Raw genomic sequence first — 72,089 nt, 5'->3', positions numbered from 1 at the left:
TAATGCCAAGGAATTACAGTCAAATATATAGGATGATAAATTTACTCACAGATAGCCTGATGGGAATCTCTAAACTACTGAATGAAGGTAAGGGCTTAGATACAATTCATGTCCATTTTAGCAAAGCACTTCACATAGTCTTCCATAATCACCTGTTGTTACAAGGATTAGCAATGATTTGAACCATTCCCAATGAGTGCTGCTTAAAAGATCAATATTGATTTGGAGAAAAGTCCCTAGAATAGTGCCACAAAGCTCTGTTTGGGGTCCAATTCTCCTGAATATTTTAATCAATACATCTGATTAAAATGTAGAACATGTGTCTGTAAAAAACTCTTTAGACTAAAACAATTCTGGGAAAGATAGCAGTACAATGGCCAACAAAATGAAGTTCAAAACCATCCCTGCAGGTAGCTATGCTGGGCTGAAATGAGTCAGAAGAAATACAACAAGTATGAAAGAAGATTCTTATATTTAAGCCTTAAAAAAATGGAAAAGAAACAACTAAACAAGTGCAAGATGAGAGGCCCAGCTTGAGAGCTATTCCCTTTTAAAAAATTCAAGACTTTTATCTCTTCACTGTCTCCTAACCCCCAATGTGATAGTATTAGTAGGTGGAGACTTTGGGACGTGAGTAGGTCATGAGGATGGAGTCTCATGAATGGGATTAGTACCCTTATAAATGAGACCCCAGAGAGCTCTCTCTTATTCTTCCATCATGTGAAGACACATTGAAAAGATGGCTGACTGTGAACTAGGAAGTGGGCCCATTCCATTGACATGAATCTGCCAGCGCCATGATCTTGCACTTCACAGGCCCCTAGAACTGTGAGAAGTAAATGTTTGTTTTTAAGCCACCCAGACGTTGGTATTCTGTTATAGCAGCCCAAGCTTTCTAAACAAATGTCACACTAATGGATAGGTTGGAATCAAATTGGGTGGTGCTAGATCATGGCCTGCAGAGCTACTTTGAAAAGAACAAATTTGGAATCCAGCCATGTAGAACTCTACTGGAGTGTCACACAAAAGGCACTAGGGAGAACAGATTAAAACAGATGCAAGGCCATGGGCCATGACAGCAACAAGAAGTCAGGGTGGCGCTGGTGGATATGAAACTTTGAGAAGGAAGCAGAACTCCTGAGGTATTAGACTGGCTATGGGCCTTTGAAAGACCATGACCTCCCAAAGAAAACATGCAAACAGATGAGTGTGGCTGTGTTCCAATAAAACTATTTGGACACTAAAATTTGAATTTTATATAATTTTCACAAGTCATGAAATATTCTTCTTTCACTGTTTTTTCCCCCCAACCATATGTGAAAATGTGAATAGCCATGGGCTTTAGTTTGGCAACTCTAGTGACAGACTAGAGTTGAATGAATGAGTGAAAATGATTTATTAGGTGTTTTAGGGAACAGAGATAGATAACACCAGGAGCAACAGAAGATGGACTTCAAGAGGAAAACATATTCTATGGTAATCCAGCTATTTTAGGAAAATTCTGGGGGAAAATGTTAATCTGTAAAAAAACACTAAGAAAATCACAACTGTGCAGCAGGAACCTTGGCCAAAAAATTCACCCCAGGAAATGTGGAACTCCTTCCTTCAAGAGAGGAATTTCATCTATCCATAAGTTAAGTGTCTTCCTTGAAGCTGAGACCAGGAGGGATACATGAGAGTTGAAGATAAGCAAAGGTCAGAGAATGGCATCTTTTCCAGAACAGGACTGGATTCTCAGTTGTATTATTTCAGACTTGCAACAGAATACATTTTTTTCTGCAGAAGAGAGACTTTTTAGAAATAAATAAAATGAAATTCTTTTCTAGAACTCATTGGATTACCATACAGTTAGTTTTTAGTTTTTATACCAACTCATCTATTTGATTTCATTCTCCCTGTTCTTAGAAGTTGAATAAAACTTAGCAGCAGAAATGGCAGCTGCCCCCTCGATGAAAGAGAAATACAAGAGCACAGCCAATGTGTTTCCTTATTAGATGTGTGCTTTACATGGGAAAATGTGCACCTGAGTTTTAGTACCATGGAGTTGCCCAGAATTGAAGATTTTCCCATGGATCATAAACTGCAATTAAGTACTTGAATGCTATTTCCAACAAATAATTGCTTTTATGTCAAATACAATGTTTTAAATATGGCATGTAGTTTACTAGTTTCTAAAGGAATGATGTTATTACAAATTCTAGGGCAAGAGTGACAGTCTGGTTTATATTACTCTGCAGAGTTTGCCATCATCCTCTTTACATTAAAAAATAATGAATCTGATCTCATTTTCAGGTTCTTAAAAGCAAGCATCACGTGGCCATATGGCAATATGAAACCACGGCTCATAAATAGTAAATGCAAACAGGATTTTCTTACCTTTTCAAACAAGTACAACTGAAGGCTTTCTGGTTCTCCAGGGACTCAAACTTCTTTACAAAATCTTTGGAAATTCAGGGGTACAATAAAAAACAAAAGCCTCTGTGGACTGTGGTAGATCAAGGATTTGTTTCTCCCCCCACTTTTCCCCAGAAGTCTACCAGTTGTTCTATAGTTATAATCATTTTTAGGATGGAAAAATCTGGTGTCTGTGAAAAACCTCAATTCACTCATTTTTTCGAGTATTGCAAGTGTTCCTTTTTTCTGGAGTAACTTTGGTAAGTCATGGTCATTTAAGTTTAACATAGTATTTGTATTAATTTCTAGGGCTACCGTAACAAAGTATCACAAAATGGGTGGCTTAAAACAATTTAAAATATATTCTCTCACAGTTCTGGAAGACAGAAGTCCAAAGTCAAGGTGTAGGCAAAGCCATGGTTCCTCTGAGGCTCTGGACAGAATCCTTTCTTGCCTCTTCCCAGCTTCTGGTGGCGGCTGTCAACCATTGGTGCTCCTTGGCTTGAGGCTGTATCACTCGGATCTCTCTGTCATCACCCAGCATTCCTCTCCCTGTGTCTCTTTCTCTTCTGCTTATAAGCCATCAGTTATACTGGATTAGGGCTCACTTTGCTCCAGTAGGATCTCATCTTAACTAATTCCATCTGCAATTACCTTATTTCCAAAAATGTCACATTCTGAAGTTCTAGGAGTTAGAGTTTCAACGTACCTTTTTCAGGGACACAATTCAACCATCACAATACTTAAAGAAATCTGACCCCAAAAGATTTCAGGCCACATGAATGAAGAACTCTGAACAGAGGCCAAGACCATATCAACAAAATTCCTGTTGAACCCCTTCCATGCAACAATAAGCCTACCTGACTCTCCCTGAGCACCTTTTCCATCACAGGCACTGTCCACCATGTCTCTCATGCTAATCCTACTACTATCCTGCAAGGTAGATGTTTCATTTCAGGTTTACAGATAAGGAAAAGAAGGACCTAAGAGGTACAATGACTTGCCCAATGCCAAGTCAAGAGAGCAAGAGATGCAGCAAGATTCAAATCCAGGGGGTCTGATAGACAAAGCAGTGGGTACACTTACAGAGTCACGTAGTTAAATAATACTAGCGTAAGTTGTTATTCATTGACAGTGGAGTGGTATCATTAGGAAGGGTTGTAAATGTTCAGAGTGTGGGCTGGAGGTCTTTATGATGTTTATTCTGAATGCTCCTACAGATTACAATTACATTATTGGACACTTATTATCTGCTAGGGTTTACAGCAGACACTTGGGATACAAGATTAAACAATATGTCATCTCTTCCTACAAGATGTGGACAATCAAAATTTGGTGTAATAAGGGCGCCTGGGTGGCTCAGTTGGTTAAGCAACTGCCTTCGGCTCAGGTCATGATCCTGGAGTCCCGGGATCGAGTCCCGCATCGGGCTCCCTGCTCGGCAGGGAGTCTGCTTCTCCCTCTGACCCTCCCCCCTCTCATGTGCTTGCTCTCTCTCATTCTCTCTCTCTCAAATAAATAAATAAAAAATCTTTAAAAAAAAAAAAATTTGGTGTAATAAGACAATAATTACGTAACATTTATCAGGCAGTTAGTCCATTCCTGGGCCTATTCTCTATTTAATGAAGTACTCCTTCTTGAGGTTGAGTTTATGGACAAACTAAATTATACAAAAAGAAATAAAAATGCTGTGTATATATGCTACCTGATGGAAAAAGTGAGGCTTAACAATTTAGCCGAAAGACTGGGAATAATTTTTTAGGTGGTACCTAACAATATTTTTTAAATCTACAAATTATCACCTTTAACACTGCTTCAGTGTTTTTTTGGTGAATTGGTCTCTTGTAACATGAAAGGGGAGTAATAAAAATTGAAATTTTTTTTTAGTTCATTTCCAATTATAGTAAACAGTGAATTCCATTCTTTTGTGCATTTTATTTTTTTTAATAGATTTTTTTTAAAGATTTTTATTTATTTATTTGACAGAGAGAGAGAGAGAGATAGTGAGAGAGGGAACACAAGCAGGGGGAGTGGGAGAGGGAGAAGCAGGCTTCCCGCAGAGCAGGGAGCCTGATGCGGGGCTCGATCCCAGGACCCTGGGATCATGACCTGAGCCGAAGGCAGATGCTTAACGACTGAGCCACCCAGGCGCCCCACCTTTTGTGCATTTTAGATCAAATACCAAACTAGCTTATTGCAAAAAGAAAGTGAGTTGGAAGCGTTAAATCTTTTATATAATTTTTAAATACTTTTTCTGTCCTCAACTCAGTTTAGTACAGTGATGGTTTCTCATGTTCAATGAAACATAAAATTCAGAGGAATATCTTTGTTTGTATTTGGATTTGCTGTTAATGTTGTTATGTAGCTTTTGATTAGTGTACTTGCATTTATGAATACTACTATATACACATGATTTCATTTTTAAAACATCTATTAATAGTTTATATAAAGAAATTATTTTTTGCTCAATTACATGATTTATAATTTAATTGTATTGTATATGTAATCTGACATACAGTGAAGGGTAAAAGTGCTCCTCCAAATCACATTTTTATTTATTTTTTAAGTTCAATTTCTTTAAACTCAAAACAAAACAAAACAAAACAAAAACAAGTTCATCCATTTCTTCCAGCCCCTACCCCACACCTCTGGCAACCACCAATCTGTTCCCTGTATTTAAGAACTTGGTGTTTTTTGTTTTTGTTTTTATTTTTGTTTTATGGGTTTCCCACTATCCAAAGTAGAGCATTCCTTTTGAAACCTGTCCTAAACCAAAATGGATTAAAGCAAAAAAGCAATTACCATTTAATTTATATGGAAAAAATTTTTGGCATTCCCAGGCCCCAAAAATAAACTCTCATAGGCTTTTCTGATACCTTAGGACACATCTTGCTAACAGATGCACAAAATAAATCGAGATAAAGCACAGATGCTCCCAGACACAGTTCAAAGCTAGGCAGCTTGATGCTGAGAAGCTGACTGCAGTTCCCAGGGAAGCATTTTGGTGGTGCCATTCCTGCTGCTGGGGCGTGCACTGCCCCTAAAAGGTCTCACTGCAATACAAACGCTGAGTACTATTTTTGCTTTTTGCCTTTTTCCACAAAAGCGTAAATCCTCTTTGGATTTCTTTCAGTTAGTGAAAACTACCAATGGAAGTCTTTCATAGAAGCAAAGTGATATAATGCAAACTTCTGATAGTGGGGAATACCTGTGTTTATTTTTAGATTCTGCATATAAGAGAGATCATCCAGTATGTCTTTCTCTGGCTTACCTCACTTAACAGAATACCCTCGAAGTCCATCCATGTTGCCGCAAACACCAAGATTTTATTCTTTTTATGGCTTAATTAGATTTCGTTGTACATGTATACACCACAGTCTCTTCATCCATTCGTCCACGGATGGACGCGGGTTGCTTCCATATCTTGGCTGTTGTAAATAATGCTGCAGTGAACATGGGGGTGCATATGTCTTACCCAAGCTTGCTATAAACGCCAGCCCTGGTGCTGTGAACCACAACCAGGAGGGCACTCACAACCCAGAGCTTCTCCCTACACAGCAAAGTGTTTGAACCCTACACCAAGCATTCCAGCTTTTAAGACATACACTCGAGAGACAAGCCCCCAAAACATCTAACTCTGAAAACCAATGGCTCATATCCTGAGGCCCACAAGACTGAAGGAATCTGAGAAACAGCTCTGAAAGGCCTCCTGGGCTTGGACTGATCTACCCGAGGGCCCCGCTTACAAGCAGCTGATTGCACCTAGACTTAAAGCGAAGTTTCACCTGCTTGCAATAAAGTGTTGGCCTGAGAGGCAGACATGTGATTAAACACACACACCTAGGAGCCTGGCCAGAACACGCTTCAGGATGGACACCAGCAGGCGCCACCTTCCTACTTGCCCATTACTATGCTCCCAAGCACCAGTATTTCCCAGCTTTTACGTGCATCTGGGGCCCCAGTTTTTGTAGCTGCCACCTAGGAGACACCTCTACATCGCCTGGCTCTAGTGGCCAGTGGGGCTTACATTTGTGGGTCCCTCAGGACTGTAACCAATGAAGAAAGAGGTCTTACACAGCTACCACCCCCAGGGGACAGCAAGAGGCAACAAACCCTGGAGCTTGATCTTTGTGTGAAGGGGGCCCATTAGCTCCTGGCTGTGGCCTGAGGGGCAGGCTTCTAATTAAACGGACACATAGGGGCTGACTATAAATGCTTCCCAGAGACCAAGGAGGGCGGGAGCTATCTTCACACTCATCCTCTGCCATGCTCTGGAGTGCCGGTGTCTCCTGGAGGGAAGCTTTACATGTGCCTGGTGCCCTGGTTGTTATGATTGGCGCCTCATTTTTTGTGGCTGCTGACTAGGGGACAGCCTTGAGCGCCTGGCTCTGGTGGCTGAGGAGCCTTTCGTTCTTGGGTTCCATGGGACCGTGGCAATCAGGGAGATGGCTTTTGGCAGGCTACCACCCTGGGAAACTGCACGGGACAGCAAACTGAGGCACACCCCTCGGTCTTTCTGGGAAAGAGGCTTCTTTGCTTGTCCTGGAGCTTTGGCCGTAGGGGAAGCCTTCAGGTTTGGCACACATTTCGTGGCTTATACAGCTGCTCTCAAAGAACAGCTGTGAATGCCATCTTGGTGTTCTCCCTCTGCCTTGCTCCAGCTCACTGGTATCATCCAGAAAAGATCTTATACTCTCATTTGGAGCCCTGATTTTTGTGGACTGCCACCCAGAAAACACCTCCAGATTGCCTGGCTCTGGTGGCCAATGAGGCTTATGCTTATGATCCCACAGGACTGTATTTATTTTCATAGTTTTAAAAGCTGTTGCCTGAGGGTATGGCTTGCCTGATTCTAGGTGCTCAGTTCCTCCCTTTGGGGACACTGACAGGTCTTAACTACTAGAAACCTATTAAAAAATATATCAGGATACTTGGGCAAGCACAAAAGTTTGAGACAACCAAAAGCTGAGGCAGGGTTGAATGATAAGGTTCATCTCATACAAGAGGCCAGTCCTTCAAGACTGGGTGAGGAGGTACTAATTTAAATTTCCATTTTATGGAAGAGGAAACTGCAGAGCAATGTTAGCTTTCCCAGAGTAACATTGCCAGAGAGTAGCAAAGCTGGTTTTAAAACCCAGAGTGGCTACAGAATTCACACCCTTAGCTTTAAACTCTACTATTTTCTCAAAATATGGAAGAAGAGAAGTAAGCATACGTGCTACAGAAGCTCAAAGGAAAGGCATGTAACCAAGGCTTTAGGTTAGGCAGGGGTACCTTGCAGCATAAGTAATACCTAACCAAAAACCTAGAAGAGAGTGAATTCATAGCAAATTCGAAGACTAGAGGGAAAATGTATATAATCTTATCTGTCCCTTGAGATTGTTATATGTATTAAATGGGACAAATTAGGTAAAGCCCTTAGCTCAATGTCTAACAATTAGTCAACACTTGATACATTTGAGCTTCCTTCATCGCCACCATCATTATCCTTGCACTGACCACCAGCAAGGTGTGCTGTTGGAGAAAAGCATCAGGTGGCATGGAAGGAGATGAATTTGACCAGAATTTCCCAAACTAGAACGGTTAGTGAAAACACTTTTATCAGCCAGCCTTGTTTAGATATCTTGGTATGTGATTGCTCTAGTAAAGATTCTGGTAGTCCAAATAATAAAGATCAGAGCAGACTTATCAAAAAGAAAAGAGAAATGACCCAAATACATAAAATCATGAATGAAAGAGGAGAGATCACAACCAACACCAAAGAAATACAAACAATTATTAGAACATATTATGAGCAACTATACACCAGCAAATTAGACAATCTGGAAGAAATGGATGCATTCCTAGAGACGTATAAACTACCAAAACTAAACCAGGAAGAAATAGAAAACCTGAACAGACCCATAACTAGTAAGGAAATTGAAGCAGTAATCAAAAATCTCCCAACAAACAAGAGCCCAGGGCCAGATGGCTTCCCAGGGGAATTCTACCAAACATTTAAGGAAGAATTAATACCTACCTATTCTTCCGAAACTGTTCCAAAAAATAGAAATGGGAGGAAAACTTCCAAACTCATTTTATGAGGTCAGCATCACCTTGATCCCCAAACCAGACAAAGACCCCATCAAAAAGGAGAATTACAGACCAATATCCCTGATGAACACAGATGCAAAAATTCTCACCAAAATACTAGCCAATAGGATCCAACAGTACATTAAAAGGATTATTCACCATGACCAAGTGGGATTTGTTCCTGGGCTACAAGGTTGGTTCAACATCCACAAACCAATCAATATGATATAATGCATTAATTAAAGAAAGAACAAGAACCATATGATCCTCTCAATAGATGCAGAAAAAGCATTTGACGAAGTATAGCATCCTTTCTTGATTAAAACTCTTCAGAGTATAGGCATAGAGGGTACATACCTCAATATCATAAAAGCCATTTATGGAAAAACCCACAGCGAATATCATTCTCAATGGGGAAAAACTGAGAGCTTTTCCCCTAAGGTCAGGAACACAGCAGGGATGTCCACTATCACCACTGCTATAGTACCAGAAGTCCTAGCCACAATAATCAGACAACAAAAAGAAATAAACGGCATCCAAATCAGCAAAGAAGAAGTCAAACTCTCACTCTTTGCAGATGATATGACACTTTATGTGGAAAACCCAAAAGACTCCACCCCTAAATTACTACAACTCATACAGCAATTCAGTAATGTGGCAGGATATAAAATCAATGCACAGAAATCAGTGGCATTCCTATACACCAACAACAAGACAGAAGAAAGAGAAATTAAGGAGTCGATCCCATTTACAATTGCACCCAAAACCATAAGATACCTAGGCATAAATCTAACCAAAGAGGCAAAGAATCTGTACTCAGAAAACTATAAAATACTCATGAAAGAAACTGAGGAAGACACAAAGAAATGGAAAAACGTTCCATGCTCATGGACTGGAAGAATAAATATTGTGAAGATGTCAATGCTACCTAGAGCAATCTACACATTCAATGCAATCCCCATCAAAATACCATCCACTTTTTTCAAAGAAATGGAACAAATAATCCTAAAATTTGCATGGAACCAGGAAAGACCCTGAAAAGCCAGAGGAATGTTGAAAAAGAAAAGCAAAGCTGGCAGCATCACAATTCCGGACTTCAAGCTCTATTACAAAGCTGTCATCATTAAGACAGTATGGTACTGGCACAAAAACAGACACATAGATCAATGGAACAGACTAGAGAGAAATGGACCCTCAACTCCATGGTCAACTAATCTTTGACAAAGCAGGAAAGAATGTCCAATGGAAAAAAGACAGTCTCTTCAACAAATGGTGGTGGGAAAATTGGACAGCCACGTGCAAAAGAATGAAACTGGACCATTTCCTTACACCACACACAAAAATAGACTCAAAATGGTTGAAAGACCTCAGTGTGAGACAGGAATCCATCAAAATTCTTGTGGAGAACACAGGCAGCAACCTCTGCAACCTCAGCCGCAGCACCTTCTTCCTAGACACATTGCCAAAGGCAAGGGAAGCAAGGGCAAAATGAACTATTGGGACTTCAAGATAAAAAGCTTTTGCACAGCAAACGAAACAGTCAACAAAACCAAAAGACAACCAACAGAATGGGAGAAGATATTTGCAAATGACATATCAGATAAAGGGCTAGTATTCAAAATCTATAAAGAACTTATCCAACTCAACACCCAGAGAACAAATAATCCAATCAGGAAATGGACAGAAGACATGAACAGACATTTCTGCAAAGAAGACATCCAAATGGCCAACAGACACATGAAAAAGTGCTCAGCATCACTTGGCATCAGGGAAATCCAAATCAAAACCTCAATGAGATACCACCTCACACCAGTCAGAATGGCTAAAATTAACAAGTCAGGAAACAACAGTTGTTGGCGAGGATGCAGAGAAAGGGGAACCCTCCTACACTGCTGGTGGGAATGCAAGCTGGTGCAGCCACTCTGGAAAACAGTATGGAGGTTCCTCAAAAAGTTGAAAATAGAGCTACCCTACGACCCAGCAATTGCACTACTGGGTATTTACCCCAAAGATACAAATGTAGTGATCCGAAGGGGCAAGTGCACCCCAATGTTTATAGCAGCAATGTCTATAATAGCTAAACTATGGAAAGAGCTTAGATGTCCATAAACAGATGAATGGATAAAGAAGACATACACACACACACACACACACACACACACACACACACACACACAGGAATATTATGCAGCCATCAAAAAAACGAAATCTTGCCATTTGCAACAACGTGGATGGAACTAGAGGGTATTATGCTAAGCGAAATAAGTCAATCAGAGAAAGACAATTATCATATGATCTCACTGATATGAGGAATTCGAGAACAAGCCAGAGGATCATAGGGGAAGAGAGGAAAAAATTAAACAAGACAAAACCAGAGAGGGAGACAAACCATAAGAGACTCTTAATCTCAGGAAACAAACTAAGGGTTGCTGGAGTGGAAGGGGCGGGGGAGGGATGGGGTGGCTGGGTGATGGACATTGGGGAGGGTATGTGCTATGGTGAGTTTTATGAATTGTGTAAGACTGATGAATCACAGATCTGTACCCCTGAAACAAATAATACATTATATGTTAATAAATATATATATATATATATGTGTGTGTGTGTGTGTGTGTGTGTGTGTAAAAGAAAAAGGAAAAATAGGCTCATAAATACAGAGGGAAAAAAAAAAGATTCTGGCAGTCCCATGAGCCAAACCAGAAAAGCAGCACATGACTATCACTTAATATGATTTATATCTGTCTTAGTGTGCTACTTGTTATATTTGTATCTTTCGCAGCCCAGTGCCTTTTACAGAGTAGATGTCACACATTTTAGTTGAATAAATGAATAATTTAATTTGAAGACTGCTGCTCATGTTCTGCTAAAACTTATCCTCCCTTGTTTTAAACACAATTAAAACACAATAAGAGGTTATTTCTAATGTTTTATTTTCAGGGTGGGAGAAGGGCAGGGAGGGTTCTACAGAATGTTTATAATTGCTAAAAGAGCTAATGAGACCTCAGGCTGTATTAAAACTAAACTGGGACGAATTGGTCCTATTAACAGGTTTTATATCCCTTACTGGACGGTCTCTCTACCTCTGAGGAATTTAATTCCCTTCATTCAAAATGAGGAACTCTGCCCTGGGATGCAGCTGTGATGTGCAAAGAGATCTGGAGTGGGTTTTCAGAGAGCAGCTGAAAACTTGGCCCTAGCTCTCCAGAGCTTTTAATACAGCCTGAGGTCTCATTAGCTCTTTTAGCAATTATAAACATTCTGTAGATCCCTCCCTGCCCTTCTCCCACCCTGAAAATAAAACATTAGAAATAACCTCTTATAATCTATGGACACAAACTCAGGGATATCCTTCAAGCATCAGAAGGGAATGGTCCTAATAATGTGATTTGAGTAGATCTCTCCAATCTGGTTTAGGGGTTGATCCCAATGACCTGGTGATGAGCCATCTCTCAGAATCTATGGTGCCTTTAGCCACAAGAGCATGTGGCCCGGCTGATTCAATTATCAGGAGAAGAGACCTAATGTGAAGACCATTACAGCCATAGCACAACAATATATGTCAAGGATGCTGAATGAACATTTGGTAAGAAATCAGTGACAGAAATTGCCTGATTTGAAAGATATGGAGAGAAGCTGGAAAAAGAGAGATGGGGAATTACTACAGGGAGAGTCAAGCTAGCTAATAATGGGTGACATTTTCTCTTCTAAATGGTACTTTTAAAGAAATCTCTTTAGGATTTCCTAAAGGAGCAGACCCACTAACCTATTATGTTAATAGAAAATTCAAAATTACAAAGAAGTTTATCTCCATTTGGCTAATGTGGGTTGTATGTGCTGGCTTGTTGCTGCTTATAAACTCTAGGACGCACAGCGTTAGCTTTGACATTTAAACTGTTTTCTCAGACTCACGGGCACAGAGGGATTTCTGCCTACTTAGCATGGCAAGGTTTACATCTGTCCTCTCCTGCCACCTTTGCCTTCCATTAAATTTGCACATTGCAAGCAAATCACACAGGTAAAGGGATTAAAATGCAATAATTTAGGTAAGGGGGAGGCTTCAAAAAGATTTGATCTGAGTGAGATCCTTTTATCTATATAAGAATAACATTTATGGTGGTAGACTTGCAGTTTAAAATGCAGGTAAAGGGCGCCTGGGTGGCTCAGTTGGTTAAGCATCTACTGTCAGCTCAGGTCATGATCCCAGGGTCCTGGGATCGAGTTCCACATCGGGCTCCCTGCTCAGTGGGGAATCTGCTTCTCCCTCTCCCTCTACTCCTTCCCCCCTGCTCATGCTCTCAATCTCTCTCTCTCTCTCTCTCTCAAATAAATAAATAAAATCTTTTTAAAAATAAAATAAAATGCAGGTAAAAATAAACGCAGCATTTGCTGCTTATTTTATCCCCCGGGCATTACAAACCAACCTCAGCACTTTGTGTTCCCAAGATTTGACCATGCTATGAAACTTTTAGGAGACACCCAAAATGTAAAAGGATCATGCTTACACTCAGGGAGTTTTACAATTTTGTTAGTAACTTGGAACACACCCAGTGGAAACATTTAAAGAGCATTTCCAGGACAATACACAAAGCATAAATGATGCAAAGCTAATGTAGACAACCATGTATATAAGCAACTTCTTATTTTTAAACCAGTACCATATGTTTTCTTATGCAAAAATAGAAAAAATTTTTTTAAAATTTTTGTTCTTCTTCTCTGTGCCAGGCACTTGTACACATATTATTCCATTTAACCTGTTCAAACACTCAGGGCATAGGAATCCTTGCTTCTCTAGAGGAATGAGCTATGGTTCAGAGAGGTAATTTGTCGAGGGTCATCACAATAGTGAGAGCTAGGGCCAAGTTTTCAGCTGCTCTCTGAAAACCCACTCCAGATCTCTTTGCACATCACAGCTGCATCCCAGGGCAGAGTTCCTCATTTTGAATGAAGGGAATTAAATTCCTCAGAAGTAGAGAGACCGTCCAGTAAGGGATATAAAACCTGTTAACAGGACCAATTCGTCCCAGTCTAGTTAGAACCTTCCTGGTTTAAGCACCAAAATACCACATCCTGAGAAATAACTCAGTCATAGTTTAAAACAGAAAATTGTGTGCACCCAGCAAGCCCTCAGTCCCAGGCAAACTAAGATGATTGTTTACTCTCCCTGTGGTGTCCCCATACATATAGGGACACAGTCAATCCTAGTATCTGCTTATTTAATATCATTCCCCTATGTCGTCACCAGAGCCCATATCAGGTCCTCTAGTGAATGCTCAGAGCCAAAAACAGCCCCTAGAATATGGTAGAAACCTAACAAATATTTGTTAAATCAGTGTCCATGTTTGTCTAGTCTCTCAGTTCATAGGCCACAGTGTTTTGCATGTATGTAGTCAATGCACATACAGATTCGAATCAAATACAGGTGAAATCAGTCCCTAATGAATTGCAAGAGTGATCTTAAAGAGTTAAAGAAGACTCAGGGGAAGAGGGATGATCCATCTTTATGTCTCAGTGATGGTGGAGGATGGTGGATTGATTGCACATTTATGAATACCACATCTCTCTCCTCTGGAGAATCAACTGGTGGAGCCACTTTTTCTCTCCTGGGCAGTAGCCTCCCCAGATCACTTCTTGGCTGCCAACACCAGTTGAGCTTGCACAGGACCAAAGGCCAGTGTAGGTGTCCTAATGACTACACTAGACAACATTTCTTATGTTCCCAGGGAACATGCCAGTAATTTAACATACACTATTCCAATTTAATACTTGCAACATGATGCAGTTACTATTATTATTCCCATCTCCTAGGTAAGTTAGCTAAAGCTTCCACAGGGGCTGAATCCAGAGCCCAAGCTCTTAGGCACAATGACATAGTACATCCCAAGTTATCATTCAGTTGATGGACATACCATGTCTAATAATATGGTATCTCACTGATTTCTGATGTCTTCGGAGTGCCTTGGTGATAACAAGAATGTTATTTTCTGGTCATTGAAAGATGTTAGATTGCAAAAGATTATATAAACAGATACGTGTACAATTTAAGGTAGCTTAAGTTTGCTTGCTCTTTCTTCTGATTATTGGAACTTTGTGCTTGGATTTTGTAAATCTGAGCTTATGCCAAACACTGTAAGCAGTTTAACTGCATCTGCAAGTACTCGCAACTTAAAAACGCTCCCCTTGGAAGTTTCAAAATACACCCTTCTGAAAAGAAATCCTATACATCTTTGTCAAATGTCCCCCTTTTTTTTCTCTTACCATTTCCTTTCCTTTTGTGTGAATTGTATGTTCTTGTGCTAATATACCTAATTGAGGGATTCAACTAACATGCAAATGTACATGAAGCCATAGTCCCTGGGTATAATATTCTTAACTACTGATAATTACAGAGAATATATTGGAATTAGCCAAGCCCTACAGGAAAAAACTTCTTTAAACACCTCTACTTTAATCTTGGAAATGCATAGAATCAAGGAATTTTAGCCCTAGAGAGAATGTTACAAAAATCTAGTTTGGTGGTTTTCTAACTTTGGTCTGCAGGGGCCTTGGGGTCCTATTTAGTGAATGACCAGCCAACAAGGCCCCATCATCATCAAGGAACAGTGACAGGTGAAGGTTGAGTAGGGGCTCTGGCCATCTTAAAGGAGCACTGATGGCAGATGCTGTGAGTTTTCCCACCCAGCACCCAGTCGAACCCCTTTCTAAAGATGGCTTCCTGTCCTAAACAAGGCCTGGGTTCAGTCAAGCAACACATAGGTACAAGTGAACTACATGCCACAGGCAGGGGATTCAGATCTGGCAAGGACAATGGCAGCAACTTAGGGAGGGCTGTGTAGTTTCTAGATTCCAAACCATAGTGTGGTAGGGATCAAGATGGACAACATTGACAATGGTGCTTCCACTAGAATAGGTGCCTGGTGGTAGGGCGTGTTCTCTTGTGCTTTGTTCTTGGATGTGCAACATCCATGCCCTTCTCTCCAGCTCTTCCAAAGACCCAAAGACTCACTAGTACTTTTTAGTAAATCTCTTCCTATCTAAACTCCCTAAAGTATGTTTGGTTGTTGTAACCAAGAGCCTGGACAAATTTGCTTTTATGTCCTCATGTGGTGTTTCCTTATGTCATGTGTTTCCTTAATTTAACTAAAGAATTCTGGGGGGGAGTTCTGTGGTTTTCACACACTTTATCAGTAACCTCATTTTACATATAAAGAAACTGGGGTTCAGAGAAGTGAAACTATTACTGGTAAAGCTTAGTGTAGAACTTAATTCTCTCTATAGGCTCATCTAGTGATGTTCCAGGAGTGACCAATACTGGTCCTTGGCAAACTACATCCCATAGGATTGCTTAGCCCTTAGGAATCAACTAGGTGGCCCATGGCTGGCCCTGTCCAAAAGCTCTAGTGTTACAAATTGAAATTTCATTGCTTTTTACATTTCAACAATTTTCATATCCCTTGCTATTGACTTTCAAATCTTATTATTTTGTGAATGTGACTGTTATTCTAATAAAATCTGAGCAATGTTCCTCATATTCCTCCTTTCTGAAAGTATTAAGATATTTGGGGACAGTTCCTGGAACACTATTTCAGTCTGTTCTATTTTTTTAATTTTAAAAATGTTTTCCGAACAGGTGTTTCTATGTCAATATGATTAAAATGATATGGGCCTTTCAGATTATATTATTATAGTATAGATAGGTTTGGACAGTATAGATTATACCATAGCTAAGAGAAAGAGCTCTAGTATCTGGGGCAAGTTATCTAAGATCTTTGTTAAGATCTCAATTTTACCTTATCTAAAACAAAAACAAAAACAAGAGTGATAATCATAACTATCTATCCATGGTATTGTAAGAATTACATGGGATTCATGTAAGAATTGCACCCTGTAGCTACATTTGTGGTGAGCATAGCAAAATATATAGAGTTGTTGAATCACTATGTCGTACACCTGAAATTAATGTAACAGTGTGCGTTAACTATACTTCAATAAAAAAAATTGTACCAGCCTAGCATATAATACATGCTTAATAAGAGTTAGCTGCCATATTTATTATTATTGTCTCCTGACTTTCAATCCCAGACTCCTTAGAGACTTTGAGAGAAACTGTCCTATAGGACATTTAGCCATTGTCCCAAGGTCTACTGGTACCTGTTTTCTGCCCAGAAATGAGGGGGAAGAGAGCAGGTACAGTTGGTCAGTGCACTCTACATTAGACACCACCCACATCATGAAGGCTGTCACAATCTGTGGAAACCCACCTCTCAAAGATCCTTCCACTATCGTGGCATCACGAAAATATAGTCTACATATCCTATAGTTTCCATAGTGCTTCCTTGAACAGTTGATTTGATCCAAAAACAACTCTATGAGGAGGCAAGCAGGACTTTACTCTTTACTCTGACTTTCCAGGGAGCACATTAAAGCTAAGAGGCAGCTGTGACATACTGAGAGGGACATGATTGGTCAACGGCACACTCACATCTTCTGACTTTGGCCCAGGACTCTGTAGAGATTTGTACACATATAATGTGTGAATAACATATTCGAATAGCCAATTCTGAATCAATTTATAAATCACAGGTTGCACACTCAAAACCATACAGGTGGATAACATAAGTGTGTCAATCAAGCTGGGTGTAAGGCAGTAGGCACAGTGTGACTGAATCGTCTAAAAGTTCCTACCTTCCTAAAGGGATTTGTCTTCAAGAGATTTTAATGTGAATGTGCAGACCAATTGGGACACTCACACACTGCTGGTAGGAATGAAAAATGGTACCACCACCTTGGAAAGCAGTTTGGCAGTTTCTTAAGAAGTAAAACATATACCTACCCTACGATACAATCATTTCATGCTTGGGTATTTACCCAAGAGAAATGAAAGCATATATCAAGCCAAAGACTTGAACACAAATACCCAAAGCAGCTTTATATGTAACAGGCAAAATCTGGAACAACACAAATGCCCATCAATGGTGAATTAATAAACATATGGTGGTATATCTATACAATGGAGTTCTATTCAGCAATAAAAAACAATACAACATGGATGAATCTCAAAATAATCATGCAAAATGAAAGAAATTCTAGAAAATACTTATTCATCTACAGTGACAGAAAGCAGGTGAGTTTACTGAGTCGAGGGATGGGCAGCAAAGAAAAGGACATGGTGGGTAGGAGGGAATTAAATACAAAATGCACAAAGAACCCTTTGAGGATGATGGATATGTTCATTATCTTGATTGTGATGATGGTTTCACAGGTGTATATGGTCAAAATTATATATTTTAGATATGTGTAATTTATTCTATGGCAATTGTAAAAGTTTGCTAGGACAACTGTAACAAAGTACTACAAACTGAGAAGCTTAAAGAAGAGAAATTTATTTTCTCATTGTTTTGAACACTAAGTTGGAGATCAAGGTGTCAGCAGGATTGGTTCCTTCTGAGGGCAATGAGGAAGCATCTGTGCCATGCCTCGCTGCTAGCTTCTGGCAGTTTGCCAGAAATCTTTGATTTATTCCTTGGTTTGTAAAGCATCACCCTGATCTCTGCTTTTGTTTTCACATGGTGTTCTGTGTGTGTGTGTGTGTGTCCAAATTTCCCCTTTTTTATATAGATACCAGTCATAATAGATTGGAGCCCACCCAACTCCAGTAGGACTCATCTTAACAATTATATCTGCAATGACCTTATTTCCAAATAAAGTTGCATTCTGAAGTACTAGGGTTAGGACTTCAACATATGAATTTGTGGGAGACACAAGTCAACCCATACCAGCAATTACACTTAAATAAAACTATTTATGAAAAAAACTACCAAACAATTAAACCCAAATTCAACTGTCAATTTTATGTAATAATTGAACTTTTTTCTTTCTTTTTTCTAAAATTAAGTCATCTCTTGAAGTGTGAATATGGTACTGGTTGCCCAATCGCTCTCTCTCTCTGTCTTCCATTTTTTTTACATGCTTAGACTACTCCATATTATGAGGTGACTCAGTTTTTTATCCTTTTTTTCTCCCATCACCTTTAAGTCATGAAATTTCTGTGGACCCTTCTTTCTTAAAATGTGCTGAGACATCATCTAGCCTTCACTGGTGAGAAGACATCATTTATACATCAAAACCACTCTGTTTTTTTCTCATTAGTTCCAAATACTTTAAGTGGCACTGCTTGGCATCAACATAATCATAAACACAAATGTAGAATGCTGGCACTAGATATCATTTCTCTGCATTCAATTATAAGAAAGTCACTCAGATATTCAGAATATGCTTATATTTATTTTTCATATTATTATTGTAATTAGAACAAATATGAATTTCTTATAGCAGCAGAGCAGACTCTGAGACTATATCCACAAACTTCTGGAAGGTCTGAGGATCCCAGGGAAGGTTACACTAATATTAGAAAAAGATTCCTGATCTGAAAATCTAGAGAACTAGATTTTAAGCTTGGTGCTCCTATTAACCAGCACTATGACTTTGAGTAAAGGTTTAAATCTACTCAAATTTCCCAGATGCTCTCAAGTACATGGAAGTGTTAGTGTTTTTGAGACTTGGATTTGCTCATCTGTAAAATGAAAGGGTTGAGCCAGATTATCTCTCAGGTTTTTTCAGTCCTCAATTCCAATGGTATTTGCTAAAATGAACTGCAGTATGGACTTTCTTCTCATGACTAGCATAAGTCACCATTTATACATCACATATCTTTCTGCAGCTTTTCTTTCTCCCAAAGTCACAAAACTCAAAACCAAAGTCCCTTTTCCAAAAGACAGCACGCATTCAGTGCAAGGTTTTGGACAAGGATACAAAGTCAAGGGCACAATGTGAATTAAATTTAAGAGAATAAGGATTCCAACAGATGATTAGTCTGGTAGATGGGTACTTAGTTATCCATGAAAGTGGAATTTGGGCAATGCTTCACTCAGAAGAGACTGTTAACATGCTCAAAGATAAAAAGTGTGAGCATCTCTATTATAAAAATAAAATGAAATGCAGAAAAATGCAGACAAACCTGACAGAGGAAGGTGTTAGATGAAATGTAGGGAAAATTCTGTGAGCTTCAGTGTTTCTGCAGAATGTATATAAACTGGTTGTACTTACTCTACCTGCCAATCTCTCTTTTATAGCCTGGTAGGCCCCTAGGACCAAAAGTAAATGTGGATATTAAATTTATGATAATAGGGGCACTGAATTCCAGTGCAATAGTCTCTAAGCATTTTCTTATGAGGAACGATTCTGAACTACCTTAAAGTTTTATGATTACTGAAAGAAAAAGGGTATTACTGAAAGAAAAAGGAGTATAAGCCGCTGGTGAGGCAGGTAATGGTCTTCCTCTCCCTGCTATAGGTCTCTAGGAACTTCAGAAAGGTAATGTGTGACAATATTCAAGTTGGCAATCACCCAAGAACAGTTTTAAAAGGAATTGATATTTGGAAAGCCCTGCCTAGTAGTTGTTTCAAGTATATTTTGTTTGCTGTAATGATAGCCTCTTACTTGCCATATGACTCTGATCCAGTCATTTCCTCCCTCCTAGTTTATCAGACTTGTGATTCAGACTAAGTAAGATGAGAGTCTGCAGTAGGAGAGATTGCTATATTGCTAACATATGTAGCTATATTTTTAATATAGATCATTATATGTTGCAAGATTTCTTCCTCACCCTTTTAGACACATACCTGGTCTGCAATTCCCATGTTCCCTTGCTATTATATGCAGCCTTTCCTCGGGAGTTCTTGCTAACAGAATGTGGGTGGAGGCGATGTAAGCCATTTCCTAGACAGGTCCATAAAATTTGCCCTTGTGGTCCTTTCTTCTTTCTTTCTTTCCCCAGCCTCTATGTGAAGGGAAAGAAGTCTGTGGAAATAGAAGAGGAAGAACCAACAGATGGAAGCAGCCTAGGCCCTGAATGACCATGAGGAGTCCACTCAGCGAGGAACACACTCCCTTACACGAGTACAAAAAGACTTGCCTTATTTAAATCACCAGCGTTCTTTGGTTGATTAAGCTAGCAGTCTATTAACTAATTTGTTACTATTTGGTGAATGTTTGTTATATGCTAGGCACATACACATCTCTTTAATTCTCATAAACCCCATGATATAGGTACTGTTATAAACACAGAGCTTAACTTGTTCAAATTCATACAGCTGTGTCGAGCTGGCGTATAAACCTCAGAAGCACAAATCAAGAGCCCTAGCTTATAACCATTGTACTATAGTGCCTATCTCAATAGAGGAAACATTACTAAGTGTAGTACCTGGCACAAAGTACTTAATTTATGTTAGCTATTATTATACAGGGAAAAGAGAAATCAAAATGGAGAGCAAATAATTGAAAACAAAGAAACTTGATTCTAAAATCCTCTTATCAACTAAAATCTTTACAATATAAAAGCAAAAAAGCTAAATGACCTTTTATTTTTTAGTAAGGCCTGGCTGTCTAAAGGTAAATAGTAATAAAAATGGAAAAAATTGAATGTTAAATTGCTAATCCAAACTATTGTGTATGTATCTATAGCTCAGTAACCAAAATGGGCATTTCTAACATGTATGTTTATTATAATATGTCATAGAAAATAACTGATAAAGCCCTTATTTCTCATCAACAGAAGATTGTGTAATTATATAGTCATTAAGCATTATAGTTTCAAAGACTTTTCTTAATGATATGAGGAAAATGCTTATGCTATAATGTGCTCCAATTACATAAAGACATTCATTTATTTAATTTATTCAATTCAGTGATTCAAAAATGTTTCATGAGTACTTAACACATGCTGAATGCTGGGCTAGGAGTTAGCCCTCTGGTCTCTGCCTTCCAACAATATATATAGTCTAGCTTTTTAGTATAGGCTTTGTCAACAGACTGGCAGAGTTCTTTCTAGGGCTTCGTTCCTTATCTATAAAATAAGGTTAAATTAGATCATTGTCAAGGGCTCTGCAGCAATTAAGTTCTGCGAGTGAAAACAAGATACTTGATCCATCAGGCATACCGTACCATACACTTACTAATGTGAGTTCCATTTAGGACAAAGAGCCATCTTGGTCTGCCTGGACTGAGGTGTTTCCCGAGATGTGAGACTTTGGGGACTAAATCCTGGACAGTCCCAGGGAAACTGAGATGGTTGGTACCTTAGTTTCATGCCAAATTATTAGACTTTAAATAATTTAAATTACAGAAACCTCAATTTTGTGTTGTGTTGGAATGATTTTGTGTTGGAATGAGTTGGTATACATGCAGAACAAAACTGGAAGAATAGGAATTACATATGTGTAGTAAACCCACTCAACTGTCAAAAATTTTTAGAGAAAGAGGGGCACCTGGATGACTCAGTCAAGCACCCAACTCTTGATTTCAGCTCAGGTCATGATCTCAGGGCTCTGGGATCAAGCCTCGAGTTGGGCTCCAAGCTCAGTGTGGAGACTGCTTGGGATTCTCTCTCTCCCTCTGCCCCTCCCCCTGCTCATTCACACCCTCTCTCTCTCTCTCTCTCTCTAAAATAAAAAAGTCTTAAAAATTTTTTTTTAGAGAAACAACACATTTGGTATGAAATTTAACAATAATCACAACAGTCACATAATTATGAGCTGTAAAGTCATTATCCTCTAAGAGATTGGTGGTGTGTGTTTTAAAACTATAATATTAATTCAGAGGCTGTAAAGAACACTGACTACCAGCACTCTATTAATATTTCAATTAGAGAGAGACATATTTTCAACTTTTAAAAATTGTGGTTTTAAATGGCATATTATAATTTTATTCTCAAAATACAGATGTTCTTTTAAAGATTATTCTAGTATGATCACCATCTACAGTTTCATTTTTCTTTTTTTCCCCTCATTTACCACAGAGATCAGTACAATTAGGCTAATACCAATTATAATGTTTCTTCAAACCAAAGCTAAAGAACCTCAAGGGGATGTTGGGGGAACCCAGAGGGATTTGTAGTGTCTCAACATGGCCAGCTCCAGGGCCAAGAACTCCTCCTTACATCAGTAATAAGAGCCAGCTCTCTTGGGAACTCATAGGCCCTTCTATCCATTTCCACTGTCCTCCAAAGCCTCCAAGGTCTTCTACAATGCCCCAAATAAGTAAGTATTGAGATAAAGTCTTTTTCCACTAATAAACTTAGAACCCCAGGACTGGGTGAGCTCACTAGGAGTAATTCAGATAGACTTCTAAAAAAGAAATAACTGAGTTTGGTTTAGTTATCCTGGTCCATTGATTGGGTGTTTCCTCTTCATCCACCCCAATGACAAAGGGCTTTTAAGTGTCTATAGGTAAAATAATCCTGAAATCTTTTACAGAGTCACTAAATGGCAGTTTCTAAAATTTGGATCAGTTAACCATTCAGGCAATTTATTAAATTTCCAACCACTAGACTAAATTTCAGATTCCTTTGTAATTGCTATGCCTACATTTGTCCTCTTCTGTCCCACAGCAATCTTTCCAACACAAAACATTCCCCATCCTTCTGCCCAAGCCCCCTCCCCATCTCTGACACAAGCATTTCTTCATAATGATAATACTCTGGAGCCAAGTAAATGCACTGGTCAAGTAGAAATAGGCAGAGCTTCCACTCTTACTCTTGCCTTGGGGAAGAAGGAAATAAGTTTAAGTAAATGAGATGCTGATTTTAAAAGAAATGAATTGAATAGTTGGGAGACAAGTCTGTTTCTCTCATTGTTGGTGCTAATGCCTTTAAAATATTCTGTCACCTGTGTCACTTTTGTGAATTAATTATTCCACCTGTCTGACCTGATGTTTGGCTTCAGTTTTTACTACCTGGCTAATAATGCCTACTGCTTACATTTGTTGATTACTTACTATATACCAAGAACTGCACTAAGCATTTTATGTGCTTACTCTTTCTCAATCAGCATAACCCTTTGGGATAGGTATTGTTATTAACCCCACTTTACAGCCAAGGAACCTAAGGCTCCCCCAGAGGGACACATCTCATAAATTGCAGTGCTGAGATTTAAAGCATTGTTGGCCTCACACACTGGTGCCTGATTTGGTTTCTTCTTAGCTGGGCTTCATACCATTCTCATGAAGTCTCTTCCAAAACCCAGAGGCTGTTATCAGTCTTGCCTCCTAGAAAGATAATTCTCCACACCATTAATTGCTTCAACTGCCCCCCACGACATACCTCTGTAAAGCCCCACTATGCAGGGTACAGCATCAACTCCCCTCCATTCCCAGAAAGATAGGTTGGAAAACCTAAAGGAGACTCCCTAAGAAGACTGTGTTCTATCTTTCCCTGATCATCCAAGTTCCATATTTTCACCAGAGGCATGCCTTCTTTCAGACAAACTCTAACTTGCATATAATCAGTATGAGAAAGGGAAAAGAGACAAAAATATGAATCTTGGGAAAGTTTCTAGACTCCACTTGCTTAGAAAGTTCTTAAATCTTATTTACAGGCAGTACCCTCCTACCCTAGTTGCAATGGGCCTTTTTTCATAGCTGTTCTACTCTTCACTTACCTTCTACCCTAAATCCTAACATCTCCTTTCCCTAGAGCTGTGACCCACTGGTATCTCCATGATAGTTTCAAAATAACATAAAGAGATGAACATTAGTAGCATCAGTATTTATCAGACATCTATGAAGGACATCAAGAAATGCTATAGAGACCAACATAGAAGTTATTGTTATTAAATTTACACTATGTCGTCAAGGAATTCAAAAGATGATTCTGTAATACTGTATCCTTCCAAATTCTCCAAAAGTTCTAAGCTTGGACATCATGAGGAAATGTCACCACATTCTTGCCCGAAGCTGTTCAGTAATGAGGGGTTAATAATTGTCTAGCAGATTCCCCAGTGAAAAGTACCAAAGGCTTCTTTCTCTCCAGCCTGGTTCTAAGCTGGTCACTGGAAGTTGAGATTCAGGTTCATGTGCGGTTTCCAAAAACCCATTTCCACTTCTTGCTCTCAGACACCCCCCACTTTGAAGAGACTGCATTCCCAACCTTCCGGTTGTCTGAACACACTTTCACACCTAACAAATCGGAAAGGTGTAATTACAAAGTTTCGGAATTGTTTTTCTGAAGCCTCCCTAAATCAGAAGTGGCTTCACCATTCATTTAAGTGTCCGCAAATACTACTTCCCACGACAAGGGCACGAGCCAGTTCCACAGCCACCTAAACATGCAAGCACACAGCCCAAGTAATCACCATGAGTGCAGCATTGGTGGAATAGTGGTGAGCAGAGCTGCTTCCCAAGTAATCGCCATGCATTTTAAGAGGAAGGTCAGATTTCATACTGAAACTTGGCTCTCTCTTGGGTTGATTTTTGCCTGATTCTCAGCCTCCGAGCCCAAGTTCTACGTTGCGCAGATTGGGCCCCATTGTACCTAGCTGGCCCTCCTAACAAGGGCTCTTTTTTTTTTTTTTAATGTCTTTTGCTAAGAAACGACAGTATGCTTTGCCTCCCTGACCCAGCCGCAGCCTGTCGTCCCCCAGACAAAAAGCGGCGGCCCACTGCTCCCTGCAGCGGTCGCGGAGGCGGCGCAGGACGGCAGGGCCACCCGAGACCCGTGGCGCTGCGCCTTTGTTGGGCGGGCTACAGATGGTGCCCCAGCACCGGGCTGAGCCGGGGGCTGGAGGCCGGGAGGGGGAGGCCAGGAAGGGGGTCGGGAGGGAGGGGAGGAGACCGCGAAGCAGCCAATCGGCGCGCAGCCCATCAGCTGACCGCTTTTGCTTACACCAGGTGCACGCCGGCTGCGGGGAGCACAAAGCGGGGCGCACCGAGGGCGCCGGCAGCGAGCCGGGGAGCTAGGCGAGGCCCGTGCGCCAGCGCCCGCAGCGCCCTCCGGTTGGGGAGAGGGGCTGGTGGCGTTAGCCCAGGCGTTGGAATCCGCGCGGTGGCATCCCTAGTTGCCCCGGGTGCCTTCCTCGGGACCTGGCCGCTCTCTGCCTCGCCCTCTGCACCCCACTTCTCCAGCCCTCCTTCCCAATCCTGCCTGCCTCTTCCCCGACCCCCGAGAGTCGGATTGAGCCCAGGCCCGGGCAGCAGCTGTTGCTCGTGTCGTTGCCTCTCCTCCTGTCTTGGTGCTCTGCTGGGAACCCCCCAAGGAGCCAGTGCGCGCTGCGGGCTGGCAGGGAGGCTCCACTCAGCCGGTCGTCCTCCTCCTGCTGCCGCCGCGGGTCCGTGCGCCCCCCACACCCCCGCCAGCCGGGCCTCGGGGTAAGTGCGCTCGCCTTGCCGGGCGATGGCGGGAGGTTTGGGCGGCAGCTAGGGGAAGTCGAGGCAAACTTGGCGGCGGGGCGGGCCTGAGAGGGTTTGGGGAACCGCGGGATAAGATTGCGGGCCTACGGGGGACGAGGGGGCGCGGCTCACGGAGCTGGGGAAAATGACCAAGTCGGGGAAACGGAATCTAGTAACCCTCTCCCTACCCTCTCACCACCCCGCTCCCAAAAAACCCTCCACAGTGGTGCGGTACAGCGATAGTTCGAAATGAAGGCCAGACAGAAATGGGCAAAAGGCAGTGACAGGAGGCAAGCCCGCTGAATTTCAGGGATCAAAGCGGGGGAGGGTGGTGCCCGGGGATCCAAAGGAAGGAGGGGCTGCTGGGATGTGAACGGGTAAGGCAGCCGGGGCCGGAGAAGAGCGGGTAAAGGGGTCTGGAGAGTTGGAAAGAGAACCAAGAGATGGGAAAGGAAGGTGGCAGGTAGTGGGAAGAGATCAGAGGAAGGATGTCTTGGTGGTGGCCTTGTTGATAAAGAAAGGGGCAAGGGACGCAATTCACAAAGCATTGAGTGTAATGAAGTCAGAGCATTCGGAAGAATCTACTCAACTGTCGGGCAGTGTAAATGGGGAAAAGACCTCACCCTACACGTTTTGAGTCCAGGAGCAGCAGCCTCAGGAGGCTTGCCAGGGGTGCCGAAATGTCAGGCAAGTCTCCGTCCGCTCCAGGAACCGAGCCGGTGCTGAGTTCCCCGCTCGGCCGGGGTCGGAGCAAGGAAAGTTTGCCAGCGAGTGTCGTTCGTGCTGCGTGTAGAGGGGTGTGGGCAGCCCCTGACTCGGCGTTTCGCGGGGCCCTGTCGCGACCGCTTCCCGCGGCAGGAGTCCCCTGCCTTGGCAGGCTGGGGTGCTGTAGAAAGATCCAACCACGGGAGCGGAGCCACGCACCCAGGACTGGTGGAAAACCCGTCCCGGGACCCTTGCGAAGGAGTCGAGGTAGATCCGCGGAGTGGGAGACTCGGCGGTGGTACCTATTCTGGGAGAGGGGGATCTTGTCTGTTGGGTTCACCGCTGTAGCCCCAGGGACCAGTACAGTGCCTGGCAGTGAATGAATGAATGAATGAATGAATGACGGGGTGTGAATAGTTTTGAGACATTTGAACTACACAGGCAAAGGTCAAGAGTCCAAGAAAATGGATCCTTCCCTAAATCTTATGTCACCATTAGCATGTTCATTTCCAGACCTACATAATAAAGGAAAAGCCAGATTAAGTGAGGGAACAGGTATTGCTGATTTGGGCTTTTGCTTGTAGGATTTTCTGAAAGACAGTATGTTGTTTTGTTTTGCAGTATGCTTTGCCGCCAGGATCTAAATAATATAATATATGCTCATTACTTTCTTTTTAAGAGCTAGGACTAGAGATGTTGAAAGTTCAGGAAGACACTTTGATCAGTATAAGTCTAGAGTAAAAGTGGTGTTGTTGGCTCCTTGGCCATGTGTGTCCCAAAGTCTCTGATTTGCATGCAAATGTGAGCGAATCCTGGCAGATGTCTGGCCTCATCCATTCACATGAAGGAATTTGAAAAGACAAGGAGTCTTTAGTTAACAATAGACCTTAAGAAAATGGAATAATGGCGCAGTGTGAGTTTTTCTGTTTAGGAATTCCATGGCTTGCTGACACCTTTATTCAAGAGCCAAATTCTCTGAGTGCTATTGTGTTGAAAGCTCAAAGTACTACTTGCTCTTTACCTGGCTGAGTATTTTTGTGCAACATTCAAGCTGGATGTTCTGAGCTGGATAGTGAGGAAAATGTTTATATGAAGCAGGCAGTAACTTTAATCCATTTCTAGTGGTTTGAGGTGATTACTGAATTGACCTTTTAACTTTCAGAGTTTCTTTTTTTTGTCTTTTAGTAATTTTACCCCCTTCTCACCTTTTCTCTCCATCCTCAGAGATAGACAAATGGGAAAAATAGTTGTAGTTGACTGACGTGAAGAATGTTTACTATTAGATCAAAATTATTTTAGTTGTTAAGGCAAACTTGTAGAACTGAAGGTGATGAAACCATCATGTTCCTAGTCACCTGAGGGGTTTTCAGGTCACAGGACCAAACAATGAATGGGAGGCAGTCATGCATTGGACCCCAACCTAGGGAAATTTCTGCCTTGTCTAACATTAGCTAATAGACCACTGTGCAGCTCACCTCCTGGAGTAGTGTGACCACCAAACAAAAGGCCGGTGGTGTGGGCTGCACGTAAGCCCTGGGATTATACCTACTGACAAGCCAGCCCCCTTGGCCTCTTCTTTTGTCAGTCTGAAACACTGTTGAAGGGAAAAAGAACCTATTCACTAAACAGTGCTTGCCCCTGTATTCTATATACTCACTGAAAGGGACGGTAAAATACCACTCCCCCCCACCCAAAAGACAACATTGTTTTGAGGGCTTGGTGTTTGCAGGGGAGGGGTGCACAACAGATGTTAGTCTGCTATTTTATGTGTTTCCTTTAAGTTATTTTTGCTGGTTCAGTGACTTTTACACATAAGGCAGTATTTTCCCAGGAGGGGAGAGATGAATTGAGTCAAATTTCAGTAAGAAAATGTTATAGCCAAGATTACATTTGTGTCTTAAAGCTATCAAGAAGTCAGAAAGTAACAAATCATTATAATAATAGTGACTGAAGCCTGAGATTCTGTCCTCATTATGGATTTGAGGGTTAACTATAAAATAGTTGACTTTTCTAAACTAGGCTATAAACGATTTTACTGTTAAGTATCTAGGTATTGTTGAAACAAACCAGATAACTTTAAAATGACCACAGCCTCACATTTGTGAGAACTTTGGTTATTATCCTTTGTGAAATCTTTATTCTGCAATTCTAATAAAAGGGAAGATTAGAGCTCATTCCTTGGTAAATAAAAGTAATAAAGTACTTACTGGTTTAAAAAATCACTGTGCTAAATAAAATCTTGGACCAGATCTAACTGCAGACTCTGGCCCTGAACGATAATACGCATAGCTCTGGATAGTATCTGGAATTCAAAAAAAGCAAGGGAAAACTCAACCACTCTCTCCGGTTAGGCCCTGCTAAGGCTAGTTTCTTGACCTGAATTGCTGGAGCAATTACCATATATCCTAAAGCAGTGACACTCATGGGAACAAACTGGTAGGTACTAAAGAAAATCTGCCTCTATAGAGTTATATTGCTACTTTCCAAGCCAGTTGGGTATGACTATAAATAAACAGAATGGTGGGCTTTTTATGCCACCATAAATAAGCCATACACCATAAATAAAATATAGTAAATTATAGGATCTGCCTGTCACTTTTTACGAGCCTTTCATAATGCTTTCTTAAAATTTATTTTCAGCTACAAAACAATAGTTCTTTGAATGATTCACTTGAACACTAACATAAGGTTGCTTAAATATTATATTTAATTTTTCAAAACTATTATGCTGAATACCTATTTGGGGTTAAGCCAGTCAGGAGATAAAGCAAATTCCATTTTAGAATCATATTTTGGCTTCTGGGAACAATGGAAGTTTCTTTGACTCATGAATAGAGCTTTGATTAATATTTTATTCAGGGTGAGAATATAATTATATAGATGAAGTCAGGAAAACATGTATCCACTCTTGTTTTTGGCTTAAAGTATAGAATGGAGACAAAAGTTAAAGCCAATCTGTAAAATTCAATAGTTACTGTCCAAGGGAACCATTCGCTCTACAAATCTTAACTGAAGTTTGTTTTCTAAATTTTTTGTTTTAACATATTACCATCTGCCTGCTTTATATAGATATATTACAGGGTATGGCCTCCAAAGCTTAAAACATAGACAAATGCATAATAAATCGTTGACATTGCATTTATAATACATGATAAAATAATATAGTATATATTTCCAGACCTATGGCACCTATAGAACCATTATGTATATTATTCAATAATTAAAATATATGCTATTTTATGTAACACTTTTTTCAAGAGAAACGTTTGGGTTACATATTATTTTATTTTTTACTCTTTGGGTATTTTCAAAAGGTCTAGCAAAGGTAGGATATTATTAGCAATTTTACTCATTATTTGGTTGCTAAGGAAGCTACTATCCACTCCTAGCTGGGTTATCTTAGATGTTTCATAACCCTGCCAGCCCTCAGTTTTCTCATTTGTAACCTGATAGTGTTGAGTGAATAGAGCTGGAAGGACTAACTTACTCAGTGAAACTGCTATAGGGTTTGTGGAAGCCGTGCTTCCAATAACATAACTAACAAATATTTAACTTGGATGGAACTATTATACTTACTGAAAAATCATCCCTGACATGCAAAGAAACTAAGCTTAAACTTTCAGTGATGCACAACGAAGTTCCGTCAACTCGGACTTGAGAGTCCTCTTGGAAGATGCTGCTGCATCTACTTACAACACGGTTTTGAAAACTATGGAATGAAACTGCTTTTACAGTGGCTTATTGCCTTCCATTTACGCTCCTTATGGCAAAGGGGTTGGGATGTCATTTGAAAGCTCTGATTAATATAAATGAGTTGTAATTTTCTGACCCAGGCCATCCTACCTCACATCTATTCTACCACCGGCAGACATGTGGACTCCACAGCTGTCCCCTCATTTGTGTATGAAACAGACACTCTGGTGGCATGTTTTGGTTCCCATAGTTACAATAACAATGTACATGTGACATGACATCCTTCTACGTGAAGGTTTTTGTATTTTGTAGAATGAGGAGTGAAGGACCACTATGTAAAGTTTGGGGGATACGTCAATTAATGTGCCATTGTTTTCTGGAGCCACCATTTCAATCATGAGAGGAGAGCTGTCCCTCAGTTGTGTCCAGGAAAGGGCAATTGCAAGACTTTGGCTCACAAAGATTTCCAAGGGGAGGCATTTCCAAAAATGCCTAACCTCTATAGCAGGATGCCCATTAAATATTCATTTCAAAATATTTGCTCTTCCTATTTATGACTGCCCTTTGTGAGGTAATGTATTAGCATAGTCATTTTCAATTCATACAGGAAGAAAAGACAGCACCAGTATTAGCATCCATCTCACTAAGACCTAGGAGACAAAAAATCAGTTTGCACTATTAAGCAGTAAGCACAAAGAGAGAATCTTCATTTAGGAACACTAAAAAGCTTTGCAAAGAAAGAAAGGTTGCTTAATTGGTTTCATGCCTATAATTTTCCCCTCTAGAAAAAATGTTAGCATGGCAATAAAGAATATCATTAACCTGCATTGTTATTTCACAATAGTAATAAGTCTTAATTTGCATCCATAATAATCACTGTAATCAAGTACTGTACAGGGAGTCAGGAAGGCACAGGCTCATTTCCCAGCTCTGACACTAATGACTGAATGTGTGACCTTCTAGATGTCCTGCAACCCTCCTGGTGCTTCATGTCCCTAACTGAGTTGTTTTAAAAGATGCAGGAATGCTAGATGTTTTTAGCATCACCACTGCAAAGAATTTTATTTCTGCCCTAAATGCCACAATGGGATGGAGAGCTAAAGGTCTGGGGAACATAGCCATGATGCTCTTTTCTGCAAGGTATTTTTTTCTGGTTCCTAATCCCACAGCTAAGAAAATTTTTTGTTCTTTTAAAAATTTTCTCCCCCTAATGTGACAGTTCCCTATGACTTCACCTGGGCCTTCTTGAGGGAAATAATTTTACCTGGGATACAGGAAGCTGTTTATGATCTTGGAACACTTGTTCACCCAATGAATATATACTGAGCTCCAGCTGTGTGCCAGGCATTATAGGAGATACTAAAACCAAAAGAAATTAGCTTGATTTTTCTGCAGCTTGTACATTAAATCCATCAGAAGCATTTTCTTTCCATCAGTCATGTATTCTACAAATATTTATGGAGTGAAAAAGGCACTCTGCTGGATCAAGCACAGGGGTTTTCAACTGGGGGTGATTTTGCTCCCACCCCGGAGAAACTTGGCAATATTTGGAGACATTTCTGGCAGTTGTCACAACTGAAGGTGGAGGATGCTACTGGCATCTAGTGGGTAGAAGCCAGGGATGCTGATAAACATCCTACAATGCATATGATAGTTCCCCCACAACAAAGAATTATTTGGTCCAGTGTTAATAGTATCAAGGTTTTGAGAAACCCTGCTCTAAAAGACATTGGCTCTGCCCTCACGGAGTTAAAGCCCATTAGGGGTTACAGAAAGGGGAGTGTATTCTGTGTATTCTGATGGCAAAAGTGTGAGCTACAAAAGTATAGAAACAGGAGCCTTAATTCAGATTTTGGCCATCAGCAAAGTCTTTTAAAAACCTTATGGTTAATTCACAGAATAGGCTTTCACCTGGAACACAAGTGTTGGGCAGGAGACAATTTTAAATCTAGTCTCATTGAACACAAATGAGTGGGATGGTTGCTTACAAGAGGGTAGACCCCTCTAAACTGGTTAGAATTCAGTGTCTTGAGCAAGCAGGAAAGGAAGCTAGAAACAGAATGAAAGTCAGTTGTAAGAAACCTATAACAGCACATGCTGCATTAAGAGAAGATGGGCTTCATTGACAAAGAAAGTGAATAGTGCCTCATATTTTAGAACTTCACATTTTGCAGAGTTCTTAAATATGTATTTCATTTGACCTGTAACATTCTGAGACCCCAAGTATCATTCTTTCTCTCTTTTTTCAATAACTAAGGAACCGAGAGCCATGGACAGGTTCAGTGTGACCTTGGACAAGTCACTTAATAAATTTCTAAGGTTGCGCTGTAAAAGAAGAAGGGTTGCAACTCTCACTTTTCTAGCATAAGGTGAATTTACATAAGGTCATACATCTAGCCTAAGACTGGATCTGGGATGAGACCCGAGGCTCCCTGCTTGCTGATTCCTGGACTGTGTGATAGAACAGGTAATATGACAGTGACTCAGCACTCTAGCATTTGGGCTACCAAGGAGAGTGAGGATCTAGGATGTATCAATTAAAATGTATCATGCAGGGAAATTTAAGCTGGGTTTCCCAGACACCTAAGGACTAACCAGACTTTCTCTCTAATATCTTACCTTAAGTTGACCTTAGAAGCTTAAAAAAAAAAATACTTGTGACAAGCTGGGAAGAAAGGTTCATAGGAGAGTGATGGGTAGGATAAGAAAATGAGCTATCCCAGAACATTGGAAGAACTGAGGGTGTTCTGCCTACAAAAGAAAAGCAATAGTGGCATGGTTTTCTGGTTGTGTTTGGCAGGGGTATTTTAACTTTGTGTGTATGTACACACACACATGTGCACACACATACACAAACAGGGGAGACAGATTCCATACTGACAAGTTTATGTTTTTGTTTTCAATAATAAGACTTGTTCATCAAAATGAGTTTTGTAAAAAGCCTTCTCTCAAGGTCTTAAAGATCTAATTTTGCACTTCTCTGTGATGGCGTAATGTTTGCTTGTGAGAAGCAAGACTGAGAAGCCACATGACCACTCAAGGTTCTTTTCATCTTCACAATTCTCTGATTTCCAAGATCATGATACATAGGACTTCAGCCCATGTCCTGAGAGTTTCCAGAACACTGATGGAATCCATAGTAACTCATCCAGCCATGATAGAACCACTGAAGACACTGGAGTGGCAATTAACTGGATTTCTCTGCTTGTTCTTCCAGCTCATTATGGTTCTATGCAGTGAGGACTACATGTAAGGTTTAAAACCCCCAAAGGACTAGTTAGTTCTACTATGTCCTTTGGGGGCAACCCGTCTCTGGAATCCCAGCCAACATCCTCACATACTCGCAAACTCATCATTTCTCACCTGGGAGACCAGGTTAAAAAAAAAAAAAAAAACTTGAGTGTCTTCAAAGTCATCTGAAAGAAAAACACAAAGTATGTGGGCAAATGCTGGTGAGATATTTTTCTCTTCATGCATGAAGGATAGCACTGTCAAAACAGAACCCTAGAAAAGAAGCTTACAAATGGCTTTACCCTCAGGAGGACAATGGAGTGAGAGATTCATTCCATGGAAAAGAGATGTCTTAGTAATTAGGAGGAAAATATTACATAGGGCTCCTGAATTATATCCCCAGAGCCCTGCTATATTACCTAATATAGAGTGCAGTAGCAGTAGGAGAAAGGTAATGATATCTAACATTGTTTGCCTTTCCACTGTGCCAGGAACCATCCCATGCATCTTATATGCATTAATTCATTTAATCCTTGCAAAAACTCTGTAATATGGATACCCACTTTACAGTGCAGGAAACTAAGGCACAAAACAAGGAACTTGTGCAAGGTTATACAACTAGTGTGTACTCAATAAATGTTTGTCAAATGAATGAATGAATATACATCTGTTTTAGAGGAGAGAGTCTTTTATTTGAGTTCTCAGTTTATAGCAGTCCTGCTTTCTAGGCAGGGCATTTGCAAGAACTGGCTCTGTGACTGTGGATGACAGATAGTTTCAGAGCTCGTAAGTGGCAGAGCAAGGATGTGAACTTGGGTCTATCTGACTCTGAACTTTCACTGTTAAAACACTGGGCTATGTTTCTTCATCTTTAATTGCAGCTATAAAACAAAAGAATTGGACTAGACTAGCTCTTGTAGCTCTTCTGGCCCTAAAAATTCTGTAATTCCACTATTAAAGTGAGGTTTATATAAAATAAAACACGATGCATTTTATTTAAATTTTGAAATCTACCTTGGTATTTTTATTTAACCAATCATCATTGAATTAGTCTTTAAATTTATATTGGCATTATTAACAGCATAGTTTTTAAAGATTTATTTATTTATTTGAGAGAGAGAGAACGGGGGGAGGGGCAGAGCGAGAGAGTCGCAAGTGGACTCCCTGCTGAGCACAGAGCCCAACACAGGGGCTCAATACCACTATTCCAAGACCATGACCTGAGCCAATATCAAGAGTCGGATGCTCAACCAACTGAACCACCCAGGCGCCTCATTAACAGCATATTTTTAAATCATATTTAAGATTAAAAAAATTTTTAATGAATAGAAATGCATAAAGATTGCATTCTTCTAACCATTACCATCACATTGCATCGTGTTACATCATCATTGTCTAAATTTAGAAGGTTTCTAAAAACTGAAAAGCACCTTTCTGTTACACAGAAAAAAGAAGTAAAATATTAATTTTGAGAAAAGTTAGTATCTTTGATATTTGCAGAATTTAGATTGCTGACTCTTAATGAAAAGTATTGAATGATACAAGAGCTTAAAACTGCTAGCAATATTAAAAACTACTTGAGTTTGCTTCTAAAGATTGTTTTGCTTTAAGGGACCTTTCTGACATGCAAGTGATACATCAGAATAGTGTGAGTCACTACCATAGTGTTACAGGATGTATAGCCCAAGGCAGGGCAAAAAGAGTGGATAACTAGACAGGACTCAGAATTGGGAGGAATTAGTTCCAAAACTGCATCTTTGCTGTGTGGTCTGGAGTGATTTCACTGAACCTCAGTATCCTCATCTGTAAAATAGAGTTAATAATAGAACCTGCCTTATAGAATCACTGGACGTGTTCAATGAGATCATGCATTTACAGCCCTTTGCACAGTTCCTGGACCAAGGTAAGTACTTTGTAAATAAGACCAATTAGTAGAAGTGGTATTACATTGAAATCTGACCTTTCTGAATGTATGCTGTCTGCATTCCAAGGATGCTCACTCAGAGAAAAGTGGAGGGATTTTAAGAGATGACAAGATTCAGACTAGATGTTTGTGAAGTCAGTAATTCACATGGTTGTCACCTTTGTGGTGGACCCCAAGAGAGATTTCAATTTGCCCATTCAAGAAATCTTAAGTCAGCTGATGTGCTTTAAAAGAAAAGCCAGACAGATGAATACATTCCAGCCTTTTTTTTGTTTCTATATTATGTTCTGTATCCACTCTCCCTTTTCTCACTCTGGAAGTATTATAGTGCCCCTAAGTTGTAATTCATATAATCACATTTTCTAACCAGAGAACAGATTTGGTTCAGAGCTACCATTCCTCAAACAGGAACTAAATTCAAGACATTGTCAAAACTAGCAGACCCCAAAGCTTCAATGCTGAGGGATCCAGTAATAAAGTTGTTGGAGCCTGTAAAACTCTTAGAACAATGGTTAGCATCTTGTAAGTGCTCAATAAATCATGCTGCTACCATTGTTATTATTGATTCTTGGTATCATCATCTTCATAACATCATTGTTTTGCTGGACCAAACTGCAAGCCTCCTGGTTGGGACCAGATTAGAACCCGGTGCAGTGTAACCAAAAGTCCTTTTGGCAGCAGGGTCAATTACAAAGCAAGAGAAGGTCACCAGGCAAGCTAAATTGGGTAACCCTTAAGGAGACTTAGCCTCTACCCTGTTACAGCTAGCAGATTTTCATATACACATGAAGGAGAGCATTGAGAATATGTATTAACTGTCTCATTATTCTTTGAATTCTTTTGGAGCTGGAAATAATAGTTATTTACAAAGAACTTCATTTTCATTGTCTTGTTTAATCTTCCTAGTCAAAGTTCCCCAATTGACAGGTGAGTGCATTTACAGGTAATTGGAGATATCTATACTCTTAGCTCTTGGGGACAGCTAGTACAACCACCAAGCTAGTCATCTCTGGCAACTCTTGTAGGCCAATAAATAGCACTTTCTAAGTGTGCTGAGAGAAGTACACAGCAACTCTGGGAGGTATTATCCTCACTTTAAAGATGAAAAAACCTGAGACAAGGAATTGGCCCAATATTTTAGAGCTAATAAGTATATAGGACCAGGTACTTGCTCTGGTTTTTCTCCAGGCTGAGTTAGTCACAGTGTCCTTGATTTTCCCACATTTGCTTGTTCTCACTTCAAATATAGGATGTGTTATCTTAATTCAGGATTATGTATTTTCATCTCCTTAATAATACCACCAACAACAGCTCCGTGAGGGAAGACTATGACTTACTTAGACTTGGATCCTTGGCACCTAGAAGAACACTTGGCACATGGAATAGGCACTTAGCAGATAGTCAGTGAATGAAAGAGGAAAGGGATTTTCATATCCTATTTCATTTTGTCATACTGCTTTTTCTAAAAATTTTTTACAAAATTATTTCCTATATAGTTTGGTAGAAATGAGTAGATTATAAACCTGTATTATATCAGAGATGTACTGCATTACTATTTTAGAGAGGTTATTACAGAAAGCTGAACTCATTTGGGGATGCTTTTATGATATTAATGCCAAGGAGGTGTTATTAATCAAAAAGTATTCATTAAATGCATGTAGAATATCAAGTGCTATTACAAGGGTGATGTGGGGGATGAAAAAAATGTACATGGTGTTACTTCCATCCCAAATGTGTTTTGAGACTCACTGTGGGGAGAGAATGAATAGAAACAAGACATAAAATAATTAAGTGATCATCTATGGAAATTCCACAACAAAAAAGAAAGAAAAGAGCTCAGATGAGATGGGTCTGGATATGAATCTCAACTCTATTACATGCTAGCTGTGTGATCTCAGCCAAAAGACTCAATTTTTTTGACCCCCAAGCTCTCTTATCTATAGAATGGGGGAATAATATGAACCCACAGGGTTGCTATGAGAATATGTGGGAAAGCACTTGAGACAGTGCTTAGAACATGACAGTTAATTCATTTCAGTCATTTGGCAGATATCAACACCACCACCTCTGTGCAGATCTTTTTCTGTGAGCTGGTGGTACAGTGGCAAGCAAAACAGATGAAATGTGGTCCATTCCCATGTGGGGCTTGCCATCTGATGGGGGTAACAGCATTAATCCAATTACCACACAAGTAAATGTGGAAGTATGACTGTGTTAAGTCCAGTGAAAGAGAAGTACACAAGGCCAGAAGAGAATATTATGTGGAGGATTCTAAGAGAAATCCTTCCTAAGGAAGTGACATTTCAATCAAAATCTCAAGTTATAAGTGAGTTGCTCAGGCATGGGGAGTGCAAGAGAAGACCTTTGCCAGCCAAGCCCTGGCCATTGGAAGGAGCTTGATGGGTTTGAGGAACAGAGAGAAGACCAGTGTGGCTTAGAATAGAAAAAAAGGGAGATCATTCATCTCAAACCTTCCTTTGCCCCTTCCTCCAAGGTGTACTTGGAGTTCAGAGACAACAGAATTGCTAGTTAGTATGATGTTCCACAAAAGGAGAGTGTGCATTATGCATGGGAGGGATGGGATGTGTTGAATCTAGTCATGGAAGGGGGAAGATGACAGAAGGCTTGAATGTCTGGAGAAACGAATCGCATAAGCAAGGTTTCAGGGGCCTTGGCTGGTTGGGTGGCAAGCTAGTGCCTGGAATGTTTGGAGTGGCACATGCCAAGCTCCAAGAGCCAAAGGGCACATGAGGAAGAAAACCTCTCCTTCATTTTCTGCGTGACTCTTAGATATAATGTATGTGAAAGTGACACATAAGGTCTAGTAATTTAGTTTACCTTCTTTTATTATTTGCTTTCTATTGCCTGTTCCCCCCCTTGTAATACATTTCCCTTTTATTGTAGATGAACCCCTGATTAAGGTACTGGCTAATTGATATAGCACATCACCTGTCTTGCCCACAGACATAATTTTTTTTAGTACTAGTTTGGGGATATCTTTAAAAAATCCCTCTTGCTTGGCATGCAAATGCTTCATGTATGAAATATTATTTTTGTTCATGATCTCCATTATGTAAATTGTACTTAGCCACATCTGGCTGGTGTTAACATAAAAGAGGTGAAGGATGTTGAATGTTCAAGACCCTCGAAGAGATTTATTTCATTAGGGCACTAATGACCATAAAACCTAGTTGTTATTGATTTGTCCTCCATGGAGAGATCTACTTTTCTGCCTCATCTCAATTATTATGGTTCATAATACAGAGATCATTTCAACACTGAGTTGCTAATGCATGGCCCTATAATAATCTGTTTTAGCTCCATCTTTGTATTGACATATAACTAAATCCAGACACTATCACCAAGTAGTTATCAAAGGAAATGGTGGAGATAATCACTTACTTTTCAGTGAGATGCAAACTTAACCTTCACCTTCTACTGTGTTTTATGGTAGTACATCTCTGGCTCCCCTGAGCCCTTTCATTTTCTCTCTATGCCTCTTGAGATCTTAAGTCTTCTACACTGGACCTTCATGAGAAAAACATCCAACTTCTCTATAACTTCACTCCCAACTGGCATTAAAATATATTAAAATATATTTCCCTCCATTATAACAATTTGAACATTCCACAATCTAAATTGTGTCCCCTTATACCTAAAACTCTAATCTAAATTGTATTTTATTTAGAAATAGCCTTTTTATTTAGTCTACCTTTCTAAGAGATAACTTTAATTTTGTTCCAAATGCCTCCTGGCTATTTTCACCCTAAAAATCACATCACCGTAGGGTCAAAGGGATGCAGTGGTTTCTCGGATCCAGGATGAGCTATGGCTGTACAAGAATATACCATAGCCTTCTGCAGAGGAACAAATCCACCATAAACTGGCCCAGCAGGGAGAAAACTGGAGGAAAGTGTGCTCTAACCTTTCTCTTCCCACCCTCTAATCAGACAAATGGAAACTCAACCCACTTTCAAAGTGAGCTCTTGCTCTTGCATGCTGCTATCTCGTTTTGGCAACCACTATCATCAAAGTCAAACAGGCTAAACACCTTGATATTATTTTTTTTCTCTTCCCTCCCCCATTTCTACATCTAGTCAAGTGTAATGTCTAACAGTTACCTCTCCACTTGTAAGTTTCCATTGTTTCCTAAATATGACCCTTCTCTGTTCTTATTGCCAAAATCCCAGTTCCATTACCTCTTATTTAGCTTATTGTGAGTGCTTCTTAATGGGTGTCCCTATATCCATCATGTTCCCTCTCCAGTCTGTCTTACACATAGCTGATGGATAAATTTTTCTAAATTATAGAAATGAGCCCATAGCTCCCATTACAAGACATTTAGTGGTCTCCACTTGCTGTGGGATTGTGCTGGATATTTTCTGTACCCTTCCAGAGCCATCCTGCCCTTCTCCACTTTTCTTTGTACTCTGGGCATCAGACTCGATTGGACTGCATCAGTGGGGTCCTTTGCCATCTGGCTTCTTGTTGGCTTTTGCTTCTTGCAGCAGCTAGCTCAGGGGTGTTTGGCCATCGTCTGTGAATCTACCTTAACCTTGTCCATGCCTTGTAAATGGTCCCTTTTTAAAACTTGCTTTAGTCACTCTTTTTGAACGTACCATCTGTTTTCTGCTAGGTCTTGAACAAGGATAATAGATGAAAAAAAAAACTCCTTAGTGAAGCATTAAAGGCCCTCCATATCTAGGTACCATCCAACTTTTTTTTTTTTTAAAGATTTTATTTATTTATTTGTCAGGGGGAAAGAGAGAGAGCACAAGCAGGGGGAGTGGCAGGCAGAGAGAGAGGGAGAAGCAGGCTCCCTGCTGAGCAAGGAGCCTGATGCAGGACTCGATCCCAGGACCCTGGGATCATGACCCGAGCCAAAGGCAGACACTTAACGAACTGAGCCACCCAGGCGTTGCCCCATCCAACCTTTCTGTCTTGATTTCCATTCCTAGCTTGGCAGATCTTAAATCCCATTAAAAACGAAATAGTTCCTGCTCCATGTACCTATTCAAGCTCCTCTGTGTGGTGTGCTGGTAAATATTTAACAGCCAGCTCTCCAAAAACATAAAGCCCTCATTTGTAATGTTCACCAATTTCTGGGGTGTAAATACACCCACAAGCTACTGACATGATGTTTCTAAACTTGGATTTAGAAAGAAATGCTGACAATTGACTCAGGACACCACTGCTTTGCATACACCTTCCCCTTCACCAAGAATGCCCTGTTTCCTGCCCCATGATCCCCAGGACCTTAAAGAGAACACCTCCTCAGTAAGCCATTCTGATTGATTTCTATCACTCCTGTGGGCATTTGGAATGGTACTGAATTACCAGCCACATGCTGATGGTAATACTTCTTAACCCAGAATTTTCTCTTGAGTGCTAACATGGGTGCTAGTTAGATTTTGGAGACTTAAAAGCCCTGAAGCAAATAGAAGCTACACATTTTATGCCAAGTTACTGAAGCTTACTACTTAAAGTTACTTAATTCTCCAAGAAAATGAATCTCATTTGCTGGGCTTGTTTTCAAATATGGTCTTCATTATCCTCATTTAAATATCATTTAAAGTAATAAAACACTATTAAAATATAGTTCCTCTCCATTATAACAATTTGAATATTCCACAATTTAAATTGTGTCCCCTTAAACCTAAAACTCTACAGAAAACTTTTAAGGTGCATGTTAGTCCTAGATAGATAAGATTGCACTGCAATTTATCTAAATTTTATTTTATTTAAAAATAGCCTTTTTATTTAGTCTACCTTTCTAAGAGATAACTTTAATTTTGTTTCACTAACAAAAATGATTCCTATATTTAAAGTTTAAAAAATAACTGCAATTTTTATTAGGCAACTAGGAGGTAAATAATAAAGATGATCTTTTAATAGCATTGCATTATTTTATGTTTTAATGGCTATAAATGACAATATGGATATTCAACTAAAATTATTCTTTTTACTTTCAATTTAACAAAACACGTGAGTTAAAGAAAGACTATAGAAAGCACTATGATTTATAATGCCTGCTGGCATTTTAATGTTCTCAGCTGTTCCTTTGCACCATTTGATTACACAAAGCCTAAACTGTGTAATTAAGGACCATCCCAGTAATGTGCTCTGGTGGATTTATGGTATCCAGGTCATCAAGGATCTGAGCACTTTGAGTATTAGACCATTAGTTTCAAATGCATATTAACGTAGGGGAACACACTGGCATCAGGAAGAACCTATAATAAGAAACAATTTCAAATTCAGGGAGGTAGCTTTCACCTGATTTTCATTTACCAAAACAATTTTAAAACCTGATTACCAGAAATTCTAATTAACTAGAATTTTTTTCCTCTGGAGTGCACTTTAAGGAGAAAAGGGAAAATTGGAAGAAAATAAGTTAATAACCAAGACTTTACATTTGGGAAAATAAGATGTCCAATATGAGTTCATTATCAGGGCTTGAAGAAAAATGTCTTTAAAACACCTAAAGCATAAATATCCTTATCAAAAACAAGAAAGTGGGTATTAAAGATTGAAACTAAAAGCTTTCTAGGAAACCTTCAGCAACCCAGAAAATAAAATTTGCAAATTCCCTTAATCTTCTGGCTAACCCAGGTTTTACTCTACAAGTTAGTTTTCTTGTATGTACATAAGAGAATGCTGTATGCACTCACAATCTTTCTGGAAATCCAGTAAGACGATCTAAGCAGGTGGTATCACAGAAAAGGCCTGACTTCAGAACACAACAAACTTGAATTTAATCTCAGCTCTTTGACCAATTAGCTGTGAGAATTCTGATAGGTCACTTAATCTCTGAGCCCTGAAGTCATTTATAAAACAAGAATAACCACATCTGCCTCCATTGGGTGCTGTGAGAACGAACATAAAGCACTTTCCATGGCGCGGCCCCTTTTGTTCTGTATCCTCTCTATCCCTGTCCTTTGGCCATTGTGACGCTTCCTTAGAAAGCTACTGCAGCCCCCAGCCTTCAGAGAGGTTTGAACAGGCAGGCACATTTTACTATATTCATTCTCCTGATGAAAATCAAGTTCTTTAACTCCTTTATTAGAACAGTCATAAAAACATAACAGAAAAAGAACTTGGTTTATTTTAAGAGTTCAGGGGCAGATGGCCTTATTTTGCTTCTTTAAAAGAGATGGCATTCTGTAGAAATACAATGTGCTTGAGGTCTATCAAGTTGAAGGACAAGTACTGTCATTTACCCGAACAGGGCTGTCTTTAACCTTGAGTAGCAGGAGCTTTAATGCTAAACGTATGTACACTTCCATATATCAGTCTCCACATGTTAAAGGAACATTTTAATGTGGAAGGGATATGTTTTTGACATTTTCTGTCTAAAGTTTTAGTCTCCTAATTGGCAAATTCTAAGCAGTCAGACTCTTTAGAGAAATATAGATCTGAGCTAAAAATATAGGCTCCCATCTTAACGACATTGGATACTTCATGTTTTTAAGTAAAAATTTTGTTTAAATGTCAGATAGTTAATAAAGATTACTAGTGGATTAAAAAATATAACAAAATAGGTATAGAACTCATTTTGAGCAAAGAAAAATGCAGTAAATAATCTGGAAAGGATGTGAAAATGTTTGTCATTTTCTTGATGAGAAGTTATTTTCACTATTATGAACTAAACTTTAATTTGGTCTGGGAGCAAAAGCAAATCTGATACAGTCTAATGGAATTGCTTTACTTGGTTAGCATCCAAAAATCTACAGTATTGGTATTAGCAGCCTACATATTGGCACTTTCAGGACCAACTGTGATAAGTCTGCTATTTCACTGGTCTATCTGAAGTTTTGAATGTATAATCAGGAGCCATTGTAGCAACTGGCTCCTTATGCAACAGTTGTTAATGTGGAATGGTAAAAATCTATGTCTGCAGTGAAAATACTAAGCAATATACTGTGAAGTACTTAAAAAGAAGTGATGAAACTGAGCCTTCTAGGCATATAAGGCTGCCAAACTGAAGATTTTACATTTATTTAACGTTTAATTATGTCAGTAATTGCAAAGCAGTTATTTCATATAGACATATTATGGGAGGAGAATTAAAATAATTTGTAAAAAGAATAAAAGTAATTGATTTCATGGTAGTTTTTATATCACTACACTTGCTGGTACTAAAAAGGAGCAATAAAAATAGCCCAGTTGGTTCATGTTTTGTTCTGTTTAGCCTTCTGTCAGTTTCTCAATTCAATAATGTTAAATTGCTACTTTATGATTCCAGCAATGCAAATAGCTAATTTCTTATAAAGAAAGAAAAAAAACCCAAACTTTCTTGATCCTACAAGTGATTTAAACAGAAAAAAATCTGGGTGTTTTTTTTGGTCCTACTTTGTCCGTCACAGAATTTTCGTTTTTTTAAAAGGGATTTGAAAGACCACAGATTCAAGTGTATCTGGTAAATGACTTTTAAAATATTGGTATATGACTGGGGCGCCTGGGTGGCTCAGTCATTAAGCGTCTGCCTTCGGCTCAGGTCACGATCCCAGGGTTCTGGGATCGAGCCCCGCATTGGGCTCCCTGCTCAGCGGGAAGCCTGCTTCTCCCTCTCCCACTCCCCCTGCTTGTGTTCCCTCTCTCGCTGTGTCTCTCTCTGTCAAATAAATAAATAAAATCTTTTAAAAAATAAAATAAAATATTGGTATATGACTTTTAAAAAGTGTATCTGGCATTATGACTTTCAAAATATTGAAGGAAAAATTATTTTGGCATAGAGCTGAGATAGTTTATAAAAAGTGTTAGTCTTGCTTCCTAGGTCCTAGAAGAAGAAGCTGCAAAGATCATTAAGTTTACCAGTGCTTTTAAAATTAAGAAATGGGTATCTGACCATCCATAAGATTACAGGCAACAGTAGAAAACATCTCCTTTCATAATCAGTTCTTATGTGTAGTAGGTATGCAGTGGGGAGAAGGAGGGTGAGGAGAGGCAGCATATTAAGTATTTAATAAAATAAGCATTCATATAAAAATAATTAGGAGAGTAGTTGATGCACATAGAGCACTGTATTAATTTCCTAGGACTGCTGCAACAAAATACCAAAAATCGGTTGGTTTAGCAGAAATTTCTTGTTTCACAATTCAAAGATTTTAAATTCCATGTCTCGTTCACACCAGCCACATTCCAAGTACTCAGTACTTAGGAGCTACCCAGTCAGGGAGGGCCAACACAGAACACGTCCGTCGTTGCCGAGAGCTGGGCTGGCTAGTGCTGACAGCTAGCACAGGTGGCGACTCTGCTCTTCTTCCCAAGGGTCCACATATCTACTCACTCATTCCTCCCTTCTGACATGTTATCTGCTTTTACAGAGTCACTTGTACATTTGTCTTCTCTCCCCACAGGATTATAAACTCTTTAAGGGTGGGGTCTGGTCTTTCTGGCCCTGTGACACAGTAAACACCCAATCAGTGTTTAGTTACTCTAATGAAATTAGGCACCAGTTGTTTGGATCTCTTTTGCATTTAGTCTGAGTCTAGATTTCATTGAAGTCTGGAGAAAAGAATGAATCAGAGTAGGTTTTTCCTAAACCACAAGGATTAGGATGTATGAGGAGCAGATATGTGCTAAATGGCAAGGGTTTTTATTTGTTTTTATATCAGCCCAAGTGTAGAAGAGACCCAGCAGGACTGTATTTGCAAGCTTAAAATTATTGTTATATTTGGGTACCTGGAAAGCACATTTTAATTGATTCAGTTATTTATTTATTGAGTGCCCACAAGGTAGATGGCAGGCTAGTGCCTGGCCCTGGATGACTCACTGTGAACAAAACAGAAACAGGGTCCCTGCCCTGTGATACTCATTCTAGTTCTGACAGATTAAAATATTGGCAGGACTCCCCCTGCCCAGACAGGCTGGGATGGGAGGAGCATGATTGGGCTCTGGCCTCAGATGCCAGCATTCACATAGAACCTCCACCACTCTCCTGGTTCCAAGACCTTGACCGGATTGCTTCATCATACCTGAGTCTCCATTTTATCATCGGTAAAAAGAGGGGGGAAAATGGTTCCCACCTCATGTGGTTGTAAGCATTAAATAAAATAATTTGTGTGAAGTGCTTAGTGCTGTGCATGCTGCATAGTAAGAGCTAAGTGCTATTAGTAAGTACTAACTGCTATTATTCTTATGACTACTACTCAGCCAGGAGGACCCTGCAATAAACATTAGATGTAAATAATGGGAAGTGTTTATATGGCTAGAAAATTCCTCATTATTTGGAAAGGATGTTTCCTGTCTTTTTTTTTGTCCTAACAATTTAATTCCCTTTGCTTATGTTTATATTTTGCACCAGGAGTAACTAAGATTGAAATGTGTTGCTAGATGCCCATCTCTTGCTTTACTTTTTGTTTCTTTGGTGCAGGGTTTTATTCATTTGGGACACTTCTTTCCAAGGCAGTAACAGAAATGCTTTGAGTGTCATCCGACCTCTCTTAGAGATGTATATACTTTTTAACATAGTGGCAAAGGAGAATCCTTTAAAGAGGTTTACCATTAAACTGCAAAATTGGAATTCTAAGTAACTAGCGTGCAAAGATTTAATTAGCATGGTCTCATTAATATAAATGTGTGACTTTTTTCTTCCAAAAATGACATTGCCTTTGAAAACATATCCTGGAAATGAGTTGGAAAAGAGGGGCGATTGAACTTCGAAGGCAGTCATGTGATACTTGGGGGGGTTGGCAGTTTGAGATTTTTTTGAGCCCTGCCCATTGTTTGTCTGATGGAGGACACCTGCTTATGTACCTGAATATCATATTAAAATAAAATAAAATGAAAATCTTGGACCTACCAGATTCTCCTATAAAATTCATTGCAAACCAAACTGCAGAAATATTCCTGTACCTTTGCTTTAAAACCTTTCTCGTATTCTAGAAATCTCATATCCTAGAAATCTATTATATCATTACCTGAGGGACAGAGGATTTCTCAGTAGTAACCAAGCTATTTGGCAAAGAGATGAACCATCCCTGGGCCTTCACTGTGATTTGTTGAGCTCCAGTCAAAGACTCTACATTGCTTTCAAGAGCTATAAGTGTTCCCAGCCACCTGATCTATACTTCTGATACTTCATTGACAGTCCCATTCATCTATTTCAAAATTGAAGGTTCTTTGGGATGACCATGTGACATTTGGGAGATAGTGTTTAGGGCATGGACTTTGGAGCCAGGCCATCTCTGAATCCTGCTCTATCACTGTCTAGCTACATGTCTTGGGCAAGTTACTCACTATCTCTATGCATGGTTTCCTCAATGTGAAAAGGGTAGTCATACTGCTTACCTCCCAGGGATGTTATGAAGAAAAAATAAGGCACCAAATGAGGGTTGGGTTTAAAAGTAAGGTAGGAAGGGAAGGAGGGAGGGGAGGGGAGAGGAAGAACAAAAGGAAGGAAGGAAGGGAAGGATATCTGTTCCAGATAATTTTCAAGAAAACCATTAATTTCCTTGTTGGAAGAGCAAATATTAACTTGGTTTTTTTTAGCACTTGACTCTAATTTTCTAAGTTGAGAACTCCAAAGGAAATTTATGATTGTTGAGACTCTACTCTGTACCAGCCACTTCTCAAACCTTGTTCTCTCATGAGGAAGATCTAGAGCTATCTCCTAACAGATAAGGAAATCAAGACCCAGGGAGGTAGAAAATTTATCCAAAGCACCATAGGTAGTGTCAGGATATGGACTTAGCTCTGTCTGCCTCTTGAGACCATGCCTTTTCTTAAAAAAAAAAAAATACTAAACAGTGTTGTTTTCTTTTTAAAAGCCAGGACCAAATGTTTTGCTCCCAGCCATAAGGAGTGCTGTTTACATGGGTGCATTTAAAAGTAGAAACTCGGAAAAGAATCATCAAATGCCTAAAATTCTGGAGCTGGAGAAGCACTAAGACATCATCTAGGTTTAGCCTAACCTCAACATTTACAGGTAGGGCAGATAGCCTGCATGATCTGAGTTGGAGGCAAAACAAGAGAGGTAAGGACCCACTAACTGGTGGTCCAGTGCTTCAGTCTCTGTACCACACTACCTCTCAAACTACCTGAAAACCAGACAGGGATTCTGAGCTAGATAGCTTTAGGGCATGGGCCCTATGTCCTTGACTTGCTATCTTATTTGAGATCTTGAACAAGTGACAACTTCTCTGTGAAAAACAGGGATGGTATACTTTACACCATACACATATAGTCATTCACTATAGCGGTTAATAATAGTAAGTCTTTTAGGGGTGCCTGGGTGGGTCAGATGGTTAAGCGTCTGCCTTCGGCTCAGGTCATGATCCCAGGGTCCTGGGATCGAGCCCCACATCGGGCTCCCTGCTCCGCGGGAAGCCTGCTTCTCCCTTTCCCACTCCCCCTGCTTGTGTTCCCTCTCTCTCTGTGTCTCCCTCTGTCAAATAAATAAATAAAATCTTAAAAAAAAATAGTAAGTCTTTTATTCAATTAAGTCTGTTATTAAAGTTAGCTATATTCCTAGTATTATATTATTTATAAGGTCTCTTCTATCTTGAATGCCCATTTCCAACTCCTACTAATTGTTCAAATCTACTTTACATTTCCTACATTTGAATTTCTGTGCCCTCACAGAGTTTGCAACACATTATCCATTGTCAAATTAAGAGAAGTTTAATTTATACATTCTAAAAATTAAACTTGTGATTTGGCCATGTTTATGTAGAATAGATCAACTATGATCAATTCACTGCCACATTAAAAAAAAAAAAATCAATGAACATGGTTAAGCTGACCTGACTTAATTTTTTGGAATAAGTTGGCCATCAGGATGATTGACTGAGCTGTCTACCCTATCCCTGATCTACCTAATCAAGGTCAAGATAGTGGTTATTAAATAAGCCATTTTACTCCCTAAATTGAATGATGTTTTCTTAGGCTTCTAATAAAGGGTGATTGATTAATAGAGCACTAGAGGCTAACATCCTTCAAAGAGTTTTAGTTCCTGCCCGAGTGATCAAGAATATAAATTTCAACTAACCCTACACTAAGTGAAGCAGTGTGGCGTTCTACAGTGTAAAGGATCATATGTTTGGAGAGTAGGATGGAGTCAAGTTTGGCTTCCAAATATCTAACGTCACCTCCCTGAGGTGTCCTCTATAAAATGAGAAGTTGTTTTAGATGTGCTAGGTGATCTCTGAGGCCTTTTCCAACTTTCACAATTTGTGTTTCTCATACTTCACAGGGAGGTCAGCTTGTTTGCCTTTGATCAGTTGAAGCCAAATGAGAATCTGAAGTAAAGGCTCTTCCACAAGCACCTTTCCCCACCATGCCAAGCCACTTACTTGGATTTGGATTTATGCCAGCTGGCTGTGTCTGGGCTTTTTGCTTTTCATTTTTCTTTCTTTCTTTTTTTAAAGTTTCTTTTGTAATTCTTCAGTCCATCTAGTCTAGCCTTGCCATTTACCGTGCCTTGCCAACCCTCCTGCAAGGGCTAATGTGCTGTCCATGCCCAGTTCCTCTTGGAAGCTGAATGAACTATAACCCCAGCTTCTATGCTCAGTTTGGAGACCAGCTGCACCTTTGGGTTTCTCCCAGAGATGTTGCCCGACACTGCACCTGCAGTGTGATGGATTTGCCCTGGACCAAAAGGGGAAGGAAAATGAGGCGGAATCAAAAGATCACTTGTGTTTACCCTCTCCTTTGCACAGTAGTGCATTTATACCACCCAAGTATACCAGAGAATTTTTGAGACTTTATTAATTAATAATAATAATAATAAATACAAGAAGAAGAGGAGAAAAAGAAGAAACTAAAATAAAACTAGAGAACGGACAATCAAATTTTTCTCTGGGAACCAGGAAAACCATAAGCATTTAAAGTGATCAGATTAGGAAATGCTGAATTAGGGATCAAGGCTTGGGTTTTATTTCATTTCTCTGCCAAGTAACTGGGTCATCTTGGATCACCTAGGGGACCTGGAAGGTTCTTCCTGCCTTTAAAAGTAGGTCTTCCAAAAGAAAAGTGTGTAAAATGAATTTTTTGTAAATGCAACACTTTTTTTTAAACCACTAAAATTTTCTTCAGAGCAAAGATTCACACTATGATATAATGAGTCTCTAATTATAGGCTTTTACATATGGAGTATTTGCCAATAGTTTAAAATTGATATTTAATCATCTACTTATCAAATACATTAGCTCAGCATTATAGCTGATATGATTATTATTATATTTATATATAATTCAGAGGTTACAAACTGGCCACAGGCCATAAAAGGCCTTGGAAAGCATATGGTTTTTGTCTGGCCTACACAGTTAACATTTTTGGACACTTTGGGAGTCCATGCACACTCCAGCTTTTTACATGATTGTATTAGATTCAGCTGACTTCACCTACCTAGCCCCTGAAAGCACTGGAGTTTGAGATTTTGGCATAATCAAGCTAGTTGCCTCCATAACAATTTAATAACAGAAAAGGAAGGGAAGAAGAGGATTGCCTCTCAGAAAATGGCTAGAAGTAGTTTTGCATGACACCCAGGAGAATGGGTTGAAAGATGACTTCCTGAGGTTCCTCTTAGCCTGGGAAGGAAGTTATGACTACCTTTAGTCTCAACCTACTTACTATAAGATAAATAAAATAGGACACAAAGTTACTAGACTTGCTCAAGGTCACTTAGGAAGTTTGTGGTGAAGCCAAAATTAAGAATCCCTTCCCTGGTGTCCTCATTCTGTTGCTCGGCCCACTCAGACATGCTCCTGCACTGCTTGCTGATGAATAATGTGGGCTCTCAGGAATAGTTCCTTATGCAAAAGAGCCTCAGCAAGCTTCATTATGTCCTTGCAAGGGGATAGACTTTATTGTTTCCTTAATGCGTTACGGAGACTATTATAGCTCTTCCTCCCATACGAACCCTCCATCTGTGATCACTGACACACACTACAGGGTGTTTTGGTTTGGATAATGTGTGAAGCAAGGAACATAATTTGAGGAAATGGTTGAAGAAAGAAATCTAAGATTCAGAAAGGTCCAGGGACCAGACAAAAGTCCAAGAAACTAATGTCTTTAAAAATAATCCATGCAGGGGTGCCTGGCTGGCCAAGTCAGTAGAGCATGTGACTTGATCTTGGGGTCAAGAGTTCAGCTCCATGTTGGGGGAACAGATTACTTTAAAAAAATAATAAAAAAATAAAAATAGCCCCTGCAGGTTCAGTGTTCACAATGTACTTGCAATATCTTATTTCCTTCCCAAGGAAAATAAAATATACCCTCCAGAAAGAATTTGCTGCCATCTCTCTCTGTCTGGCTCTACCTACACTAGCCATCTATGTTGTTAAAAAAGCCTCGCCAGGCTTTTTTCAGAACTCACGGTTGCTAATACCACAAAAGGTACCCTCTGCTGATTTCAACTTGCTACTCCTTTCATACTCAACACCCATTAGAAAGACTAGATCCAGTGAGACATCAAACCTGTAAATAATAATACCTAACACCTCTCGGGCACTTGCTATGTGCCAGGCCCTCTGCCAGAAGCTTTACATTTAACATCTCATCCTAATTCTCTCACCACCTTTGCAAAATAGGTTTTATGATCTCCATTTTCTAAAAAAAAAATTAACTGAGACTCAGAAAGCTTCAGTAACTTGCCCAAGGTCACAGAACTGAATTTGAAACCAGGTTTGTCTCCAGAAGCCACACTTTTCACTCTAAACTCCTGTTTCCAAAAGCTGATAGCCAGGTACCTGGGTGGCTCAGTCAGTTGAGTGGCTGACTCTTGCTTTTGGCTCAGGTCACGATCTCACCAACTCTTGGTTTTGGCTAGAGTCATGGTCTCAGGGTCATGAGACCAAGCCCTGCATTGAGCCCGCATTGAACCCCGCATTGGGCTCCGCGCTCAGAGGGGAGTCTGCTTGAGATTCTCTCTCTCTCTCCCTCCCCCTGCCTGCCCCCCACCCCGGATCTTGCGCTCCCTCTCTCTCAAATAAATAATCTTAAAAAAAAAAAAGTATAGCCTTTTGAGCCTAACAATCAGCCACTTGTACCTGCAGCAGAAGTCAAGGTGGCCTTCAGCATAGGAAATTATTTCTGGGAGGTCAATCCAGTGAATGCAGTCTGGCTCCACCTTGCTCCCATGCCCCCACAACACAGTGGCTACAGGGAGAATTTGTATTGAGACACTGCATTTTTTTTTAAAGATTTTATTTATTTATTTGACAGAGAGAGACATAGTGAGAGAGGGAACTCAAGCAGGGGGAGTGGGAGAGGGAGAAGCAGGCTTCCCGCAGAGCAGGGAGCCCGATGTGGGGCTCAATCCCAGGACTCTGGGATCATGACCTGAGCTGAAGGCAGACGCCTAACGACTGAGCCACCCAGGTGCCCTGAGACACTGCATTTTTTAACCAGAAGGAAAGCTTCATTGAACAAAAATCCCATTGTCCCATTATTAAGCCATACCTAAAAGAAGATAAGCAAATTTGAATGCTGCATTAGCTCTGGATCTATTTGGGGACCAACAGACTAAAAAACTGATTTTCCTAAACACGTACGCAGTGAATTTGGCCAGTACGCATAAAAGCACATGTCCTAAGAAGGCATTTTTCTTCATTTTCGGGGAGGGGGGAGGGGGGTCAGAAATTTAGTTTTTCACTGCTGTGACTACTATGTCTACGAAAGGATGCTAATTTCCAGGTTGGAGGTTTGTATTCCATAATTTGCTTGCCTGCATAGGGTTTTAATTTAGCACAGTGCCATATTTGGTCTCTGAATTTCTAACACTTAATTCCAATAATACTGGTTGAAAATATAATGGAAATGGTAAAAAATAACCACAACTTTTTTCCAAACACCTGTCATGCCCAAAGGTCTTAAAGAGATTTGCTTATTCATTACCTCCCAATACTCCTGCAGGGTGAAAATGAAATTTAATAGCAAACTTGATGAGGTTCCAGAGATTCAAATAAGTATCTGAGGGCTCACTCCGTGCTGGACTCTTTCCCAGGCTCTTTAGTTATCATAATTTTCATATATGAAATATGTATAATTAGCCTTAATTTAGGCACAGAAACTGAGAGAATTTCCATAGTTTATACAAGGTAGTAAGTGAAGAAGTCAGAATCTGAATACAGATCACTTGATCCCCCAAGACAGAATTCTTTCTACAAACTGAGAGCTATCTGGGTTTTAATATAATTAGAATTAACCTAATCATCATGTTATTGTGATTGCTTATTTCTTTCACCCAACTTCATAAGAACTTAATGCATAAGGATCCAACCCCAAGTCATACTAAATACGGTGATTTTGTTAAAATAACATCCCATCTCATATGATTCTATGGGGAAAATGGGGATCAGTGCCAAATTGACTGCTGGTGATGACCATGCAGTCCATTTCCTTTGGAATTTTATATTCAGAGCAGAGTGTCCTAAACATATCTTATTGGAAAAAGAAGCATCAAATGTAATTATATAATTGTTTGTGGGCCTATTTGAAATGCATCCCTTGCCAATTCTGGGCCTTTAAAGATATGGGTTTTTATTTAAGGGATTGTTTCTTTAAACTGCCAGACTTGTTTATGGAACATCATTCTAGAAATTAGCAGGATATTTTCTTCTCACATTTGACCAACTTAGCCCAGTAAGCCCTAGAAGAAAGCAATTCCACTTTTCAAAAAAAAAAAAAAAAAAAACTACCAGCCATTTTTTATTTGTTGCAGAATTTAAGTTAATCAGTTGGCATGTATGTGATAAAAGTTGGCCTGAATTATAATGGATTCATGTTTTTTTAATGATAAAAAAATAACATTAAACTTTCCAGCTCCCATTTTTAAGTATACAATTCAGTAGTGTTGTACAACAGAGTTCTCTTTTTCATCTTGTAAAACTTAAATATCCATTAAGGACAAATTCCCCCCTCCCCTTCCCACAGCCCTTGGCAACTACCATTCTAATTTCTGTTTCTATAATTTTGACAACTTTAGATACTTCATATAAGTAGAATCATACAGTATTTGTCCTTTTGTGATGGGCTTATTTCATCTAGGATAATGTCCTGGAAGTTCATCCACATTGTAGATATGACAAGTTTTCCTTCTTTTTTAAGGTTGCATGATATTCCATTTTGTGTATATGCCACATTTTCTTTTTCCATTCATCCACTTAATACACATATGGGTTGTTTCCATCTCTTGGCTGTTGTGAATAGTGCTGCATTGAACACTGGTGTGCAAATATCTCTTCAAGATCTTGCTTTGAATTTTTTTGGATATATACCCAGAAGTGGGATTGCTGGATCATATGGTAATTCTATTTTTAATTTATTTCAGAACCCCCATACTATATTCCATAGTGGAGGCATCATTTTACATTCCCTCCACTTGTTACTTTCTGTTCTTTTGATGGTAGTCATCCTCATGGGTGTGAGGTCATATCCCATTATGGTTTTAATTTATATTTCCCTATGATTAGTGATGTTAAGCATCTTTTCATATGCTTATTGTCCACTCATATATCTTTGGAGAACTATTTAAATCTTTTGCATAATTTTTAATCAGATTATTTGTTTTGTTGTTATGGTAGTTGTTATAGGATTTCCTTATATATACTGGACATTAGTCCCTTATGAGATATATTATTTGCAAATATTTTCTCCCATTTAGTAGATTGTCTTTTCAACCTGTTGATTGTTTCCTTTGATGTGCAGAAGTTTTTAAGTTTGCTTTAGTCACATTTGCTATTTTTGCTTTTATTGCCTGTGCTTTTGGTGTTATATTCCAAGAAATCAATGTCAACTCCAATGTTCTGAAGCTTTTCCCCTATGTTTTCTCCTAGGAGTTTTCCAGTTTTAGGTCTTATATTTAGGTCTTTAATTCATTTTGAGTTAATTTTTGTATATGGTATAGGGTAAGGGTCCAACTTCATTCTTTTGCATGTGGATATACAACACCATTTGTTGAAGAGACTATCCTTTCCTCATTGTGTAGTCTTGGCACTTTCATCAAAGATCACTTGATCATATATGGGAGAGTTTATTTCTGTGCTCTGTCTTCCATTGGTCTATATGTCTCTCTTTATGCCAGTAACCCACCATCTTGATTACTGTTGCTTTATTGTATGTTTTGAACTCATGAAGTGTTAAGGCCTCCAACTTTGTCCTTTTTCAGGACTGTTTTGGCTATTCGGGGTCCCTTGAGATTCCATATGAATTTCAAGGTTTTTTTAAAGATTTTATTTATTTATTTGACAGAGAGAGAGAGACAGCAGCAGAGGGAGAAGCAAACTCCCCCACTAAGCAGGGAGCCCGATGCGGGCCTCTATCCCCGGACCCCAGGATCATGACCTGAGCCGAAGGCAGACGCTTAACCAACTGAACCACCCAGGCACCCAAGATTTTTTTTTTCTATTTCTGCAAAAACTGTGATTGAGCTTTTGATAAGGATTGCAATGAATCTGTAGATCACTTTGGATAGTATGGACATTTTAACAATACAATTCATGAACATGGGATATATTTCTATATATTTGAATACTTTATTTCTTTTAGCAGTGTTTTGTAGTTTTCAGTGCACAAGTCTTTCACCTCCTTGGTTAAATTTATTCCCAGGTATTTTATTCTTTTGATGCTATTGTAAGTTGGATTATTAATTTCCTTTTTGGATTGGTCACTGTTAGTGTACAAAGACACAATTGATTTTATGTATTTTGTGTCTTGCAACTTTGTTGAAATTGTTTATTAGTTTTAACAGTTTAGGGTTTTTTGTGACATCTTTAGGGTTTTCTACATGTGAGATCATACCATCTGCAAACAGAATTTTGCTTCTTCATTTCCAATTTGGATGCTTTATTTCTTTTTCTTGTCTAATTGTTCTGGCTAGGACTTCCAATACTAAGTTGAATAGAAGTAGCTAGAGTGGGCATCCTTACATTGTTCCTGATCATCGAGGAAAAGCTTATATTCTTTCATCACTGATTATGATTTTAGCTGTGGGTTTTTCATATATGGTTTTTTCTTTTATTCTTAGTCAGTTGAGTGTTTTTATCATGAAACGGTGTATAAACCTTTTAATAAACTGTTGAATTCAATCTGCTAGTATTTTGTGGAGGAGTTTTGCATCAGTGTTCATCAGGGACATTGGTCTATAGTTTTCTACTCTTGTTGTGATAATGGATTTACTTTTAAACACTGTTAGTGAATAACTTCTGAGACATGCCTTATGTTTCAAACATACAAAATGGTTTAAGCACTCTATGAAGCTTTGTTCTATGTATAATGTCATGTTCAAAAATTAGGCTGGAAAATATGCTAAAGAGAATCAGAATGGCATACAACTAGAAACATCTTAAAACACCTCCTTTTGTGTCAAGGAAGTTTCATTCTCCACTCTCAAAGAGGCTGGGAGAGGAAAATGTCTTCCCTCTATGTCTGATATGGTGTCGAACATTCTCAACTTGTGTGGTTTGTTGGTTTGTTTAAAGAGGAATCACAGATCTGCACCTCTGAAACAAATAATGCAATATATGTTAAGAAAAAAAAAAAAGAAGACGATAGCAGGAGGGGAAGAATGAAGGGGGGGAAATCGGAGGGGTAGACGAACCATGAGAGACGACGGACTCTGAGAAACAAACTGAGGGTTCTAGAGGGGAGAGGGGTGGGAGGATGGGTTAGCCTGGTGATGGGTATTAAAGAGGGCATGTTCTGCATGGAGTACTGGGTGTTATGCACAAACAATGAATCATGGGACATTACATCAAAAACTAATGATGTAATGTATGGTGATTAACATAACAATAATAAATAAATAAAAATAAAGAGGAATGTGTATGTCAAACAGAAATTTGAGTATTGCAATCCAATTACCTCATCATATATTTTAAACTAAAATGGAGGCATTACTCATGAAAATATCCAAAGCATAGCCCCATAAAAGATATTTTTCAATGGCAACAGATGGTTTTGGGAGTCTCACACAACTTCGACGCATACTTACTTTTTGCTGTTTCCTTAAATTCAGTCAAAACATAAATATTAGTGGAAATTCCATCTCAGAGTTATGAAAAGTAGATTTTTTTTTTGGTTTTCTATTTTGACGTAAAATTAAGCAATAACATGTGGTAGAAATCTTAATGGAAAATTTACTGTGGTCATTATACATGTTTTAGGATTATTCTAAACGGAAACAAAAAGAGTGGAATAAATTTGTGGAGGCAATAATATTTGGAAAATTATTATTCTCTGAAATATGTTTTTATTTTATGGAATTTCCAGATAAAAGTCAGAATCAGGTAGTTTTATAATGTTGAAAAGTTTTGTACGTACATAATATATGCTAAAATAGCCAGATTAGGTAGAGGAGAATGCCAGTGTGTTTCCTCCCCACAAAGAATAGCAAGTATCCAGCATCAGCATTATGCAACGCATTCATTTCCTTCTTCTTCCTCCAACTGCCAAATCTGGGTTGGGTGATTTTTTTTTTAATACCATCTTGTTAGACCATAGCTTAATTTGCATATTTTGTATAACAACAACAGAAATGTAGGACTTCTCTTTCTTTCTACTGAAATATGACGAATACAGAACTTTTAGGACTGGCTGCTTGTATTAGTTTGCTTCTTGGTCAATCACAAGGATAACTGTGTTTTGCAAAGTACAAAGTAATAGCAGTAAATATGAATCAAAAGTTTGCTATGTGTTGGACACTAGATTTCAAGTACCTTATATGCTGTATTTTATTGAATCCTTACAGTAATTTTATGAGGCCAAAGAAAACACTAGTCACTGAAGGTCCTTCAGGACTCAAAGCTGAAGTTCATCATAGAAAGACAAATGTAAGGAAATATATAACTCTACTTTTAATAGCTTAGGAATGATGGGCCTCGTTTTGAGAAAGCAAGATAGACAATGGATCCACAGTGGCTTTTTATACCTGATTGGAATCCAGGAAACTAGAACCATTAACTGCTAATATTATCTTTATAAGCAGATGAGCAATACATATTTGACCTCAGAAGACCTTATTAAAACCAATAGACAATGACTAAATAAAATCAAATGTCCCCAGCTTTCCTTCATTTACTTGTTCTCTAACAACCACTATTCAGCTAAAACTAATATGGATGAGAGATATAATAAGATGACAATAGGGATGCCTGGGTGGTTCAGTCAGTTAAGTGTCTGACTCTTGATTTCAGCTCAGGTTGTGAGCCTGACGTGAAGCTCATACACTGGGCATGGAGCCTGCTTAAGATTCTCTCCCTCTCCCTCTGCCCCTCAATCTTAAAAAAAAAAAAAAGGATGACAATAAATATAAATAACTTTTTGAGCTTTATAGAGATTCCTTTAATTCCCTTGATAATCCAACCTTATCTTATATAGTTGAAGAAGCTGAGGCTTAAAGATATTAAAGAATATATCCCAAAAAAAGAACATATCCAATATATCCATGCTTTATAGCTACTAAGTGGCCAGTGACATTCCCATGAGATTGTTGAAATGAAACATGTGTAGGTATGTGTGTGTTTTTCATGAAGATCAGTGATAATAGTGGGGTAAAATCCTTTGACTATTTTATTCAGTCAAGATCAGCTGTGACTATTAGAATATAAGAAAAACTGACATTTTCTTTTTGTTTTGTTTTTGTTTTTGTTTTTTTTTAAAGATTTTATTTATTTATTTGCGAGAGAGAGAATGAGAGACAGAGAGCACGAGAGGGAGGAGGGTCAGAGGGAGAAGCAGACTCCCCACTGAGCAGGGAGCCCGATGCGGGACTCGATCCCGGGACTCCAGGATCATGACCTGAGCCGAAGGCAGTCGCTTAACCGACTGAGCCACCCAGGCGCCCCGACATTTTCTTTTTGTAGTTGTATTAAATTTATTTTTTGCATAAGAATAACTGAGCTAGAAGAGCATTGGCTGAATATATCTACAGAATATACCATTTGGAAAAGAAAAACTGCTGAAAACAAATAAAAACAATTATTAGTTAAAATACAAATAATTAAGGGTGCCTGAGTGGCTCAGTTGGTTAAGCATCTGCCTTTGGCTCAGGTCATGATCCCAGACTCCTGGGATCAAGCCCTGCATCGGGCTCCCTGCTCCATGGGCAGCCTGCTTCTCCCTTCCCATTGCTTGTGTTCTCTCGTGCTCTCTCTCTCTTTCTCTCTCTCTCTCAAATAAATAAATAAAATCTTTTAAAAAATAATAAAATAAAATATAAATATCCAAAAATGAACTTTGAGTCTCTTATAAACTGCATTTCATGCTTTGCTTTTGACTTTTTGGAGCCTTGCAATTTTTAAAGCCAACTTTGTTTTTTAAAAAATGACATCTGTATGTTTTTCTGAGTGTCCCTATTAAATGTGAGTATGTGTGTGCATTTGACAATTTTACCCAATTAAATTGTAAAAGTGGTAACTATTTTTAGTGTAGTAACTGGAATGTAGAAAACTATACTGTAACTTAAAAGCTTGTGTAGTTACTTTGAACATTCTGTTAATAGATTTGTGATTATGCCTTTTTAGTAGACAAAAGAAAATCTATAATATAGAAAGTATATGGAAAAAAACATAACGTCTGTCCTAATCTAATTTTCAGGCACATCTCCAGACTTTGATTTGACGGAAGTAACTTATACCACAGAGCTGTGGGCATGCCTGGAATTGAGAGACACAGTTAAAAGACTCCCAATTGCTTCCTGCCTTTTGAAAACTCCTGAAAACCATACCTTTGGACTCCGGAATTTTACACATCTCAACCAAGACTTTGCTTGAATGTTTACATTTTCTGCTTGCTGTCCTACATACCACTATCTAGTGTTCAACTTTTGTTAAAACTTAGGGGTGTCAGGAGTTGAGCTTGCTTGGCAAGCCAGGATGGCTAGGATGAGCTTTGTTTTAGCAGCTTGCCAACTGGTGCTGGGCTTGCTAATGACTTCATTAACTGGGTCTTCCCTACAAAATAGTGAGTGTCCACAACTTTGTGTATGTGAAATTAGGCCCTGGTTTACCCCGCAGTCAACATATAGAGAAGCCACTACTGTTGATTGCAATGATCTCCGCTTAACAAGGATTCCCAGCAACCTTTCTAGTGATACCCAAGTGCTTCTCTTACAGAGCAATAACATCGCAAAGACCGTGGATGAGCTCCAGCAGCTTTTCAACTTGACTGAGCTAGATTTCTCCCAAAACAACTTTACAAATATTAAGGAGGTAGGGCTGGCAAACCTGACCCAGCTCACTACTCTACATTTGGAGGAAAATCAGATTACAGAAATGACTGATTACTGTCTGCAAGACCTCAGCAACCTTCAAGAACTCTATATCAACCATAACCAGATTAGCACTATTTCTGCTAATGCTTTTTCAGGCTTAAAAAATCTTTTAAGGCTTCATTTGAACTCCAATAAATTGAAAGTTATCGATAGCCGCTGGTTTGATTCAACACCCAACCTGGAAATTCTCATGATTGGGGAAAACCCCGTGATTGGAATTCTAGATATGAACTTTAAACCCCTCTCAAATTTGAGAAGCCTGGTTTTGGCAGGAATGTATCTCACTGATATTCCTGGAAATGCCTTGGTGGGCTTGGACAGCCTTGAAAGCTTGTCTTTTTATGATAACAAACTGGTCAAGGTTCCTCAGCTTGCCCTGCAAAAAGTTCCAAATTTAAAATTCTTAGACCTCAACAAAAACCCCATTCACAAAATCCAAGAAGGGGATTTCAAAAATATGCTTCGGCTAAAAGAACTGGGAATCAACAATATGGGGGAACTCGTTTCTGTGGATCGTTATGCCCTTGATAACTTGCCTGAACTCACAAAGTTAGAAGCCACCAATAACCCCAAATTATCTTATATCCACCGCTTGGCTTTTCGAAGTGTTCCTGCCCTAGAAAGCTTGATGCTGAACAACAATGCCTTGAATGCCGTTTACCAAAAGACGGTAGAATCCCTTCCCAATCTTCGTGAGATCAGTATCCACAGCAATCCCCTGAGGTGTGATTGTGTCATCCACTGGATTAACTCCAACAAGACCAACATCCGCTTCATGGAGCCCTTGTCCATGTTTTGCGCCATGCCACCTGAATATAGAGGGCACCAGGTAAAGGAAGTTTTAATCCAGGATTCAAGTGAACAGTGCCTCCCAATGATATCTCATGACACATTCCCAAATCATTTAAACATGGATATCGGCACAACGGTTTTCCTAGACTGTCGAGCCATGGCTGAGCCAGAACCCGAAATTTACTGGGTCACTCCTCTTGGAAATAAGATAACTGTGGATACACTTTCAGAGAAATACAAGCTAAGTAGTGAAGGTACTTTAGAAATATCTAACATACAAACTGAAGACTCAGGAAGATACACCTGTGTTGCCCAGAATGTGGAAGGGGCCGACACGCGTGTGGTAACAATTAAGGTTAATGGAACCCTTCTGGATGGTACCCAGGTGCTGAAAATATATGTCAAGCAGACAGAATCTCATTCCATTTTAGTGTCCTGGAAAGTTAATTCCAATGTCATGACATCAAACTTAAAATGGTCATCTGCCACCATGAAGATTGACAATCCTCACATAACATATACTGCCAGGGTCCCAGTAGATGTTCATGAGTACAACTTAACACATCTGCAGCCTTCCACAGATTATGAAGTGTGTCTCACAGTGTCCAATATTCATCAGCAGACTCAAAAGTCATGTGTTAATGTCACAACTAAAAATGCCGCCTTTGCACTGGACATTTCTGATCAAGAAACAAGTACGGCCCTTGCTGCAGTAATGGGGTCCATGTTTGCCGTCATTAGCCTTGCGTCCATTGCTGTGTACATTGCCAAAAGGTTTAAGAGAAAAAACTACCACCATTCATTAAAAAAGTATATGCAAAAAACTTCTTCAATCCCACTAAATGAGCTATACCCACCACTCATTAACCTCTGGGAAGGTGACAGTGAGAAAGACAAAGATGGTTCTGCAGACACCAAGCCAACCCAGGTTGACACATCCAGAAGCTATTACATGTGGTAACTCAGTGGATATTTCGCTTCTGGTAGTAAGGAGCACAAAGACGTTTTTGCTTTATTCTGCAAAAGTAACAAGTTGAAGACTTTTGTATTTTTGACTTTGCTAGTTTGTGGCAGAGTGGAGAGGACGGGTGGATATTTCAAATTTTTTTAGTATAGCGTATCGCAAGGGTTTGACACGGCTGGCAGCATCTCTAGGCTTCCAGTTTGTGTTTGGTTTTTATTCTTATCATTATTATGATTATGATTATGATTATTTTGTTTTAGTTGTTGTGCTAAACTCAATAATGTTGTTCTAACTACGATGCTCAATAAAATTATTAATGACAGGTTGGGGTTCCCCTGTGCTTTTACCAATAGCATGACCCCTTCTTCTGAAGCCATCAGTAGAAATTACCATGTCCTCCAAAAAGCTAACATACAGTGTGAAGCAGCATTGAACCTTTTGTAGCAATCTGGTCTACAGACTTTTAACTCAAGAAGCTAAGGCTAGACTTGTTACCTTCCTTGGATGATGTTAGTTGACTGTACTGTAATGTTGTATCAACTGAATTGAATGTTTGCCTTTGAACAATGATTTTTCTTTTTTTTGTAATAGTTAAAGAGGCTAAGAATAAGCTAACAGGCAATAGAAATATGTATATCAGATTTTTTAATGTAACAAACTACATGTTAATTGTTACCTTATTCTTTTTATCTTTAGTAGACACTTTTAAAAGAAAAGACAATTTTGTTGTGTTTAACTCACCAACATGTGGTGTATAATGAAGACAGAACTATAATAAATTAGTTTTGTTCTGATTTTTTTAGAACACTTGCAATAATGTATCATTTATAGTTCTTGCTAGTTGCAGTGGTGATATATTTCACATCCCTAAAACAACCACCAAAATGAATCAACTAAAGCATGATGCTTTTTAAAACTAGGCCCTAAAAAGTTTTGAATTCTTTTTCTAAGGGAAGAAATATCTATTTTAGTGAAGATATTTTAAATGAAAAGGATTTCTATATTTTAAATATTACTGATCAGACCTAATGGAGGGAAACATCCTTACGAACAAAAAGGCATATTACTCTATCCCATGCATCACTAAATGTGGTTAAAAAAAAATAGAGATAAGACACATTTATAAGGAGATAGATATGTCACATTCCTTTTCTGTAAGGGTTTTGTTAAAATCTGAATTTTTTTAGTAGTATCCACACTCTCCATCAAAGTCTAAAACATAGAGCTATGCAGTATTCCAAAATATATTACATGTTATTCCTTTTTAAATGGCTTTCTATATGCTTAGACTCATATTAGCCCATACATCCATGTGAAGATATCTGCTGAGACAAAATGGTTAATAGAAAACAGAACAACTTCTGTATATTTGGCATTTTTCAGCCAAAAAAATATATAGAGACAGTTTGGCAGAATTAAGTGTTTCCTGGGAAATGTGTGTGTGAAATTTCGGACAGAAAACAAGCTAGATTTAGGTAGAAGGTCAGTTCCACGAAGTATGTGTGTTGGGGGAAGTGGGGGGAGAGCTGAAAATATACTTAGAGGAAAAAGGAACCATTTGAAAATGCAGATGAATAATACAGAGAAATAAAGAAAAGCTTCTCCAGATGGCACCTGCTGCCAGGGACATGCCGTCACACCAGGAATGATCAGATTGTAAAAAGGGACTGAGAGCTAGCACATGCCAGCTGAGCAAAAGCAAGAAGAAGGGAGCAGAAAGAACACGCAGGTGAGGCAAGCTGAAAGGATTTTTCTTTGTAAAATTCCTTGTTTCATGAATCGTTTAGAAAAAAAGATCATTTTTTCCCCATTTCTAAAGGGGAAATTTTTTTTCATATGCTGAAGCAAATGAGCTGCAGCAGAAAAACGAGTATTTGAGCTAGAAGCATCTCTTCCCACAGCCTTCATTTCTTGATGAGAAAAACCTATACCCAGAGAAGAATTGTAACTTGCCCTGGTCAGACTCCCCTGCCCATTGAGAACTCTGCACTCCCGTCTATTGCTCTGGGTCCTGCAGCTTTCTAGACTCCCGTGCAGAGCTCATTTCTCACAGTTCTCAACAACCTCTAGTGCCCTTGCTTCAAAAATGCTCTATATCCTCAAGTTCTTATTTACTCAGGACAAAATTCAGCACAAGGGCAGAACCGGAGGGTCAGAAAAGCTTCTACATTGTTGATATTACCAAGTACATGTAGGAAACACAGAGAATTGATGTTGCTTTGGATGCAACCTTGGGGAAGTTTCCTGTTGGGTGATTCTTGTCTTCAAATATCTAGAGAGTAGTATACACCATCTAGCAAACTCCTTGTAATTCTGCAAACAAGGAAAGGGGAGTGACACTGAAGCATCAGGCTTAGAGCAGGGAGGAAAGAGGAGGCATCGTTTATCCTATAAAGCAATGATTTGAACCTGGCACATTATCATCACTCAAATATTAGTGGAATAAATGAAGGAAAACAACCATTTTTCAACTCTGGATATATAGAAGGCACCAGGGAACCTGGTGTTTTTGTCAACTACCTTTGGCCAGGCCAGTTTGGGGGAAACAATCCCTTTTAACTTTTATTCCTCCAATAAAATATTTTGAGCTTATTTTTCCTTGTCTGTCCTAATTGGGTTGGTTTTCAGTTGACAGAAAGCAAAATGGCATGGTACTTTTTTCCCTAGCCAAGTATTTCTTCATTTGTGCTTAATTCAATTTGATAAGTTAGACAGCCAGTGAAATTAGGCATCAAAGTAAGTTCCTGATTGATAATGGAGGTTATATCACCTTTACCAGTGAAGTGACAATTACAGGTCACTTTCTAATTTCATATTTTCCCTTTTGCTTCCTGCTGCCCTCAGGACATATAATATATCTCAACATGATTTTACGAGGTTATTTTTGGGGGTATTACTTAAAACAGGCATTCTCAAATTTGCCTGTTTAATTAATGACAAATTGAACTGATGCCATGAATATATAAAACAAATGCAATGTTTGAATATCAAGTTTTCTAATTTGGCTGTGGGTTTAGTTTAGCAAAAAGGAATCATCTCCATTCTTTAGCAAACTTTACCAAAGTCCATTATTTTCTCTCATGTGGTTTCTACCCATTCATGCATTCATTCATTCATTCATTTGCTGAAAACTCCCCAATCAACTCTTTACTTGTTTGCTTTCTATCTCTGCATTCATCTTCCAAAGCATTTTCTTTTCTTCATTCCTATTTTTATAATGGAGGAAGAAAAATATTTTGTATCTCTAGCACTTTGCCAGGAAAACCATACTTTCTGCTTTACTAGTCATTGAAAAGGGGAATTTAACTACTTCTGATGCATTCTAACTACAACTGAAAGTGCTTTCTTCACCTCCATCCTTTCACTCTTACCCTGGTTGCAGATAGACTTTATTATTATTATTATTCATAAGTGGTTAACTGGAGGGAAAATATTTCTTTAAAGGTGAGTTTTAGAATCACCCTCCAGAGCTGTAGAATTATCTTGGCCTGAAATCTCTGCAGGACTCTGGGGTGGGCATGCTTTCTCTGCCCTGCCCTCCCCTCCTTCCCCACATGCACTGAGATCAGCTCCTTCTCTCTGAACTCTAAGTCAGAAACTTAGGGCCTATGGTAAAAATAAGGAGATGACAATGGAACTCATTATTTCTGTACTTGCTGGTTCGGCATTGCCCAGCACAGGTTAACAGAACTAAATGGGTTTGTTTTGTTTTGTTTTGTTTTGTTTTTTGTATTGTAGAATTCCTCAGAGACTTGATGGCACTAATATAAAGTACACAGCATTTCCCACAGCCATTTACCATTGGTATGTCTCAGGGTACTATTCCATCCTACAGATCCTGAGAAGTTGAGGATTTAACTTGATCCCCAAAACAATTCTGGTGAACTGGATATTATTCTTTACAATTTACAGATAAGGAAACTAAGGTCCATAGGAATAGTCATTTGCCTGACACCATAAAGCTCTGTAAGTGGTGACCATGATGGGGTCCTTCACTTCTAGCTTCCTCTTCCTCTATCCAGCCCCCTTCTAAAGGAGAGAGAGGAGCATCTGTGAAAAGGCAGAGGCTGGAGGTCACAGGGCACTTGGGTAAGGCAGAGTAAGTACACCAAGGAGAGCTAATGGGAGAGGACATTGAAAGCTTTCTTTATGTATTAAAATGCACTTCTCTTTTCCCCCTTAACAGGCTTTATGTGCTGGAGATCTGTGAGCTACACGTCAAAACTGTTTATATCAGGCTAAATTTTAATTCTAATCTTCAATTCTCCCTATACTCTCCTCTCTGTTACCTGTTCAGAAAATTAAAGTTTTAAAGATTTTGTGGAGGAGATTCCAAGCTCATTCTTTCCTTAGCAGTAAACCAGGGAAGGCTAATGGAAAATCACTGACAAACTCAGTGTTTACCTCAAAAGCTTATGTGGGGAAATTTGAAGTTCATGTAATTGGGTAGTTTAAGGGTGGTATCTGACATATCTGGAAACAAAAGGCTTTTGTACAATCCACCAAGTTTGTGGGATATTTATACTCAGGAAACTTCCCTCAAATAAGTCCATCTGGAAGCCATAGGACATTAAAAAGGTGTCTTTTTTTAAATAAATGCAATAGCCTCCCCAACATATCCCATCATCAGTTACATATTACTTTTTATGAAGCAAAACCAGTCTCATGCACCTCACTTAAGTAGCTCCAGGCACAACCTGGTTCAGATATTGCTACTTTTCTCCTCTCCTCCTTGGCCTCCCTCTTTGTCCCATAGGATTAAATGACAAGGTAAATTTCAGCCTGGGCCCTGACAGAATGCTCGTGAATTCCTAATAAGGGGGCTGTCCTGAATTAAGTGGTATTTTAATGCATCAGTCTTCTTGTTAGCATGTCTCACTAATATAAACAGAAAAACAGGGTAGTCGTGGGGGAAGGAAAACAAACCATTTATCATAGTGACTTCTGAAGGAATAAGGAGTGGAAAACACTGCATATAGCTCTCCCCTAGGAGCTTCACATAGATCATTTACATTTAATCCTCTTGATTGCCCCCAGGAGGTGAATCTTATTGTCCCTACATTAGAGAATGATAAAAATGGGTACTCAGCCTCAGAGATGCAAGCAACTTACCTGAAACCAGCTGGTAAGAGGCAGAATTTTAACTTGGGGTTTATATGACTAAAACTTATAGTTGTTCACTTATAAAATGGTCTGCAAGCTAAATCTGGATCTGGCGTGTAGAACACATAGCCCAAAAGTCAGTTTGTCACTTGAGGCAGAAGGGAAAAAAAGAAGCAAAGGAAGAAATGCCCAGCCATGAGGCATCTGAGTTATAGGGGTCTAATTTAAGGCCCAAACCTGAGATCAATACATGGAAATAACAGCAAGCCAAAGAGAGGAAAAAATAAAGGACAACTTTTCAAAGTTTGTGACAACAGCCGCATACAAACAAATGGAAGAGAGTGAAGCTGCAGAAGAAAAAAATGTTTAAAAATGGTGGGGTGGGGTGGAAGTCCGAGTAGATATCATGCATTGCTTTATGTGAAACACTTGGCATATTCCAGATGTGCTAAGCATTTGACCTCTATTATCTCATGTAACTGTTAATAACTTTATGAGTAGGTAGATCTCCATTTTTCACATAGAGAAGCTGAGTTTCAGTTCACCAGTCATTAGTGATAAAGCCCGGGTTTCAACTCTGGCTGTCAGATTCCAAGACCCAAGACTAACTACTAAACTTTTTTCTAGCTGAAGAGGCTCTCAGAGTACTGGGCTGGCCTTCTCATTTGCTTGACTGGTTCAGTTCTTTCCTGAGAGTGGGAAACAAGGAAAAGAGTAGGTTTCCTGACCTGTCTAGGATCTTTCATGGGCCTTCCCACAAAAAGTTTGTTAACATGGAATTAATGCAATTAATTAATTAATTAATGCCTAAGCAAGAGGAAAAATGCTGCCTCAGTGTTTTTCTTTTGTAGCCCTTAAAGTTAGTCACACATTTTAATAATATCTCTGATCTATATTTTAAAGCTATTCCACATTATTCAGAGCAAAGACTTGTTTCGATTCCCTATGTAATCTAATCTTAACTTTCTTGTAAATCATTCCAGAGTATGGGGTGCAGGGAGGATACAATCCCTGGAGAACTGTTAAAGTGGGATGTTTTACACCTAATCCCCTATCTTTGTGATCTCAATAGCCCTTAATTAAAAAATATATTACTCTCTATCTTCTAAGAGGCAAACTGGTTTAAGTATCTCCCATTCTACTGATGAAACTGAAAAGAAGGCAACTATGACTCTTAACTAAAATGTATGCTCCCATATTATTTTCCTTCTTGTTAGAGCATTACACACTAAAACAATGCTTGATTTCACCTAATTTTATTCTAACCGGTTTAGGTGTGACCCTTTCCCCACACCAGAAGACAGTTCTTATCTGCCATTCATTTTGAAATGCTATTTTTTTTCTTTTGATTATAACAGTACTATATGTTCACTATAGAGAATCTGGAGAAAAATATGTATTAAGAAAAAATAGCACATAATTCCACAGTTCCAAAAAACCAAGTGAGATTTTGGTATACTTTCTTCTGGTCTGTGCATATAGTTATATATGTATATATACATGTAATTATAAAAATACGTGTTTATGAGTATAGAATTAGAATCCTGGTGTATATAGTTTTGTATAGTGTTTTTTTTTCTGTCACACAAAAAAATAAGCATTTTTCCATATTATTAAAGATTCTTGGAAAGCACGATGTTAAAGTCTGTATAATCATCTACTACATAGATATCCAGGATTGAACAATTCTTTCTTTTGGGGGGCATTTTATCTTTTCTATGTCAAGCACTAGGGGCATGAAAATGAGCCTACTGTGCCCATGCTCTCCAGGGCACAGAGGAAGACGGACATCTACGTAAATGACCACCTAGTATGAGAACTATCACCAAAAGGATGAATTGGTGGCACGAAACCACAAGGAAGAAGAAGCCGGGTCAGGCTGGGAACTCCAAACTTCAAATCTCACAATTTAAGCTCAGAATTAAAAGATGAGGTGAGTGTTCACCAAGCCAATATCCAGAGGGATGGCATCTTGGGCAGAGGGGGCAAATCCTCCTGATTACAGAGCTTTGGAGGACATGGAAGAAATCTTCCCAGAGAAACTGGAGATTCTGGAGACATTCCTGTGATGGAAAAGAGGCTATCAAAAATACAGAGTAACTACATAGGAAGTTGACGTAGGAGAGAAGATAGAGCAAGGTTTTGTGCAAAAATGAGAGGGAGAGGCTGAGTAATACAAGGAGGCTATGGGTCCCAGAAAGAGCTTTGCTCCCAATTTAATATTTTTTAGCCATTCAACGTGATTCTTGAGGAAGTACCTCCCTGGTGAGATAAAAGAAGCTTGCAAGAGCAGTTTGATAAACCTCCCAAGCCCTGTGGCCTCCGTGTGGAATCTCTGCTGTGGTAATACGTAAAACTTAAGTTGTAAACAGATGAGAGATTGCCCAAATTTCTTACGTTTACCCCAGTCAGTGACCTGCAGTCAGTATAGGTTTCCTTTGGTGTCTGTAGTGTCCAAGAAATCAGAAGTGCATGCTTAGAAAATGGAAACTGATGATGTAAAGCACAAATTAATCCTCTGTTTCACTCGCTCCTTGCCTACTAAATACAAATATTTCTGGTTCACTTATTTAGGGAAAAAATATGATTTTTTTTAGTGGCATAATAAGATCTTGCACTGGGAATAGCAATAAAGGACAAGTCATACTTTGATGCATCTACTCCCAAACTCACACACTACACCCTCCTTGTTCCCAAAAGTAAAATAGGTCAAAGACATTGTAGTGTAACCTAATACAAAGCACTTCTGAATGTAGAGTCAATTCCTGCAGGATTTCCTTTGGATTCTTAATTTGATTAATTCCTGAGAATAGAAATTCATGGTAGCAAGAACAGATTAGTACGAAAGTTTCTTTTCCCTAATTCTGCTTTTAACAAGTATATTGGTGAACATAATACTTAATGGCATTTTTATCATTGGGAGATTTGTCTAAGCCTGTTTTCAGAATCCATCAACCCACCCTGTGAATTATTGGTCTCTCTCTGTACAAAGATTCAAATAACCACTCTACAGATACCTTCATTCTATTCCATTTCCCCAGACAGACAATGTAAGTTATAGTTAGCTTCCTGCTAGCAACATAAATTGAGACAAGCCATCTTGCAGACAATGAAAAACACTGGACAATCCAAAAGTCAATAGAGCTTTATTGAATGAATGAAGTCATTCATAACTTTGACTTTGGAGTAAATAACAAGTTTTTGCTAGAAGCAGACTCATCTTTCTAGTTAGATTTTGTTTTGTCTGGTAATAGATTTTTAGACTGCTGCAGAGAGCAAGCTGCCATTTGGTTGATTTGGGAAACAGCATTTCTTTCCTTTTTTTTTCTTCCGTATTGAGGCTTGGGAAATTTTCCCCTAACTTCAGTCCAAGTTTGTGGAAATCGTGTAACCCAGGACATCTGCTTGGGCTGAGCCACTCATGGTGATCCACGAGTGTTGTGTTGGGATTTGTGTTTAGCCCCCAAGGTGCTATTCTGAACACACGACACAACAGTTCACATTTTCTGGACATCTAACAATTGTCAGTGGATATGGTAGCCTCAAATACTCCCCATGCAGATGAGTACATATTCTTTATAGTTTAGTGAAGTACACTTTCCTAATCCCCAAACTCTGAAAGCTTTACTCAAAACAGCACAACCATCCTTTTTGTTTTGTTTTTTCCCAGAAAACCTTGCACTTTAAAGACTAGCAGGAATTCATAAACAATCTCCCTCACGTTCCATAACTGCCAATGGCCCTGTTGGGGAGGAGTTTTGGGAAGAGTAATGATACTAAGGGAGGAATTGGAAAAAAAAGCCATGCAGCCACCCACCACAGAAATGCCAGACACTAGGAACAGAAAACTTCGTAGGGGCAGAGTGCAGACAGATATCTACCTCCCTCCCTAAAAGCTCTGTACCATGCAACCATGGCAGAAGTGGAGAAAGGACAAATTAAAGTTGGCTGAAAGAAGAGCCTTTTAAACTGATCTTTTCCCTCTCCATTTCTCATTTTCTCAAAGCAAAACTGTCTAATATTCCTGCAATTACTCCTAATCCCTCTCTCATTTGGGTACCATTCTTCACAGGCAATGCATATTCTGGGAGTGAGGAGAACTTCAAGTTAGACCTAAGGTTCCTAAGTTCCAAGTTTTAAGTTGTACCAGTCAGTTCCCCAGGGAATATGAAAAGGAAAATCCAGAGCAAAAGTTCTCTCCATGAATTCTAAAAAAAATGCACATGGTTGGCTTGAGCATCCCTTGGCTATTTCTCTCGGAGATTACAGAATGAATGATAGGGTCTAGAATAGCCCATAGTCACAGCTCCAGTCTTGGATTCTTCCTCTTATAAAAAGCATTAAGCTGCTTATCTTTTCTAACTCACTAGCTTCAGTTTTCTTCCCATTCCTGCTTCTTGCTCTCAGCACTGGGGCCACACTATACCGCTTTTCAGATCCTTGGTCAAACCTTCCCAGCTTCACACACAGCCTCTCCCTTCCCTAGAACACCTCCTCCTCTTTCCTTACTTAATCTTCACTCTCTCCTTGCAGCTTCTTTAGACGAGTCTTCCTCAAACCCTCAGATTAAGTTAGTTCGGCCTGTTATACCTTCTCTCATCAGCCTGTTTTCTCTTCTTAGCAATCATAAAGGCTGTTGACCTGATGCACCACTAGAAAATAAATACAGGGGGAGCAACTACATTGTCCTTATTCACTAATGAATCTCCAGCATCTTAACTGGTGTTTTCTCCTCTCCTCCCCAACCAAATGAGTAAATATATGTCCAACTTCTGCGTCAAGGACTGGGCACTTAGGCTTGTGCTCTTCCCTCTCTGTGTGTTTGTGTCCCATTTTCGTCTTTTTATATGGACACCAGTCATACTTGATTAGGGCTCACCCTAATGACCTCACTTTAACTTAAAACCTTTTGAGAGGCCCTATCTCCAAATCCAGCCACATTTTGAGGTACTGAGGGGTTAGGTTCCATTATATGATTTTGGGGGGTATACAATGCAGCCCACAACAGCCCTGCTTGGGAGGCTTGCTTGGACAGGTACATACAATTAGCCAGCTGTCACTGTGAACTCATTCTTCACAATGACATACAAAGGGAGTTTTGCTTTCCTCATTCATCAAATGGGTGCCTCTGACCTGACGGCATCTCGTCAGAGGCTTAGTGAGAAATGAATGTTGTAGGAACCTTCACAGATGATTTAGCTTAACACCCTCCTCTTACAGATGGAGAAACCGAAAAAGATATCAACCTGGCCAAGATCTCCCAACCAGTGAGTGGAGAAACTGAAACTATTTCAGAAATATTCCTAGTTCAGAAATAGGAAAACCAAGATTTGCCCCCAGACTTTTCTACCTTGCATTATCAGTATAATTGCCTCAGGTTTATTTCATTTAGTCTATCAAGGATGAATAATCTGTGGTGATATATAGTTCTGGTTATGAAAATCTTACTTTTAGCTCCTATAATATATGTGGAAAGTTCCTTTCTGTTTTTACCCCAACATCTTGTGCAAATCAGTGTGCTAAGCAAAACCATAAGCAGCACCTCCCTAAGGTCATTTCTATTCTTCTTAAAAAGAGACATTTATTAAAAATATAGGGGACTTAATTTTTTCCTGCCATCTTGTGATGGAAAAAGATGGCAAGACAGAAATAATCCATCATAATCTTTTCAAATACCAAAACACTCTGCTTCCCATGCAGTCGTTTTTAACCTGGGCCATGACTGTAAATGATAGCTGTCATAGAGAAAAGAACTATTAATCCAAAAAGATTCAGCTCTC

General features: G+C 39.3%; 1 protein-coding gene across 1 annotated transcript; it reads left to right on the top strand.

The window, feature by feature from the left end:
• The first annotated feature begins 25,097 nt into the window (after window positions 1-25,097).
• LRRN1 (leucine rich repeat neuronal 1) lies at window positions 25,098-62,000 on the top strand. The gene is made up of 2 exons (XM_036075542.2): window positions 25,098-25,662; window positions 58,775-62,000. The coding sequence occupies exon 2, from the start codon at window positions 59,053-59,055 to the stop codon at window positions 61,201-61,203; it is 2,151 nt and encodes a 716-aa protein (XP_035931435.1). The 5' UTR covers window positions 25,098-25,662; window positions 58,775-59,052; the 3' UTR covers window positions 61,204-62,000.
• Window positions 62,001-72,089: the final 10,089 nt, after the last annotated feature.

This window comes from Halichoerus grypus, chromosome 1, assembly GCF_964656455.1.
Source record: "Halichoerus grypus chromosome 1, mHalGry1.hap1.1, whole genome shotgun sequence".
Taxonomy (NCBI): Eukaryota; Metazoa; Chordata; class Mammalia; order Carnivora; family Phocidae; genus Halichoerus; species Halichoerus grypus.
This window is presented reverse-complemented; position numbering and strand designations above follow the sequence as displayed.

What these genes read in the sequence shown, in the direction of transcription:
- LRRN1 (XM_036075542.2), top strand. Translation starts at nt 59,053, where the DNA reads ATGGCTAGGATGAGCTTTGTTTTAGCAGCTTGCCAACTGGTGCTGGGC.